Here is a 60,948-nt window from a genome sequence, read left to right as displayed (position 1 = left end):
GTAAATGCGAAACCTTTTCTCATCCTAATCCAATTAAAGTTTACCCTAAATATTGGTCGAAATCATAAACTGATCTGGTCTTACACTGATGTATACAATAACAATATATTGGATTTTGGATTTGATATCAGACTATATAGTCTGGTCTTAAGAAACTCAAGGCCAAGCAGCACCTCGAGTTGAAGGGTATACCGTAAACCATCTATAACGCAACGGAAAGAGTGGGGTAGAGGGTGTGGGTGTTAAGGTTGGTCTCGCCTCTAGCTAACTGCCAAGACCATGTCAAAGCCTTGAACGCATCAATAAAATAAAAAGAAAGATGATTCAGCCAAATGAACCGGCCTTAAGAATCTCCTGGACCCAATGATCATCACTTGGTCTTCCCAAATAAAGTATTACTTAGTCTCTCACAATTATTGAGGTTAAACTGTTAGTATTAAAATGGAAATATCACATTCAACTTATTAAAATTAGAAAAGTGACCACCACAGCATATACTAATCTCGCTGCATGCCTCCATCATAATATACAATGAATTAAGGCAATAACTGGCAAAGCATATAGGAGCCTCAAAAAATAGAAATGAATTTGAACATTTGCATTTTCAAAAGAAAAAAGTCCTCTTCTAGGTTGGCACAAAAGGAGCCCATCTACCACGTCTTTTTTATAAATGTATATTACGGTGTACATTTGGACTTTGAAGGCTGATTCGCACTTGCGAATAAATTATTCCTCAACCAATAGTATATCTAAACAATGTCCAGTATATACATCTAGAAATCTTATTATTTAATGAACTGAAACCTTCCTAAGTCAACTAAATTTGGTCGGTTTTTTGGGTACAATAACTTGGATATTGAGGTTGATCGTGCACATAAACATTTATTATATCATATTTAAGACTCTATAAGGAAATATAAACTAAGATTTTCTCTGGATGCATCTGATGCAGATGCTTACAGTAAAAAACTGCTGCAAAATCTTTTCAAGATGTTCCTTTGCTAAGATTTTCCCGCCCCTATTGTAGTTTAAAACATGATGGCAGTCAACTGGGAATGGCGTTATATCATACCTGACATAAGTGGAAGTGTCAGTATGTGTGCCATTATATCATAGGTAGGCCATTATATCATAGGTAGGCCTTCCCAGGTAACATTCTTTGATTTTCAAGTCAACCATGTCCCTTTATATTTATGGGTTTATGCCATGGAATCAGCACCGCCATTAGCAATATACCAATTCCTCCATCTCTTCAAACTATGAAAGAGAAGATGACGACCACCAACAGTGCCGCCGCTGCTGCCACCATAGCCCCTGTCTTTGCATCGAAGAGCCAGGCTTCGCCTCCTCATACTCCGAAATCTTCGGTTCACTCTCCGGCCAGCAGTCATGAACGCTTGAAATCAACCTTGTCTTCCCTCACAAAGAAAAACAAGGTATCAACAATCATTCTTTCTTCTTTAGTTTAGTGGGTCTTTGTTAGACAATCACCCTTATGGGAGGTCTTTCCTGAAGAAGAACCTCTTTCAATGGAGATTGCTTAGCACCCCATGTGAAAATTTGTGATTCATTTTTCACAGGAAACTCGGAGTTTAAATTCAATAAGCATGCCTTCTACTTTTCCTTTTTTTTTTTTTCTTTTTTTTTTCGTGAGAGGTCTTCTCATGCTGAGTACAAAGAAAGAGAGGTTCTCTATCTTGTGAAATTGGACTTCTTTAGCATAAAAATGCTGAATTCCTAGTTTTTTCTTTTCTTCACTTTATATGTATAGAACATGAGCCGTTTCCACTTACGGTGTTTCCTGTTATGCTTCATCAGCTTCCACAGGAACATAACAAAGCTTCTGTTCGAAATTATAAAGTCGTCAGCTGTAATCTCCTTATTCTCATTTCTAACCATTTTACGAACCATCATACAGAAAATAGTTTTTCAACAGTCTTATAATGTTATCATACAAGATTTTTCAGAAATCTTTTAAAGATATCAATGTACCATCTTCGGACTGATCTCTCTCTCTCTCTCTCTCTGTGTGTGTGTGTGTGTGTGTGTGTGTGTGTGAAGCCTTTTGGGAACATCAGCAAAACCTGTTGAGTGCGTCCAAACCTGCAATCTTGCAGTATATATCTCTTTGAGTGCATAGAATTGGGTTAAAATTTAACAATAAATCACTAAAATGTTTCACAATTTTGCTTGTTTGTGTTGTTGAATCAAGGTTGGAGATGAAGGAAACAAGCTTCTGGTGATGATTTTTGTTATGGGTAGTGCTGGCCCATTGAAAATGGTGGTGAAAGAAGAAGACAAGGTGGGCGATGTAGTGGCTGCTGCTCTTAAGCTCTATGCTCGTGAAGGAAGGCTCCCTGCCCTTGGTTGTAAGGCTTCCCAATTTGAACTCCACTGCTCCCACAGCGGATCCGGAGGTAAACCTCAGCTTTTTATCTAGCAACCTATGCCTCCATAGGCTTCCAAAAAACAGACCCAGTAATAGAACCAAGTATTTGCATTCAAAGGACGCTGCTGCGAATCCTCAACATCCAATATGTGTTCATTTAGTCATGGGATCAAGGCTTAAGTTTTATTTGTCAGCAACAGTTCGACATCCAGGGCACGTCTCTTAGCGTAATTTAGTGAGGTTTGCATTTATTCCAGCTCGAAAATCTACATAAGTGAAAGCAAGCAATAGCATGTTCACGCATCCGCTCTGTGTTCTATAATTTCTGGTACTAAGTACTTGAGATATTTACCGATGACTGTGGCTGAGGCTAATGAATGCTTATAGCTGGAAAGATGAAAAGGAGCCAACTGATTTTCAGTTCATCTGCTCGTTTCCAATTTGTCCTGAATTGGTCAATTTCAAACAGAACCCATATGGGTGCACAAGACATAGTGGCTTCTGTATTCAAGCTTGATTCTCTTGTGATCCTATGTTATTTGAGGCAATTACGGAAGCTTGCACTTCCCTGTAATCTAATGAGTACTTTTTGATTTATGGGCAGCCCTAGATGAATCCAAAAAGATCGGAGCATGTGGAAGCAGAAGCTTTTTGATGTGCAAGAAAAGCCAGGAGAACAATGTTGATGATTCTCGTATTGGTGGAAAACTTAGAAAGTTAAGACCGATGGCATATCACCTACACAACTGTTTTAGTTTCTGATGATGCCTTCGCTTCTCATGAAACCGACCTGAGTTAGATCTCCTGTAATAGATCATAATGCAAAATATTGCATCATCCTCTTCTGTACAGTTCGGACAGCTCAATGAATGCACACAGCAACCAGTGTTCTGCAATACAAAACAAAGATGATAAAGAATCCTTCTCAGAGAGGGCTTTCTTTTAAAGATAGTGGGTTGTTGCAGAAGGCAAATGAATACAGCTTCTTACGTAAAATAATCTGGAAGAACTAGAAAAATTGTCTTGTTTCAGGACCTAGAGGCCAAAGACAGTATCTAGCAGAACTTAGCAAGGCACCGACCTCTTGAAAAAGGTATGGAGGCATACGGATGTTTCCTAGCAGATGAAGATTGGACTGCAAGAAGAAAGGCATAAGGGAGCTTCTAAACCCTTTAATCAACCTATAAATAAAATTCAGATGTGAAATAACCCAGTTTGCACAATTGCACATGAATCACAGGGTTCACTGCACCTTAAGGTGCTGATTAGCACACACGAACTCTACAAAAACCCTTGCACTTGAAATTGCAATTGGCCCCACCCTTTTAAATTGGGGAAAGATGTCCGCCACACCCATTTTACTAGTATGCAATCAAGTCTATGGACATCAGATAAAGTGTTGTCTTTTTCTTTTTCTTTCACCTTCGTCAGAGTATTATTGCTAAGCATCAATTTGAACAGTATTCCTCATATAACTTCCCTACCATAAATAAGCTAAACATAAGTAATATCACTAACTAAAGTCATTACAGATTAGTTGATAAGCTCGTTTCTTAACCAGATTTGATCTTCACTTGCAAAGCAAAAAAAGCAATTATTTAAAGAAAAAACCTAGAAAGGCCTAGTTGGATCCAAGACAGTATCCAATTTTTTTCCTTTTTTTAGTGAACAATTCAGTGTCCAATTACCTGAGATTAGTGGAACATGGCACTAGCAAACGTGACATGCTAAGTCAAATGCCGACCAATAAGAGCTAAAGCACGAACAAAGAAAGCACCATAAGACCATCTTAACAATTCCAAACATCATTGAAGTATGGAACTCAAGGGGGTCGCGCAACTAGAGATAGCCTAGCCCAGGAGTCAGCCGGTTATGGGCTTGAACCTCATTATGGCATCTTGAGGAACTGAACCCTGCCATGTTTGCCCTGGTGTAGGTTTTGGAGTTCAGAAGACTTCACCAAAATTTCAAACTGTTGGAAGGCAACAATAGACACCTGTTAATCAGATAGAGACTCCCATTGCATGGGTGTTTCTCTGCTATCTAAGCAAAAAAGGGAAAACCTACAACATGTGATATCATAAGCCTAGTCTGTACACTTCACTGAATTTCATGTTAGAAGTTATTAACTAAGATCAAGTTTTTCCTTCAACTTCAAGAATAAACTTCAAAATGAACAAATTTAAAATCAAACTTTCCAAAATAACTGGCATAATTAAAATACTTAGAAATTTAAAGGAGAATTATGTGCTTCCCTTCTAGATGCCCAAAATGCACATAAGGAGTCTATGCTGCGTAGAGACAGCTTTCTCACCAAGCAGGTGACATGAAAACTTCTAAATTAGATAAAAATATTTTCAGTAAGGCATATAATAAGAAAATTGAATATGATGGAGCTATAAGCAGTTAAATACTAATATCGAGAGTGTATGGGGAAAAGACTGGCATCTGAAACGGGAAATAAAGATGTTTCAGATTATCAACAAGGCCAAAAGACGATGACTTTGTAATCTTGCAAAGACAAAAGCATTCAGGACATCAAAGTTCTCGTGGCCACGGTTAACAATTTCAATTCAGCCACACTAGCTTATGATTCTTATAAGAACCTGACGAATCAAACTCATCCCACAAAGGCATCCTCGAACGAACATACAAAACATGGTAGGAGTACTCATATCAAACGGTACAAACTGTTCCACGTACATGTGCTTTTTTTTATTGAGACTTCATAACCAAATGAACACAGATGCCCATGTATACATTTAATAAGTTTCATGGTATGTGAGAAGCCCCATTGATATGACAACTCATCAGTAAGTATGCATTACAGAAACTTAACATACATGATTTCCCTGCAATGCACAACATGGTGGCATATGAATCGTATTCAAAATGACACATGCAGAAACATCAATTGCTTGGTTTCTTTGGGTACTCTCTCGCCCCGAATATGGTAGATCCAACTCTCACATTAGTACTGCCCATTGAAATCTGCATGAATAAATGCAAAGATGATCGGCTTAGATGTGATTGTAGTGTACAGTAAGTACTCATGCATCTAAATTGTTAATATCCAGTTTGAGAACTTAGAGTTTCAATAAAGATCCACTACCGCTTGCTCAAAGTCTCCTGACATGCCCATTGACAGCTCACACAGCTCCTCTGGAATTTCAAGGGCTTTGCAGACCTCTGTCCTACAGTTGGCTAGAGTCTGCTTTCCTCCATGCACAGAAAAGAGAGGACATAAGAAACAATTTCCCTGCAAAGGAAATAAAACAGCTACTCTATGCAAGCAGTATATAAGAATCTTCACCTTAAAGTTTTCTGGTGTCGATGTGTAGTCAAGCATCCCTATTGTCATCAGACCAGAAAACTCAAGGTTTGGACAACCCAGCTTGACATGCTTGGCTAGTTCAACACAGCCAGAAGGATCAACGCCAGATTTTGCTGCAGAAATAAAAAATCAATATCAAACCATTCTTAGAACAAAGAGAACATGAACCACCCAATGAAAAACAAGGCAAACATCCACTTGCTGATATATGCAATTAAAAGTCGATGACTGTGTCACATATGCAACACATGAACTTTATTTTAAGTCGTACTGATGCTAATTTAATACTAAAACTGCATGATGAAAGACACTTAAGAGTGTGCCAGAATAATTTTGAATATGGATCTGGGAAAAAATTTAATATGTTTAATTTTCTTATTTCCATCTAGAAACCTACTGCGCGTATCATAGATTTAGCTGAATTAGAACACTAAATTCTGCACAAGCCAGTGGAAATATTAATGGTATGTGCAACTGTTACAAGCATACAGTATGCAACAAAAAAGAATGTTTGTTATGTGAAATCAACTGCTAGTTTTCCTTTTAGATTTGACATTATTATGACCAAAATCCTACATAGACCTCAAATATAATAACAAAATAAGAGGCAAAAACCTAAGCTATATATGAAGTGCAAACTGAAAAAATACAAAAAAAAATCAAATAAAACAACGAAATGTTGAAAAACGGTCTCCCAATATTTGCAGATCGATATGGTAATTCTGAAGTTATCTAAATTATCAGCCGCCATTTGCAAATGTTTGAACATAATATCCTTAGATAACTCCTTTTTTCTTTTTAGTAAAAAAAGCAAGAAAGTATAGAATGCATAACTAAAATGGAGAAATAAGTGAGGGCTCACATGCTTCACCACTTGTATTCACTTGGACCAAAACCTTCAAAGGCCTTCTTCCCAAGTTTGCAACTGCACGGTCTAGATGATTTGCAATCTGGAAGCCATAAAAAAGGGGAAAAATTAACGTGTAACTAGACAAAGTTGACCTACATAAAAGAGATGAAGACTATTTTCAAACTGCCTATCCAAGATTCCAGTCTCCAAGACAAACAGAATAAATAATGATGGTGCCATCAATTAAGTTAACTACATCATTTTTAGACATAAACATTAAAGAAGAAGGGAAAAGATCCTCTGTATACACCAGCATCCACAGGCAGCATAAGCAGAAGCAAAGTGAAGTTCCTAGCAATACCACCTAAACCTACATGCATGTGATGATAAACACTTCCCATGAGCTAATTCACAATGAATGACTTAAGTCTTAGTGTTTCAGTTGGATAAGCTTAGGAATATGACACATTATGGCATGTATTATAGTCTTATAGATTTTTCAAGCACTTTAATGGACTTATTGTGGTCATGATTACTTCTGTCAAGCCCCTGTGGTCGAGCAACCTGTGTCCTGTGCTACTGGTACTGGGTATTCCTGACTAGAGGTAAATTGCATTTTGAACTGTCACTCATTCTTGTTCATCTTATGGTCCAATTATATGCAACCATGCTTCACATTAAACATGCCATCTATTTACTATGCATTTGTTCATTAACTAGATATTATAGGCGTGGTCGAGCAACCTGTGTCCTGTGCTACTGGTACTGGGTATTCCTGACTAGAGGTAAATTGAATTTTGAACTGTCACTCATTCTTGTTCATCTTATGGTCCAATTATATGCAACCATGCTTCACATTAAACATGCCATCTATTTACTAAATTACTATGCATTTGTTCATTAACTAGATATTATAGGCTATACTTATATTTTGATTAACAATTTATGGCGTCATGTTAAAAAATATTGTTTAATACAGAAAAAGGATGAAGAAAAAAATAAACCATAAAATCAACATCAACTTCCAAGTTTAGAACCAGTAAAAGGGCATTAAGAGTAATAAGTACCTTTTGATCATCTACACTTTCAACCATGTCAAGATTAGGGACAGATGCTGCAAAAAATGGATAAATACAGTGAGACAAACTAAAAACGTCTTCTATTCTATACACCAAAAAATGTAATACACAAACATGATCCACTTAGCTCAATTGTTATGTGATTAATCAAGTAAGAAGTTGACATAACAAGGAGTCAGAAGCATTTACATAGTGAAATGCTCAAATTATGAAGAGGTACAAAAGGCACATACACAACCATACATGCTTTGACAAAGGAATTACCATTTAGGAATAGGATATAGTTGTTTTAGTTATCCAGTATAAAGTAATAGATGAAAATATTTCTGTCATTGACTGTTTCCTGATGCAATACCAAGCCTTCAATTTGAATCTTAATCTAGAAGTCCTAAGAACCACATATAGGTGAAGGGTCTATAAATGGAAGGAAAAGTGTTATATATCAGACAGATCCTTGGATGTTGACCACTCCTTTATATAAATGGAAAACCATTTGAACAAGGTGGGGTGCAGTGACATTTTTCACAGGGTACTCAAGGAATCAAGTGATATTTTTGACAGGGTACTGAAGGATAGAAGATGTACCCTGTAAACTTGTCCACTTATGAAAAGACAACTAAGTTTACTAGATGCTGCATTTTTTACAATATGAAGTAAACAGAGTCTTGGACTCTTGATTACGACATTGTGTCATTTCAAAAATATACTTAAAGAGAAAACTGAAAACAGAGGTCATGTTACATTTTTAAACATTGAGGATAGACTTAAATTTGAAATTTGAAAACATTACGGCTAGTAACAAGCAATTCTAGCTTCACATCACCTATTTATTACCCTCCATTCACCTATTAATTACTAGCACTTGGCACCCCAAAACCAAGAAACCCTTTGACAACTATAATCTGGCGTTGCTATAACCAGTTCATCTGCTAAGTTTTACTGTCAAAATCTTAATAAGAACCAAACGGAAGTAGGAGAAGAGCTCTTCATGAATAACACTATTTACATGATACAATCATGATGACTATCAGATAGACCAACTATTATTGTTTATTATGTTCAGAAGTGCAAACGGTTAGAGAAAGGGCTCCCCATCAGATTCTAATTCAAATTTTGACAAATAGCTTCCATAATCTCCATATTGAATGGTCCCTTCACTTGTCACACAAAGGATAGCATGACTATACCACAACGCTGACCTCCTTCTACCATGCGACTAATCATGTCAAGTTGTCAACCCTATGCCGCTTGTAAGTTGTAAACAGAAATAGATATCCATAAGATCTACCCTCTGCACCTACACATGCTGGTACTCATTTACTGTCTGAGTTACTTCACCTAAAAACAGTTTTAAAAGATTTAAGCAGGTTTTTCTCAAGATGACATCAGAAGAAGGGTTTTCTGTAGATTCTAGCAAAAGATGTACCAAGAAGAGGTTTCACTTTGTTGCTCTGTAAGTTGCCAATGAAATGCCATTCTATGTCCTCAGGAAGCTGCCAAAAAGATTAGCATAAACAAATCAAAATTCAGGCAAGTTGAAGCTTCAAGACAGAAGAGGAAAAACTAATCCAATTAACGCAACATTTAAGTATTAAGACCAAGGACAAATGGGTTATCGCATAGAGCTATAATGGTCAAGCATGATAGTGTTGGTGATGATAAAAATAATCATAATAGCAATACTATTCTTTTCAACATTCTTCAGAGACTGTATCTTTCAATGCCTGCAAAAGCTAGGCATTTCCAGTCACAGGAACCATTATAACAACGTGGCTCTTCGTCTATCCCAAGTTAAAAACAAAAAAAAAAGGTTCCTTGAATTCGACAACCACAAAAGATTTTGTTCACTTCCAGAATTTCCCTCCACATTTTGTTAATTAAAAGAAAATCAAACAACAAAGTGATCTCAGCAACGCAGAAAACTAAAAAGGTTCACTTCTTAACGAACAACTTCGATTTAAACAAAAAAAAAAAAGAACGGCCCAAAAGGTGACATAGGGATTCTTCAGGCCAACATAAAAATTTGCCATCCAAATTCTTGACTGGCAAATAACTTTCCACTAGTTTCTTCTACAACTGCTCATAAAAAGAATCACCGTAAACCACGCACACAAGTGTGTTGAACGGACCTGAGGCGCCTTCTCTATCAACTCCTGCACGTAATTCTCGCCGAAGTAACGATGCCCGGCATCGTAGACCTGGCGAATCAGGGACACCGGCTTCGTCTTGCTCACAGCGACCACTCTTACCTGCCACCACCATCATCACCAATCTTTATATAGCACCCCATGCGGAGAAGGAGGGAAAAAACAAGGAAAGAAAACAGAGAGGGACCGAAAAGGATTAAGAGGTACTTGCTGGGAAGCCCTGCCGGACCTCTCGGCGGCCAGCTGCACTCGGTGGAGGACGGAACGGAGAGCGGTAATAGCAGCCGTCTCCATCACATGGGGGGCGGCCATCTGCTGCGGTTGCTCCTCTGTGGATGCTTCCGCTTCGCCCTCTTGTTGGTGGGTGGCGACGGAGATTTGATTGTCCTCTGCTTCCATGGGGTCTTTCAAACCACAACCAAACCGTGTGACCAACGAATTTCACGAACCGGACAGTTCTCGTCTTTTAATAATTTTGCGGTTCTTATTTGTTCTATAGGCCTATGGCTTTTGCCTTTCTGGATCTCTCAGACACTCGCGCAGCCTTCATCTTAAAAATTTACAGTACCCGACTCCTAAATTGCAATAGGGCTTATACCGAGAACCTTCTGAAGATCAGACAATAGTTACTGGAACCCGTTCTCGTTCTTTTCACACTTGACTTCCTTGCTTCTTCTTCTTCTCGTTTCTTTTTCGTCATAATTATAAGACCAGCTAATGAATTTGCTTTTAAGAGAAAAAAAAATTTCTCATATTACTTTGGTTTGAATCTCAATTACACAAGCTCCTTATGAAAGTCCTTGCACACTATAACAGAGGGAAGGTAGGGTCTGCATGAGCTTGACTCCTCCTCAAATTTAAAAAAAAAACACATAAATTGTAGAAAATTTTACTTATTATATATATAATTTTTAAAAATAACATTTTAACATAGTAAAAAACTTTAATTCCACCCTCCTCGGGAAAAAATTCTATGGGAGGATGGCACCCATGAAAAGTTTTATTTTAAAAATTCAAAATTAGATAGTAACGACTTAAAAATTAGGTGGAGTACCCACATCAGATCTGAACTGGTGACTACTTAAAAATTATATGAAGTACTCGTGATCATCAGCTGGTGACTGGAGTGCTCCTTTTTCATGAAAAAATTCATGCTTCGCCCTTAAATAGGATGCCTATAAGTTGGAAGATAGACCACGGCTTTTCATTATTCTAACCTTGTCTCATAAAGCTTAAAAAAGTAACTAACTTTAAATGCGGCAGAAGCGGTATTTTAAGGCACCAAAAGCAAGCTTTGTATTCTACAAGATCACAAGATTGGGCAAAAACTTAGGCTGTATGCTCCTTAAAGCTGAACAAGGATCACTTGCTAACGCCATTGCATTGGTCGCATGGCTCAAATCCCTATTAAGTGAATTAGAGAAGCAATTACCAATATTCATATTCATGGGCGGTGACAATATTGGGTGTCTCATCTTGCCTCTCACCGTTAATATAACATGAGCAATAAGCAAGTATATTGGAAACATGTTCATTTGAAAGAGGATAGCTTTTCAAATGCATTGTTGAACACAAGTGGGTTTGGCTACGACCCAATTAACAAATGCATTGAGGTCGACCCCCAAGTATGGAACGACTATGTTCAGGTAAATTATAAAATTAATTCTGTTAGGTTTTGTCTCACATGTATTTGCTTGTGCAATATTTGAACACATGAATTTTTTCAGAAATATCCAAATAGAAAAAAGTACAGAGGGCCAAAAGTATGGAGATACTATGATGAGTTCGCCGAGGTATATGGCGAATCTCATGCAACTGGGCAAAATGCAGTAACATTAAACAACGTGCTACAAGCTGAGACTGAATCACTCCCATCTACACCTGCTTTCCAGAATTCACCTTCTTACATGCAGTTTGACAGTGAACAGTCATTTACACAGACGCCAAATGATGGTACACCCCTACAATCGCCACTACCTACAACTCCTACAACTGAGAATCCGACAACCAATACAAGTTCACATAGGTCAAAACGGAACAGGTCAACCAATGATGACACGTATTACAATTTGTTGAACGGTATAGTTAAAAATGTGGACGCCCTAACACATACTTCTAGAGGGTTTCAATATGCCAAATGTTGTGAAATTTTACAAGAGATGGTGGACACAGGGCTACTAGATAGTCATACAAGACTGCTGAGTCTGGACCTGTTAGGAGAGGGAACGAATTCCATGATCTTTCTCAACGTTCCACCTGAAGACCGGCTAACATGGTTGTCGCGTAGACTTGGTACTTTATAGGTAAGATTTCATATTTGTTAGTAGAATTATTTGTATGATTCATTTGGCACAATAACATTTGTTGTATGTTTTTTTTATAATTCCATGATCTTTATGTAGTGTGAAATTGTTGTTATTGAAGCAATCTGTTTATGTTCTTCATCATGATCTTGTCCTGCAATCCTTTCTTTTTTGTTGTGCTGAAACACATGTTGGAAATTATGTTATTCAATAAACATCCTTACATGTACATGCAGTTTAGTCTAAATGATTGATGTTGACATGTTCGAAGATGACGATGAACGAGTGCTTTTCATCATTCGAATGGTTTTTGTGTTTGTCTTCTTTTGGTTAAAAGACCAACCATCATCTAGGAGGATTGTTCATCCATTTCGAGATGCTGGTACATCTTTTGTCCAACTTATGCTTCACGGTCATCCTAGAAATTGTTTGGACTTACTCCGTATGGAAGGGCATACATATATGAGACTGTGTAACATTCTAAGGGATAGAAATTTGTTGGAGGATGCTCGTGACATTACCGTAGAAGAACCAGTAGCTATATTGCTTTTGACAATTGGACATAATGAACGGAATCGTGCTGTTCAAAATACGTTTCAATATTCCGGACAAACAATAAGTAAATATGTCAGCCTAGTGCTACGAGCGATATGTATACTGGGTAAGGATTACGTTCGGCGGCCCAATGATGAGATGATGCCAGCACATATTCGACATTCTAAACGATTCTTTTCATATTTTGAGGTAATTTCATCATCTTGAACTCAACATGACACATACAACAAGACAAACTACAACATGACTAACTAGTTGCCTTGTCATATAGAATTGTTTAGGAGCAATCGATGGCACACATATACCTGCATGGGTCCCAGCTTCAGATCAAGCAAGGTTTCGCAATAGAAAAGGTTTCGTTTCTCAAAACGTCATGGCTGTAGTCGGATTAGATACTAGATTCCACTACGTTTTGGCTGGATGGGAAGGAAGTGCAACAGACTCAAGAGTATTGTACAATGCACTAGATCATGAAACAGACCCATTTGTTGTCCCAGAAGGTACGTAGTTCCACCAACCAATTCACTCTTTTAAGAAGCATGTATCAATGTAGAATTAAATTTTGTTCAATTGTAGGGAAATTTTATCTGGCTGATGGGGGGTATCCAAACATTGTCGGCTTGCTTACACCTTATCGAGGACATCGTTATCATTTGTCTGAGTTTAACACTCGGGGAGCACGCTCACCTAGAACAGAAGAAGAATTATTCAACCATAGGCATTCATCACTCCGAAATATAGTAGAAAGAACTTTTGGCATGTTGAAAGGTCGTTTTCCAATATTGAAAATGCAAGTTCAGTATCCATTCCAAAAACAAGCTCAAATCGTTCTTGCTACATGTGTATTGCACAACTTCATAATTGAACACAATCCAAATGCCGAGCAATTTGATGATGAAGATGCACCTTCGACTGATAACTTTGTCTTAAGCGAACCTGAAATTGCAAGCCAAACACATCAACGAGGAAGCAACAATGCTTTGAGAGCAGCTATATCATCTCAAATGTTTACAGATTATCAATTAAATAGTAAGTTTGTTTATAAATGTTGACAACTTCTTCAGTTTGATTGTCTGACATTTGTTTTCTTTTCAACAGGACAACGAAGATGATGCCTCGCCGAAAGTACTATGTGGTTTTCGAAGGGCGTGAGCGAGACATATATGACAGCTGGGAGCGGTGCCAACCATTAGTCTATCGGTACAAGGGTGCCATCTTCAGATCGTTTGATTCTTTAGAAGTAGCAGAAAATCACATGCTTGAGTATCTCCAAAACAAGTATGGTGTGCAAGTTCGTAGGTCTCCACTCATTGAAGATGTCATTGCAAAGGAAGATATAGAAGACACGAAGTTAGAAGAACGAAAATGCAGCCACAAATGTTGGATTACTTGTTTTGTGATTACATGTTTTCTTTGTTGGATATGTAGTCATTAAACTTTTTTTTTTCTTCTTAGTAGAAAATACACTCTTTTGTGGATTCGTAGTCATGTAACTTTTGTGGAGATGTACTTTAATGGATAAAACTTCGTTATGCTTTTAAAGTTCATTTCGTCAACATTTTTTGTTTAATGCTTTTGAAAACAAATATATAACTTTTGCTGTTGTAGATGCTCTCAAGAAGGTGCTTTCTGTTGTAATGTGTTGTTGGATATTTCTTTTTGCGTTTTGTTACATATATCATGTGAATGGTCGTCTCTTTAATGAACTGGTTGTATGGTGATTTGTTTTGGGATGATTCATGAAGAAATATATGGGTTCTGCAGTCCATTTTTTGTTTGTTGGTTTTGGCTTGGTGGTGGTTCCATGAGGTGATGATCTTTCTCGTTTGGTGGTGCATCATTTTCCAGGTTAAATTTTTCATGTGCATCAAACAGGGTTAAATTTACCACGTTAAATTTTTCATGTTCATCAAACAGGGTTAAATTTACCACGTTAAATTTCATCCGACAATCAAACAGGGCCTCGTTTTGGAAGAGGGTGAAATTTCATCCACTAAATTTTTCTAGAAAAATTTACCATGGTAAAATTACCGCGTTAAATTTCACCCGCCCATCAAACGGGCCCTAAAGGTGGGCATCGGGCCGCCCCGGTAAAGGCTGGCCCGATCCGGCCCGTCGCGCCGGGCAACCCGGCCCGGCTCCGACCCGACCCGACCCGTTTAAAAATAAAAAATAAATTTTTAATCAAAAAATAATTTTGTAAATATAAAATATATTTATTAATAATAAATATATATTATTAAAACAAAAAAATAAAAAAAAATATTTTTTTAAACTTAAACAAACCAAACCGGCCGGGCCAGGCCGACCTCAGCCGGCCTATCGGGCCCGTGCCCAGCCCAGGACCGGAAAATCCTGGCCCAAGCCCGGGCCCGAAAAATCTTGGCCGGGGCCCAACCGGGCCGGCCCATCAGCATCCCGACCCGACGCCCACCCTTAACTAAACCTCTCCCACAAAAAAGGCACGAGTATCTTACTGAGATGATAAGGGAAAATTGTGCCACTGACAAAAAAACATGTAAGCCAATTGTATTGTGCCACTCACAAAAAAACATGTAAGCCAACAATTTTTTCTTACTACGCCTAATGTGAATAATTTTATAAATGTGGTAAGTATATAAAGGAAATCCCTCTCTCTCAAAATAGTTACTAATAGGGGTGGTGATAGGTTATTACTCTTCCTCTTGTGGGTAAAGGATACATATATGCACATACACATATACATATCCACATAATAGTGTAGACTCATGGAATAGGCTAACTAGCTTACTAAAAAATGTTCTTTTATGGAAGACATCTGAGTGAGTGTCCAGTCCAATCTCTCAATGGAGAGCATTTATAGTTCTTAGTGTTATATATATATATATATATATATATATATATTGGTGACTCCGATTGTCTAAGAATCACTTAGTTCACTTGTGAAAGCCAAGTTATCTGTGGTGATGAAGATTGAAAAAAAAAAGAAAGAGAAAAAAGTAATAGATATTTTTGCAATTTAATATTAGGTTATACTTTTTTTTCTTTGTTTTTCTCTCGACACTTAAAATCCTCTCACCTCTCACAACATCATCCATGCATTGTTTCATGTGGTGCATTGAACAATTATGATTGGATGAAAGGCCAGATGACGAGAAAATTATATATATATAATCCTCTCACCTTCACAACATATCACTCCGTAAATTGTTTCATGTGGTGCATTGGACAACTATGATTGGATGAAAGTTAAGATGACCAGAAGATTATATATATATATATATAGAGAGAGAGAGAGAGAGAGAGAGAGAGAGAGAGAGAGAGAGAGCTGCACCTTGAGCTGGACTTGAATAAAAAAACTCAAACATGAGCTGAACTCCATAGAAAAGGCTTAAGCTTGAGCTGAGCTCCCTAAAAAAGGCTTAAGATTGAGCTCGACTCATTTAAAAAAAAAAAAGATTATAATGAGCCATTTGCCTATAATTCTATGGGTTTTTTTATTTTGCATCATTAAAAACCATCGCTGCATTCTGTCATTAAAAACTGTAGCCAAGCAACTGCCGTCACCAGCTTTTTCCAACCATTTTTACCGACACAAAATACAAAGAAACATTTAGTACTCTCTCTCTCTCTCTCTCTCTCTATCTATATATATATATATATATATATATATATATATATGAGACTAGATTTCTCTTTTTTTGTCTCGTTAAAAGTTATCACAAAATGTACATTGATGATCAACTGTGGGCCTGTGGCAGATTAGTTTTTTTTTTTTCATTATTTTGTATCGTTAAAAACCACAACAAATGTATTCCAATGCTCAAAACCGTAGCCAAGTCAATGACTATCATAAATACATTTTTTTTCTAATGAATTTGAGCAATAAAAAAAAAACCATCCGACTATAAAGAGGTGGCCGAGATAGAGAGAGAGAAAAGGAAAACTTATATCAAAGTTAATGAAATCATCTGGGCCATCGGCTTTAGCATATCGTACGGCTGAAATTTAATTGAGAATAGGGAAGCCAACCTGTTTTCAATAGGCTGAAATACTCCTGGAAGGCACGTGCTATATATATATATATATAATCAGCTGGCAAGAATAGAAATTTGCCGGCAGGCTGAATGTTGCCAGATGATAAGAAATTCTAAAAAGTTGGTTGAAAAAACAAAAAAAACAGTTACTAAAACCACCATAAAGTGTCACTATAATATAACCCCCAACCAAAATGGAGGCTGTTTTTCAATGTCAGTTTATAAATTGTTCAATATGCAAGAGAGAGGAAAGTTGGTAAAAACCAAATCACTTGTGTAGGAGACAAAAACCAGATGCATTAAAATAAATTATTAAATATTTTTTTTGGTAATCTAACCTTATAGATATGGTTTTAAAAGTGATTCGGTGAAAAACATATATTAAATTAGTTGTCTTCTTATTTAAATAATGTTTTTTTAATAATAAAAAATGAACAGCTCATATAACATCAAAATTTTGATAGTAGAAAGGATTTTTTTTTCCAAAAACAGCTTGAACTGAAGCATGATTTATATTAAATCAATGTTTATAAGTACATTTAAAAGTTCACATTTTGTTTTAAACACTATTTAACACAAATTTAAAATGTCTAGATTTTATCCCTTATACAAGTGGTTTGGTATCTACCAATTATTGTTATATATATATATATATATATATATATATATATATATATATATATATATATATATATATATATATATATATAGGGGGGAGAGAGAGAGAGATAGATCTTTATATGCCAGACTCAATGGAATTATTTGAACCATTGATTTTAACAACAATATACGGTAGAGATTAAGTTGTAAACAATGGAAATCCAGTTGCATTTTCAAGAAACTAAAATACATTTCAAAGGAATTAGAAACAAATGGGGTTTATGTTGTATTTAGACTGAAAAAGTTGTATTTTGTTTCATCACTTTCATCATGATACGAGATTTATGTTCTTATTGTTGAATCAGACTGACTACGGAAGGGTCTAGATCTAGTACATACATGAACACATGATCGATATTCAATTTCCAATATATATTAAGGTGTTTTTTATTACCTAAATATTTCTTGCAAACATGAACATCCAAGCATCAAAATCCCAGACTTATAGTCGGACCCTCCATGCCCAACTGAGAACCTAAAAAGAGGTGATGTTAAAACTAAATAAAGGGTCTAGGACATTTCTAATCGTGTTTGATTGGGTGATGCAAGATGAAAGAAACTCAAACTTCCTAGACTTATTGACTAGGCAACCAATATGCACTCTTAGGTTGATACTGAATTCAGATTCATTAATTTTGACTACTTGATATTGTTTTTTTGATAACACAATCTTTTTGAAATCTTTTAAATCTTTGGGACAGATCTTAATAAATAAACACCATTAACCAATCCATTTACTTGGATCCAGCATTTTTGGCGATTTTGGATAAGGGCATCTTCATGTCTAGGGCTGTGAATAGGTCAGGCATCTGCTGGTTATCTCAATCTGAAAATTTGGGATCTTGATCTGAAGATTTTAAATCCTTGATTCGAATAAGGAGGACATAATTTGAGGTATAAATAGATCAGACTACAGACCAAATGTATAAAAAATTAAAAATCAACTTTGGATTGGAATTTTAATAGACAGCCAAAAACAGCCAACTTTAAATCCAAAAATTAACTGCATGCAGCTTTGGCCCACCTGGACTGAACCCAGAAGTTGGAACCAGGCATAAGATTCCAGACCATGCTCTAATTGTATTGACCCTGACCTGACCCACGATGGGTAGTTTGGGAAATAAAATTTTCATCCATCTGATTGTATATGCACTTCTAGTGTATAAAGGTTATTAAATGTGTAGAAATTATAACCAAGATTTAAGAGACATTTATTTTTACTGCCACTAAATCTCATTTCTCTTCCTACATAAACTAGAAATGGACTCTAAAACCCCACTAATCCAAACTTATTGTATACTTGAAAATATTATATTTGCTCCATGCCCATGCTTGTTAGGGCACCCATATTAAAAATGTACTGCAAATTTCATGAATTTTTCTCCATGTTGTCAAGTAAACATTATAAAAGCTATATAAAAGATTTATTTTGAACAACTTTCTTATTGTTTTACGAAAAAAGACAAAATTATTCTCGTAGTCTTCCTTTCATAAGGAATAGTTGAGTGACGATTCAATAGATTTGATTCTAATAGCTTAACAGTAAGGTTTTCTAGCTGATTGCTTTATAATTATTATCTATTTCATGGTAACGATTTTTATATTAAAACATGTCATACAATTTATATGAATATCCAGTCCAATTTCAAGAACTCAACATAAAAAAATGTCATATTCATATTCATTTGTGATTTTAACTTTTACCAACATATATAGTTTGCGAGTTATCGGTGCCCATAAGAAAAAGATTTGTCGAGGTCTTTGGTCGACGAGGTTATCCGACCATTACCTTGATTAGCCGTTCTTTTACTGTTGCAAATTCAGGAAATCTTCGATTCATCCACGACGTCGAGTTCCTATGCATTTAAGGCAAGATCATCAATGCGAAATCTCCTCTTTCGGTTTTCAAATGGCAAGAAGAACTCTTGAAGCACGCATTCCCACAGTCCCGATTCTCAGGCAAGCGTTGGTAGGCGGTGGGGCGGAGAACGCAGGAAATCCGGTGCCTTTGGCGCCTCTTTGAGCTCTAAATTTGGGCTCCGAAGCCGATAAGCGACACTTCTTTCCCCCTTCTGTTCCCTTTTATAGGCCCTTCTCCTGTGCTGGTGGTATCCGTAGTGTGTTTTAAATGGCGAGTCTTCCGCAGCCGTTAGGCCTCAACACCCCCTTCGCCGCCAACCCCGCCCCTTCTGCAGGTGTTGCCCCCTCTGCTCAGGCAACCAAGGATCGCAAGATGGCCTCAGCCGAGCAGCTCGTTCTTGAGCTTAGCAACCCTGACACAAGGGAAAACGCGCTGCTTGATCTTTCTAAGGTGGTTTTCTTCACTACCCACTTTGGTTTTTTCCTTGATTTTGGAAATTTGGGGTTGTTTTGGTCGGTTTTCTTGCTGTTATTTGTTTATGCTCTTTGTGTTCTTTTCTTCTTTCTACTTTTTTTGTTTTTTTCCGGGTGCATGTGGTTTGGAGCGGATGATGTCCGTTAGGAGCATATTTTTTTCATTGTTACTTTCTGTTTGGAGGTTCTGCTGTTGAATTTGTTCTGATGGGTGTTGCATGGAGATGGTGGTTGTCAATGTGTAGTTTTCAAGGAAATTGATTTCTGTGTTTCTTGTTCTTGGAAGTTTTATTTTTCGCACTCTGTGGTTTAGTGATCATCTCCGAGACTTCGTCCTCTCTTTTCTCCTCACAAGTGAAACCGGGTTGTCTTGTCCACTTTAATTTTGTTTTTTTACTGAAGATTACTGAAACATTAACGGTGAGCTTTTTAAAAGCGAGTCATGATTTTGTGCTGATCATTAACATCTACAATGATACTTGCTGATGCTTTTGCTTTATTGCAATTTATGTTATCCAGGATCCTTGCTCTCATGTACAAACAGTTTATCGTTGCTTTCATTCCTCCCTTTCTTTTTTCGTGTTTACTCTGACGAGCTTAGATTTCAGACTCTCCATAAATTGCTTCTCGTGGTTAATTTTGTGTTAGATCTTCTGTCTTTTGCTTTCATAGACATTAGACGTCAATCTGCCTTAACTTTCTTTTCTTTTCCTTCTCTAACATTGGGTCCTTGCTCCTTAGCTTTGGTATATTGCTAACTGGATTCATTGCATTGTCAAGCATGTTATTATACTAAGCATGCTATTATACTAATCCCTTTTTACTAGTAAGTACTGATGTATATAATCCTCTTTGATTTGTGAGGAAAATGTATGCTCTAAGCAGTCAATCCACATATCAAATTGATTTTTTAACGGCTGTTCCATTCCTTTTCCGGCATTGCTTAATGTTTATATGGAAAACTTAATTGCGTAGTACGTAACTTGACTGTTCATTTTCCCTCTTGTTACGTTCTGTGTATTCTCAAACCCATGGAGCGTATTCTCAAACCCATGGAGCTCTGTAACTTGCTTAAGAATTAGCCAGACTTGCTTTGGCTTATCAATGTCAAACACCAGCTGCAGTGGGGTTGCATGTTCTGCAATCTTGTGTAGTGTTCAGGTTATACACCAAAGAGTTCGGAATTCTGTGTATGACAGATTCGTCTTCTCTCATTTTTGCGGTTTGATTAGCACCCCTACAGCCTACAGCCTAAGGCAATGCTTTCTTGTGACTTTGGGCATGGATGAATTTTAGATGGCTTTGGTTTTGTTAACAAAAAGGTGATAACCATGACACAAGGGGTGGATCATGTTCCAGCCAGTCAATGTGTTTCTCATGTTTGCACTTGATGTTAAGTTGTTAACTGTAGAGAATTATTCAGAACTTCGATGTTAAATTTCGTCTTGCTAAATGGTTGATTTTCAGCTCCAAATAGTGTTGTCTTCTGCATCTGTTGATGTTTTCTTGTTTTTTTGTAATTCAATCACATAGGTTAGTGGGGCATCTTCTTGCTGCTTTTTAAGGATGAAAGCCTATTGAGGTAGGCTGCCTTTGCTATGAGCTTAGGTTAAGCTCTATGACATATCAATAAATTACAGACGAATAAATAAAGAAACTTTTAGACAAATGTGTCTATCATGGTTCTAGATATGCTTTTAAAATAATATGTACTATTTTTTGGGGATTTTGCAGCGAGGGATACTCTTGGGGAAATTTATTCATATTTGCTTTCCTGAGAAATTGTTTGGAGTTTTTGGCAAACAAAAAGGATAAAAGTTAAATGTGAACATAAAAATTAAGAAAACACTTGAGAAATTGTTTCATATATTTCCAAACATAAAAAAGTTACAATCTGTAATAATGAAAATGCTAATTGAAACGAGTGTTAGTAGTCATAATAAAAGGTTACAACTATATATAACAATGTGTGGGCGAGATATGCATTAAACATGACTAACTGAAGGCTGCAACATTAATTACTTGGGATCTTGGATATTCAAATGTCTAATAGGCAATGGCTGATGGATTTAGGAATGCATGATTCACCTAAGTCAGTCCTTTTATGGAATTTGGAAGAAAAATTCAACTCATTCTATTCATAGAAAAGGCTCCATCGTGTTGTATTGAATGTGGAGCAACTAGAAGGTTATTGTGCGTTGGCAACAATTAATGCACTTGTTTTCCTTACCACATTTTGGGCATGTCAAGTATGTTTTCTAATAAATGTTTGTGTTTCTCATATGATCAATGAATTTTCCAGTTCAAACTTTTAGGTCAAATTTGCTAGTCTAGGGAGGCAAAATGAGAAACAACACCTTTTAATGCATTTTAGAATTTGAGGAATGAGGATTATGGAACAATGGAACGGGAATCAATAAAATCAGCTAAGAGTCAAATTGAAAATGAATAGGCAATCGACGATGGCCAAGATGATAATAAGAAAGGAATCAAAACTAAATGGGAAGAGATCATATGTTTATATTTTCCTAATCCGGCAAAAATGGTATTGCTTATGTGGCTAATAAGTTAAGCTAAAAGCCTAAAACCTTCATGTAATGTCCAACTTAGTGTAAAAGTGTCATGTTTCAAGATAAAAAATTAAGAATACGAGTTCCTGGAATAAAAAAAATGTAAGGGTTTTGGGTGACCCTTAAATGCCCTTTTGGAAGAAAAACATCGTTTTACCTCCACAATAGTGTTTAAGGCGTGTTTGGGTGGCGATCGAGACTGGGCTTGTGAAAAAGCTGATTTTGACGAAACGGCGTTTTCAAAAGAGCATCAATAACCTGGCCCCTGGGTTTTTTTATAGAAAATGTCATTTTTTTCTTGTGACCCAAACATACAAATAAGAATACAAGAACATGTGAAAGAAACTGGTTGTCACAAAACCTGGTTTTCACAAATGTCAGTTTTGGAAGGTGTCATCCAAACACAACCTTAAAGTTGTTTAACATAGTCTATGTGAAACTAAAATTAGGTTTGCCTTTAAAAATTACAAGATATTAGGTTGTGAAAATTGGAAATCAGATGCAAGCTGGTTGAGTTTATAAAATCACTAGCAAGTAGCAAGGAGAACCGGGACTAGTCAACTTGAGTTGGTTGACTAAAAATGAAAACAATAAGAAAATATGGGGACGCAACAACTGAAAAAACATAAAATGTCATTATAAATCAAGTAACACCACATGGGTCACCCACTGCATGTATCATTCTACAATGATAGGCGGAAAATTTAATATCTAATGGTACTTAGCTGTTTATATAAAATCACTAGTCGAATAAAAACAAGAAGCTTAACTATCTTCTGCATTTCTTTAGCAGCTGTCCATATATATATATATATATTGAGAAGAGAGAGAGAGAGAGAGAGAGAGAGAGAGATCACCAAAAAAGCCTTCTAAGACGTATCTTCTTAACAGCAAAAAGGAAGAAAAACTAATTGAATGTAGGACTTATCTGGCAACCAATTAGTCGTTCACTGGCTGGTAGGAACTACTCAACTTTGTCTGTGGATTCTACAACTACCATCTCATGTTACATGGACACGCCTGAAAGGTCACTGCTCCCCATGTCGACATGTGTGCATGTGTGGGGCACAACAGACTCATAATTTGTAATTTTCAATATGTGTTGGTATTTTTGTTTAATAATCTATATTTTATGAACATAAATAATGAATATATTTGTTTTTTATGCTTAAAATCCCTTTGTGCATGTGTGTGTGTGTGTGTGTGTATACATATATATTAATGCTTCTCGTAGCACCATTTTTAAATATTCAAATTTTGTTATGCAAAATCAAAGTGCGAGTAAACAATAGTTGGTCAACTTTGTACCAGAAATGAAAGCTGGTATGGTTCAGATCTTGACTTTCCTAGTCAACTTAGATCAAACAAGATTTTTGTATATTTAAAAGCTAATAATACATTATGTGACAATTGTAAAATTCAATGAAAGAACTACATGCATTAGGAAATGAAGTTCAAGGTCTATCACAATTTATCGTCCAAAACAAAAAGCAGATACTGAACAGTTTAACTAGATTTATCTGTGGGTGCATGGACTTTATGAAAGAGCAAGAGAAAAATATATTTGTGAACGCCAGACTAAGTAGGAATACTTATTCTTGTACCTTTCTGCAACGGTGAATATTGCACTTGAGATGCCAAAAACTGTCGTCTGAACATTCTTATTATGCACTACACTTTTGTGATAAAGTAGATAAAGGAGAAAATAGGTGAGAACCACAACATAAGAGGAAGCCCAGGCCCACAACGTCCATTTTGTTTCCATTTACTCCACTACTAAAAAGTAAAGAGGTTAAATAAAAAGCCAATCTTTACGACCTTCTAAATTCTGGTGGTTGAAAGAAAACTTAGTCTCAAAGTCTAGGATGCACCGGCTCTTCGAAGACTGCTTATCTGGACATAGATGTGAACTGGATTGATTGATCTTGTGAGTTGGCCAACTATGAGAAAACATTTGAGTATTTCAAGTCTTATATAAATGTACAATATTTAAAAGGAAAGCTTTTGGCTGGCATATTTATTGTTTGCAATGCATTTATGTAATTCCTTTCTGTTGTTCCTATTTTTGAAAGTTAATGATATTATTGTCTTTGTAAAAGAGATACAAAAAGGAACAAATCATTATATTTTATAAATGTCAATGACTTTGAAAGACTAATGTTCTTTTTCATATGTTTATTATACTATATGTGTTTCTCTTGTGAACAGGGAAACAGTTTTTTCCCTTGTTTATATTATGCTTTTCCTTTTTGTTGGATTTTTTGGAATTTTTTCTGACAAATTGCTAAAACAGTAAAACCTAAAGTTATAACTTCCATAACTTTCTTGTGACTTTTCAACACAAAAGAACCCACGTCATCCAAAGTCCTGGCATACAAAACTATGATTGCTTTTGATATATTGGCTATGACAAGGATATGACAGTCCTTGCAAGCTAGCACTCCTATGGACAAGTGCAATGTAATGCAACTGCCTTAACATTTCATGTGCTCTAGCAAGCTGCAGCCATGTATCTCTTTATATATGTGTGACTGTGTATGTGCAAGCCGGTATTTATATTGAATGTGTCCATTTGCATGCTTGCGTGTATTCACCTAATTGAAGGCTTGAAGCCATACCCACAAATGTTGCGATATTTTCCAAAATATCGTGATATTAATGAAAACAACAAAGAAAAGGAAAAAATCACGATAGTTTGAAAAGAAAGGTTAAAAATCAATTTATGGTGATTTTATCTCGATTTTTTCATTTATTTTTTATTTCATTTCTATTTTCATTTTTTTCAAATTTTGTTCATTGTTTTATTTATTCTTATTTTAGTTATTTAACGCAACCTCCTAGATGCAGTACAATGCTTATTACTTATCATTTTAACTAGATAGTTTTTTGTGTCTTCTTATGAATTTCCATTTATTGTATTTTTAGCTAACATTTTGAGATTTTACCTTTTTTAAAAAACTCAGACATTGTCACGAGATTTTTCTAAAAAAAAAAAAACAATTTTGCCAAAAAATATCGAGAAAGGCCTCGTCGATAAAGACCCGAGAGGCGAGAACAATATTTGTAAGCTTAAAAGCATGATATGTTAGCATATATTCTTCAGTTTAGGTCACTTATTGTTTACTGTATTACTGTTCCCAGCAATTTCTCTGGAAGAGTTTCTTTTTTCCGTTTTCTCATGAAAATCTCTAATGAACTTTAATATATAAAGTATGTATTAGAAAAGAGTATGCACTATGAAGTCATGAGTGTTTACTGTTTCTTACACATTGACGATTAGAAAAGTTTTTCAACTTCAAAAGAAACCAAAAATGATATATATATATATATATATATATATATATATATATATATATATATATATATAATGAACTTTAATATATAAAGTATGTATTAGAAAAGAGTATGCACTATGAAGTTATGAGTGTCTACTGTTTTCTTACACATTGATGATTATAAAAGTTTTTCAACTTCAAAAGAAACCAAAAATGATACACACACACACACACACACACACACACACACACACACATATATATATATATATATATATATATATATATATATATATAATGAACTTTAATATATAAAGTATGTATTAGAAAAGAGTATGCACTATGAAGTCATGAGTGTTTACTGTTTTCTTACACATTGATGATTATAAAAGTTTTTCAACTTCAAAAGAAACCAAAAATGATATATATATATATATATATATAAACAAATTACTTTTCTTAAAAATGGAAAAATCTTGTGATATGATCATGATGGTATTGGAATATTTATTTTTTAGCAACATTGTGAAGATGTCACAATTTTTTCTCGACATTGTGGTTTGTAGCTATTTCGGTGATACAATCATAATATCTCAAAATATTGTGATGTTATTGAGTCTAGGCCAAACCAATGAATCACCAGAAACTTTATGGTGCAATTACTAATTGTCTACTCTACTGCAAATATATGCTTTTTTGATCTGAGACTGAGAGATTTAAGAATGGAACATGTGAGATTGTACACTACCATTGCCAGGGCTATATCAGTTTTTTTGTGTTAATTTTCCTTTAGAATTGGGTTCTTTACAATTTGGTCAGACTGGATCTTGACAGTTGGGAAATTACACAAGGAATTTTCTTGGAGATTGTTTCCGGTGTGATACTTAAGGGCATGCACATTTTTGTCTTTTCTAGCCGAGCCTGAGGAAGCTACTTCAGATGGACTTTTTCTTGGCAACCGTTTGAATTGAGCTGGCTATCTAGCAAATGCTCTGGGCCAGCAAAGGAGACAGGAAAAATAGCAGAATTTATCACTTATTATCTTTATTAAAAGGGTTAACATTTCTATATAAACATTACAACTGTCTTTCAAGTAGGCACTTGGTGGTTCTTGATATAGCATGGGTAATCAATATTAAATAGTTTTCGGTATGCTGCTTGATTTTAAGGCAGTTCCTACATATTCATGTTTAAAAATAAATATGCCTTACAATATGTTCACCCGCATAACCTGATTACTTTTGGCCAAAATCCTTCTGTTGCTTCATTTTCACCAGTGTTTTCTGTTAAACATGTTGATATGCAGGTAACACAATCATGTAGCTAGAAGACACTTTTATATTTTTTACCTTCTATAATCATATGTATGAATATACGTTTAGATAAAATAGTTCTTGTGACAAAAGAAAAGAGTTGACCAGATTGAATATACCAATGTGCGAGTTAAACTGAACTTCAGAAATATGAAACTAGCACTCTTAAGTGCAGCACATTAGGTCAAATCTCCCGTAGAACAGCATTTACTAATACCAGAGGAATTCACTGTTTAAGAGGCATTGTCATTCATGACTATAATCTTTAATTGCACTCCAGAGTGATAGGTGCTGTTTGCTGCTGAAATTCTTACAAAATCTCTGCTTACTGCAGAAAAGAGAGCTATTTCAGGATTTGGCTCCAATGCTGTGGCATTCATTTGGAACAATTGCGGCATTGCTGCAGGTTTGTTTTTAGCTCTGGAACTTATTGCATGCATGGCGATGTATATTGTTCAAGTTGTTTTTCCAATTTCATGTCAATGGCATTACTTTGTGTATTGTGGTACTCCTTGCAGTATGAATTATTTAAAGCATAGTTGGTTTTATTTATCTATCAAAATTTACTGAAATTTAAATGTAGTTATAGACAACCAGAATGTGAGTATATGGGAACTGTTATTAGAGAACATGAAAATGCACATGTATGCTTTCTGAAATATTCATGACTTATATTTTAGAAATTTAAAATACTTACCATTTTCATATTTTTGGTATTTTTGCAAGTTTGATTATGGCAAGTTAGGAGATGTCATCAATAGAAATTTCTTGCAATAATATCATGTGAAAAATGAATGGAAAAATAATAGAAAAGAAAATAAAGATGAGGAAGGAGAGAGAGAAACAACAAATATTGGTTTCACAGAGAATAAATTATTTGACATGAATAGTATATGAAGTATTTTATGTTTCACGTAGTATGTAAAGGTATGGGCGACCCCTTATTGCATCTCATGGTGTTGAACTGGAGCAATTGATGTTAAACAATAGATGTCCACTTATCTCATTGAAATGTGGAACTTCGAGCTAATAACATTAAATATTTAAATGTTTAGACTATGGAACTTGAGAAGGCAAGGGAAAATTGCTTCTCCACTTAGAAAGACAACATTATGCAAATGATAACTGGAGGATCTGTATAATTGTTTTCATCAACTTCATAGCCAGTGAATTTATCAAATGATGAGGTTCTTCTGCAACGCGGGGACAGTAAAGTCAATAACTAACATTTGCAATCAACTGCAATGAAAGTCATGGAAGGCATAAAGTAGTAGTTAATGCTCAAATCCTAATGCAACTTCTTTCTAAAAATGTACCCACTGGAATATGAAATGCATATATCAAGTCCCTGCATATAGTAATTAATGTATGAAATAATGACTAGGGCATTATAAATGTAAACTGTTAACAAGAATATTCTGCAAAGTTGAATGGAATATGTTTCGTAATATAAGTGTCAATTTGGTCCAGATGAATCAAGCTCCGACGTAGATCGCTGTCTTTTTTTTCGATTTTGAAAGCTCATTAACATAATCTCTAGGGATGTCTATCGACTCTATGAATAGGGCCGTTCACGACATCCCTTGCTTCTCGCTGCGAACGGCTCCTCGGTTCTGGAGTAGAAGCGCTGGTCCCCTTCGGTCAAGTGCTTGTGCCTGCTGTTACCTACCGTAGGACCTCCGCCCCCGAAGCGCAGAAAGAGGAGCAGGAACAAGAGGTTGTCCTCTCCCGGCCCAGTAGTTCTGCAACTACTACCGTGGTTGTTGCCAACGGGGATCCCCCATTCCGAAAGGTGACGGGGCCGGCCCGTTAGGTCCAAAGTGGTATGCCATTGCTGTGGTGCCGATAGATGAACTACTTCAGCGCTGTTATCGGACATTGCAGGCTGAGCATCTATTTCTCGTATATCAACACCGAAAAGAGGGATGTGTACCTCCAGCAACAACAAGAATGGAACCATAGGCTCAATTGCTGGGAGCATAGAGGGGAACCTCAACTCCCCGTTTCTGGCATGCTATAGTTCTGTTAGTCTCTCGACAACGGGAATGGGAGATGACCGGTCAGCCAGATGCTTCGCGAACCACCGGTGAATTTCGTTGAACTTACATCACCCTTGTGAAGGGGCACACTCCCATACCATTGATGTCCAATAGCTTTGATAGTAATGGCTGGATCTAGTACTACCTCGTCCATGGAGTATAACGGAGCAAATCGTGGTATAGCAATAACTAACATTTGCAATCAACTGCAATGAAAGTCATGGAAGGCATAAAGTAGTAGTTAATGCTCAAATCCTAATGCAACTTCTTTCTAAAAATGTACCCACTGGAATATGAAATACATATATCAAGTCCCTGCATATAGTAATTAATGTATGAAATAATGACTAGGGCGTTATAAATGTAAACTGTTAACAAGAATATTCTGCAAAGTTGAATGGAATATGTTTCGTAATATAAGTGTCAAATTTAGGTCAAATACAACCATGACACGACCTAAAAGGCCAAGTATTTGTTTGGATTTTTGGCAACATAACATGGCTAAAGCCTGAAAGTGTTTTACATTGGGAGAAAGATAAGAGATGGTATGGCTGCAACATGGATCAGGATTACACAACATGGCTCAGGATTACATACCATCATATGCAGCATCTATTATCTGATCCTAAATGCCAGAATAGTTGTTTTCTTGCCTAATATTAGTCAACAGAAAGCTTCTAACTACCACAAACTAGGATGAACCTTTTTTGTTCAATCAGCTGACATTGTCTGATTAATATAAAGCATCACTTCTGATGGATGGGTACTTTATAAAATGTGATTTGGAGGTAGCAACAAGAGATTATGCACAAAACTCGTTTGAATAGTTACCACCAGTGGATTTGATCGGTCGTTTTCACATGTCCTTGGAACATGCATGCACCTGCAATTTTTGAATTTTTAAAAACTGCTTGCTCAAACTAATGTAAGTTGTACATATGGAGAGATCAAAATTACTAGCCATATGAGAATTATCTGAACTTTTTTTCAGGAAATAGTTTCCATTTATCCTGTGCTTTCACCACCAAATCTTACTCCTAGTGCGTCAAACAGAGTTTGCAATGCACTTGCTCTGTTACAGGTAAGATTTTCTTTTCCCAGTCATCTTGCTTCTGGAATTTGGATCATATTAGGTTATTAATAGCTTTATCAGCTTTTTATTCACCCTCTTTCTCACGTAAATTTTGTTTGTAATGGTGTTCTGAGAAAAAAAAATGTTTCTGTTATTCAGTCATCTATTCAGTATTTGGTTTAGTTGATCTTTTATGATTTTGCCTAGAAATCCTATGCATCTTCTCCATGAGTACGGTGTCCTTTTCTTTGGGTTTTCCCCCTCCTGTAAAAGCAAACAGAAGCAATAAAGAGGAGGAAGCATGAAGGTCCTTGCCAATATAGAGAAGGATGCCCACTCCCCCTCCTTCTGCCATGGGGTTTCTTGGTCAGGGAGAAGTGGGAGGCTCCCTCTTCCCATATGCATATGTATGCCTTTTTGTGAGTGTTTACCTACCTATCTATCTTCATATATCAACTTTCTGGAATGCCATATGGTCCCTATACCAACTCTTATGTGACGGGTTATTTTGTGAAGTTACAAATGGCTTGTACTAATTTTTTGGTGATACAAATTATTACTGTTCCTTTGTCCTTTAATCTTCAATTTTAATTTGCAAATTATACCTGATTAGCTCGACTATATTCTCGCTTGTCATCACTTGCATCTTTTAATCCTATGTGGTATTTGGTGATTAACGTGGAATTCTATGCTTTATCTCATGTGCACAACTTAGTTTGAATGAGTGTTATTTTATGGTGTGATTTTTCTGTGTGCGTCTTTATGTGCTTTTTAATGTTTGACAATATATTATCTTATTTCATTGTAATACAGTGTGTAGCTTCACATCCGGATACCAGGACACTTTTCCTCAATGGTAATTCTCATTAATCTGCTCTTTCAAGTTATAATGCATGTGCCGTTTCTGCTCTTCTTTCATTACCTGTGGCTGTAATGACAGTTCTTTTGCACGTGACTTCTAGAGTTACATAAACACACAACCTTTTCAACTATGTTACAGGGTAACTTCTATAAGCATGAACTATCGATGTCCACACTTCTGGACACCAACACTGATATCAACACTGCTTCAACTCTTTTAACAACTTTTTTTTACTTTAAAAATTTGACAGAAAGGGTGGCTTTCCTTTTTCTACCAAATTAGAGGAAAGACAAGGCAGGGCCTTAGGTGCATGGCTGGGCAACGGGCCGGGCTGGGCCAGCCCGAGCCCGACAACACCAGGAAAAGGTGGCCCTGCCTGGCCTCACTGGCAACCCTTGCGCCACCACAGTCGCTTCTTGTGATCTCCTGCATCACTTTTAAATCCAAGTGTATTTATTTATTTATGTATTTATTTGTATATAATATTATAATGGCTTCAATTTGAAGCAAGTAGAGAAAGCCTATACATATTTACATTTATATTTTTATATAGTGAACTGTACCTTCCGAAGTGGTTCCCACTTCCTTTTGAACCAACCTCATGTGGACCCTACAACATATCCTCCACTTTATAGAGGTAGACACGTTACACACACACACACACACACACACATGTATATAGCTGAGTCCAAATGTCCACTTTTTAGTTTTTACCATCTGCCCTCACATAAAGAGAGAGTATGTGTGTGTGTATATATATTTAGTGAGACTCTTATCAGTGTCCGTGCAAGATATATATATATATATATATATATATTGTCACAAAAAACGTGTACGGGTATTATACGGCGAGGAAAAAGATGTGTATAATACGGCAAAGTTGTATATCTCGGGAATAAAATGGGAAAATTTAAAACGTTTAATAAATCTTAAAAATTATAAAAAAATAAAAATTAATAAAAAACGAAAAAACGGCAAAAAAGGGAAAAATGGTAAATAAACAGGAAAAAAACGTATAATACGGGTATTATATGCATTTTTTCGTTTTTTTGCGTTTTTTAAAAAAGCACGTTTTTTTTCACGTTTTATACGGCTGACTTGTTTTTCACATTTTATACTTGTTTTTTCTGAATAAAATGCGTTTTTTGTGAAATGATATATATATATATATATATATATATATATATATATATTTATTTATTAAATGAACACCTGCTTCATTTTTTCCCCCATTCTCCATATATGTGCATTTTCAAGCATTTTCTAATTAATTTTTGCTGCAAGTTATGCTATATGATTTGTATTCTTGTTTCTCATTATGTCACGTGTATGTGTCCTTTTCATTTCTGGTTCTTTGTCTCTTTGAAGTTTGTAGCTTCAGAATGTACTGATGAAACTTATGCTATCATTTCATTGCAGCCCACATACCATTGTATCTGTATCCATTTTTGAATACGACAAGCAAGACACGACCATTTGAGTACTTGAGACTTACCAGCCTGGGAGTAATTGGTGCACTAGTGAAGGTACTTGGTGCTTCTTGCTGTTCTGTTGTCTTCTGATTTGGGCTTGAATCATGCAACAACAATATTGTATGCAGGAATGGAGCCGGAGGGGAGGGCAGGGGTCATCCCACACCCCCCCACCCCACAATGCACCCACAAGGCTTTGAAAGATAAATTTTTCACATATTAATTTTTTAAAAATTTTAGTTTGGCCCCTGTGGAACTTAAAAAAGAAACTGTCGGCCCTTGTGAAAAGATTATAAAAATTTTATTTAGTGGGTGTCTGGACTGTTTGCCACCCGCAAAAACAAAATGTTATCTCTACGCCTGATTGTATCATTGAGAGTTTTTGAGGTGCACTCGTTGTTGCACTCGCACAACTATTTCGTTTAGGTGGTGAGTTTGTATACTGTTATGGGATTCGCCTCGTGTTCCAAAATCTTTGATCCCATACAGAAAAATGTCTTTGATCCCATACAGAAAAATGTCTCGGGTGTAAACCATTGGATAAATAAATGGAGCTGGGATGGGACTCTTGTGGCAAGCATCCCAGCTTAGGAAACAGTTAATACCAGCCTAGTTGTATGCTCTACAAGTACGTGAATATAATTTTCTTTCCTGTCTCTGTGGCAACTTTTCTCTAAAGAAGTCCCAGATTCTCATAGCTATTGTGGTCTTCAAATACGCTTGCTTTCTTCATTACAGCTAACTACCATTGCTTCACAAACATATCTTGATAAACATCTGAGTGGATAATTTGAACAAGTTTGATGTAGGACTGAACCTGTTATCCATGTAAACTTTTGTGTGAAGTAGGTGGATGGATTTCTATCTCCATTTTAAAGATTATTCACAGGATAATGTAAGTTTTGGTTCATATCTAAAGGAAAACCCAGAGATTTCTGCACCTGCCTGTTCTTTTCTGATTACTTTCACATCCCCAAAGTTGATGCATTCAATTACTTTCACTAAGGAATTTGAATAGGAAGTTTGGTAACATATTAACAATTTCCCATCTCTATGTTTTTCTTCTGAAGAACCAATCAGTCTTGAGCCTTCTATGCACGTCAAATGTGGTTTTGAAGAGCCTTCTCATTGGATAAATAATTGAAGTTTGTCTACTCAAAAAAATACAAAGAAAAAACACTTTCTTGGAGCAGCTTATGGCTCTGCTGTTAACGGTTATTCAACTTTTCTACAGGTGGATGACACTGATGTTATTAATTTTCTGCTTTCAACGGAAATAATTCCTCTCTGCCTGCGCACAATGGAAATGGGTAGTGAACTCTCGAAGACGGTGAGTATCCAAATATCCAAAAATTCAATAAAAGCAAAAAATATGTTTCAGAAGTGCATATGACCATTTTGCATATCTAATATGTAAGTGAGTCCATTTGCAATCTTCTCAACTTATTCTTTTCTTTTATATATAAGTTGGGGGGCTTGACTGAAGTCCTTGCAATTGAACATAAGAGTTCAAAGGCTGGAAGTGTCGCTTTTGATAACTGATCCAGTTCTGCCTTATCTTGTCATTTGGGCCATCCAGCTTCGGTGCCGTGTTGTTTTTTTACAGACCCAACAGGCTGATGGTTGCAGAATAATCAAAACTGCAATGCTAAAAAAATCCTACATATCTGATGCTTAGATAGGATTTTACGAGGATTAAAAATCAAGTTTTTTAGCTTTGGTAGGTAATAAAATCTGCTCTAGGCATTGAGTAATGATTGTTTTCTCTTGTTCCTACATTTATGAATATTATAAGCTCGCATATGCTGTTAGACTAATAAAACAGCCTTAAATACTGGATATAGAGTCATAGACACAACATATATGGTAGTTGGATTTGGAGAATTCCAATCCAAGCTACTTAGAGCACTCTCTCTTTTTCTCTTTATGTTCAATGCTTATTATTGAACATTGAATGAAAAAAGACAAAGTTGTCAGGACGTTTGGAAAAAAATGATCGTATAATCTCCTTGCTAGTGCCACGTTCAATATTCATTGTTGAAAATTAAATGACGAAAAAAAAGATAAAGAGTAGTTATTATATGTGTGTGCGTGTGCGTGTGTATATGTATATCTATATAAATATTTATGTGTATATGTATATAGGGTAACTTGGTGGTTCACCCTGCTCTCCACTTATTTTTCTTCCAGAAAGGGTCACGGCTGGACCCATTATTTATAGAAGAAAAGTGAATGATGGGGATAGTGGGACATCTTGTGGGCAATATATACTTCTTTTTTGATGTTTGACTTTGTCTTATTAGTTTGTGACCTATTTTATTTTTCTCTATTTTTTATGATTTTTAATTTTAAAAAATTACTGTTTTTTTTTTCTTTTTCTTTCAAGCTCCTTGTATTATATCCGAAAAAACCCTTCCTTTAAAACATGAGAACGTTCTTTGTGACTATGATATATATATATATACTGGAATTGCTATATCCTTGTACCACATAAGACTACTTAAATTATTGTTAAAAAAATATTGGAAAAACAAAATATGAATATACTAACATGTTTGTAAATATTAATTTATTATAAAACATGATTTAGTTCATGTTATTTTTGTGAAATATTAGAATTTTCTACTGTCAAAATACTGATGCTATGAGGGCCGTTAGTTTTGATGAAAAAAAAAAGGTTGAAGACACATTTGAAATTAAAAAAGGATTGACTTATATGTTTTCTATCAAATTAATGTAAAAATTTACAAAAAATACTTTGATTATCTATTTCAAATGGGTCGGTTTTTGTCCCTGAATTGAGTGGTCTAGGATATACCTGTCCCTCTTTCTCTCTCTTCATCTATATACAGCGACACACACACTTGCAACTCACACATGAAATAATTAGTCTTGCACACACACACAAACACACACTCTCTCTCTTATATTGTAACGCTTACATATATGGAGGAGTTGGTATATCCCTTATGTATATATATACATGTTATATATATAGACATGTATATTGAAAGTGGAACTTTGGGCCTTTCAGAGCATGTTCGATCCAACGGCTTAAATTTGTTTGAGTGGCATTTCACGGTATAACAGTTCATGTTTGCTTCTTGAAAATGATATATCATGAACCAATTGAAAATAAGTGCGGGTTGCTGGACTGAATTTAGTCAGAGTCTAGATATTTCTGTTGATGTTGCACCAGCTGCTAAGTTGGTTTTACACTCTCCCCCCGTGCCCTACCCCATACACATGTTTGATTTCTTCATAAACAAATCTTGATTCTCTTTTTATTCATGTATTATGATTCTGCAATTTCCTCTTTAGGTGGCTACGTTCATTGTCCAAAAGATTTTGGTGGACGACGTTGGCTTGGCATATATCTGTGCTACTGCAGAGCGGTTTTTTGCTGTTGGCCGTGTTCTGGGTACCATGGTTGCTTCACTAACTGAACAGCCTTCATTGCGACTATTGAAGCATATAATTCGCTGTTATCTTAGACTTTCTGACAATCCTAGGTTTGCATACGTTCTTCTCTGTTCTTTTAGGTATATTATTCTGTTTTCTTGTATGTTGGTGATTAAATGTATTTACTTCTATTTATGCAGGGCTTGTGAAGCATTAAAGAATTGCCTTCCTGATATATTGAGGGATATGACTTTTCTAAATTGCCTTAGGGTGAGATCTCTGTTAAGCAACTTTATTTCTTCAGAATGTCTTTCTTAGTCTATGAATTGTGATTTGACAAGTCTGGGTCGGCACCCTCACTGCATGTTGCTTTATGTAACATAGACTTTTCAAGTGCAGGTGTGAATGTGGCTTAGGTGTGCCAACAAAATCTTTTTCATTGAAGCATTATAAAGTCATAGCTAATTGTTAATTGCTAGTGTTATTGTTTGTACTTTGTAGACAATATATATATATATATGGAGGCGCTGAAATCCTCCGGCTATCTGGATGCTGCGTGTGTGAGGGTCCGGAGTGTCTGAAGGGATGGAGAAATCCACGTCCCCTCTCTCATATATATATATATATATATATATATATATATATATATATATATTACCCATGTGATGTGCATCTGCACCTGTATGACATATTGTTGCTCTATGCATCTTTGTCATCTCTCAACTGAAAGAATTTCTGCCTTTTGGTTTTTGACCTGCAGTATTTTTAGGTTATTGGGATGTTTACCCAGTTTCAAAGCTCAGAAGCATGTTTAGCTGTCAGATTTCATAACTTTTTTAAGTTTCTGGATAAATTTGTGAAATTTGAGTTCTTTTTTTGATCCTTGTGCTCAATGTTCATCGTTATTAAGATGCTCTTTTATCTGTTTTACCTTTACAAGGAGCAATGTCTGGAGGGAATCCTTCTTTGCTGGCTGACATGCCTCAATTGAATACATATACTCACAGCTGTGCACAGAGGATTGCATTTTATGTCATTGAATGTATAGTATCACATTGTTGTCTTTGCCCTATCTATTGGGATTAGACAAAGGCGTTTTCTGTATAGGGAATATTGGTTGGTCCAAATGATTTAAAAGATGGGAGAGATAATAGTCTAGAAAAAAGTCATAGCAAAAATATCTCCGGTGCCTGAACACATCCTGAATCCCTGATATTACTATCATTTTTGAGCCAGCAGATAATATTGGAAAAGTATCCCATTATTGTCAGTAAAAAAAAAAATTTAAGCATGTGATTTTTCATTTGTTTCAATTATGTTCTCAAAAGGATTTTCTACTTGTTTTTTAGTACTTTAGCAATAAAGATATTACAAGAAAAATCTATCATCTCCTCATTGTTTTCTTTTGATTCTTTTATATTCATTAATTTTTAAAACATCCATAATTTCTCAAGAAAATCCATGTCATGCAAAAAACACTTCCAAAAAATTAAGGTGAGTGATGGTGCCAATGAAGAAACTGATCAAATTCATGTTTAAACTGACATCCATGTTCAAAGTTTTCAGGTAGATGGTCTCTCTCTCTCTCTCTCTCCCTCCCCCCCACACACACACACACACACACACACACACACACTCAAAAGGTGTTCATACACAAGCACCAGACACACTTCGCATACAAGTGCCTCTTGGACACACTTATGGGTCAATTGGTAAGGAATTTCATTGGACGCCAACTAGAACAGGGTGCTTGTCTAAGGATCATAGAACCACTTGTCCAGTTGGTTCTCAGTGGTAGTTGCCAGTGCCTATGCAGCAATAACCATATGACTTTTTATGGAGCCCCACAAGACACATTTCCATGTGGACTGGCTAGCCTGAATTAAACTCCTCTTAGCAACTTGTTTTGTTGGAAATTGGAATAGAGCAGAAAATTGGAGGCAGGCCACCACTTTTGTTGGAAGTATACAGATCTTGGGACTATAAACCCCAATGAATGTACTGAGTTGGGAATTCTTTTGCTTAGGATCCTCTCAACTTTAATGCACAATATCTGTTTTTCCTGGATAAAATATCTAATTTTTTGTCGATGGAATACAACAGGATGATCCACTCACACGGCGATGGCTCACTCAGCTGCTGCACAATGTGAATAATGCTGGAAATGTCAACAACATGCCACGAGGCCCCACTATGGTGCCTGGACCTATGGACCATTTCATTACAGGATGAGGAACAACCGTCTATTCTGCTGCATAATAACATCGAGAGAGCACGTTTTCTGATATCACACATTGTTTTATCCCACAATCAGTTCTAGGAGTACTTATGTGTTGTCCCTCTTGTCCATGTATTATTATCTATGGATGTTCACAAATATGTATTTTTCTTTTTTTCCTTGGACGTGAATGGTCTTGTCACACCAGTCCACTCGCCAAAAATCAGGTGCAGATAGAAGCCTTATTGTTCTCCTTTCTTTTTCACTTGAAAGGCAGATGTTCCTCCATAATTAATGAAAACTAATACAGTGTCGATTCTTGGTAGATATCTTTCATACAGAACCACCATTTTCTTATGCTATTTTCATCCAAAGTTTAAATGGTTTTCTCCTTGTTCTAATGCTATGAGGTCGTTTGACATGCATTAATGGTACATGAAATGAAAGTGAATGAATTTGGCATTCACCTGCAATATGGCTACATGTGCTCTGATCTATGTAGTACATGAAATAAAAACGGTAACCTGCAAAAGTTTCTGCTTTCGGACTTCGACTTTCTTGCTGTGGGGGTTAAGCCTTGTTTCCTCTTCTTTAAGATTAAACTGATTCCAATAAGAGACACTTTCGGAGTCTTCGGAAGTTCGTACTTTCATCTAAAAGGAAAGAAGCAGCTCATATCTTGTGCGTCAATTTGCAGGTAAATTTGTTCAGGCATACTATCTAATCCTGCAAAGCAAGATTCACTTGACATGAACCCGGCATTCTTCTTCAATAGTAGCTTGTTCAATGCCGATAGTTCATGCCATGCTGAATACTTTCTCTGCCGGGAGGATTGATTGAGTTGTTTCACCACTCAAATTGTCAAAACAAATTTCCAGCAGCCCATTGAAAACTCTTCGCCCAAATTGCATATGCGTGTCGAAGCGTAACGGATTTTCAATTTCTGGCCAAAAGATTTTTTTGGTATTGAGCAAACGCTGGCAAAGGTTGTTGCAAAATGTTCCCTGATGATCTCTCTGTCTCTCTCTTTCTCATAAACATGTCAATTCATACTAAAATTGGTGCATCACAAGTATTAAAGATTGCCAAAAGGAAAAAGGTCAAATATACGTTTGCACAATTCGAAATAGTTTTTTTGGTTCTTATGTATGAGCAAAGTTCAATTGAGTATTTCTTAGTAAAAGTTCTGTCACTGAGGGCAAGTTCTGACCCAGGGAGCATCATGAATGATGAGGAAAGCGTTCGGACACCTGAAATAACCAAAATGCTTTTGATACAACATAAGAGTTAAAACAGACAAGAACATCCCTTGTCAAACCAAAACGGAAAAGGTGAAAAAAAATCACAAGGAAAAATAATACACCTAAAACGGTGACGTAATGGCTTATGAGGGTTCAAACATTAAAACTAAGTTTGCCAGGTTTTAACAAAATCTGGTTTTGTAAAAAAGAATGAAAAACCTAATCTCATTTAATGTGTCAACCATACAAGATGACAAAGTTTTTAAAACTCGTTTAAAAATAACTTAGTTTATGAATAGGTTCTCATCCAAATGTCCCTCTACCTTTTCACGTAGTTCTTTTCACAGGTCATTCTAATCAAATTCATGGCAAGGATTCGTTTTTATTAATTCTTAAATATGTTGGTGTTTTTTAAAAATTTTAATTATCATATATATTGTGTAAAATAATAAACTTTAATTTATTTTGTTGGGATTTTCAATTTTTATCCCTTATCTTTTTAGAATCTACTCCGAAAAATAATGAAGATTTGGATCCACTCTTCGTCATCGGAAGTCTCATAACCGACCCGCTTGCAAAACCCTAACCGCCCTTTCGCCATTCTTTTCTCACTTCTCACCTCAATTTCAATTATCAAATCAAGTCCGTCCGTTCGTTGTATCTCTTCATCTCGACCGTATATAAACGCGCCAAATGAAAACCCTAATCTCTTCCTCCTTCGCCTTCCCTCCCGTCGTCGCTTCTCTCTTTATTTCCTCCGAGAGAGAGAGAGAGCGAGAGAGGTAGAAGAGCAGAGATGGCCGATTCGTTGGTTCTGAGAGGGACGATCAAGGGTCACTCGGACGTGGTCACGGCAATTGCCACCCCGATCGACAACTCCGACGTGATAGTCTCCTCCTCCCGCGATAAGTCCGTCCTTTTATGGAACCTCACCAAGGAGGAGGGCCCCGACTACGGCGTTCCCCGCCGCCGCCTCACCGGTCACTCCCATTTCGTTCAGGACGTCGTTCTATCCTCTGATGGACAGTTCGCGCTCTCCGGATCTTGGGACTCTGAGCTCCGACTCTGGGACCTCAACACCGGTCTCACGACCCGGCGCTTTGTCGGGCACACCAAGGACGTGCTATCAGTCGCTTTCTCCGTCGACAACCGCCAGATCGTGTCCGCCTCCCGGGACCGTTCCATCAAGCTCTGGAACACGCTCGGAGAGTGCAAGTACACGATCCAGGACGCCGATAGCCATACCAACTGGGTAAGCTGCGTGAGATTCTCGCCCAATACCTATTCCCCCACCATTGTCTCCGGTTCGTGGGACAAGACCGTGAAGGTCTGGAACCTCACTAACTGCAAGCTCAAGTGCACTCTCGCTGGCCACACCGGGTATGTCAACACCGTTGCAGTCTCCCCGGACGGTTCGCTCTGCGCCAGCGGCGGCAAAGACGGCGTCACCCTACTTTGGGACCTTGCCGAGGGGAAGAGGCTTTACTCCCTCGATGCGGGCGGTATCATCCATGCCCTTTGCTTCAGCCCCAACAGGTACTGGCTCTGCGCAGCCACCGAGGACAGTGTGAAGATCTGGGACCTGGAGAGCAAGAGCATTGTTCAGGAGCTCAAGCCTGACATCACTGCTGGAAAGAACAAGGTCAAACAAATTCTCTCCATAGAGTTTACCTTGCTATTTTCTTCTATTTTATTTTCGTTCATTTCATATGTTGTTCTCAGATCGTTTTTAAGACGAAAAAATTGTTACTTTGGGGTGCCTATGCTTATGATTGATTGTGGTGCTTTTGCTGTTGTTTCATCTTTTTAGATTCCTGTTCTGTTACGTTTTCTTGTCTCCAACTCTGATTGGGATTGATATTCTGCTGTTCCAGTTATTATACAACTACCATTGTTTCGTGAACTTGTTGATGTTGACTATTCCAAATTAGAAGATAAAGATTTTTGTCAAATTAGACTTGGTTAGGATACTCTAGTGCTTGGTATCTCCTCCAGCCTGATGAACGTGTTTTGTCGTGGAGGCTTCATGTCATGCTGCCATTCCCTATTCGGCATGCTTATACTATTTAAGCTTGACTTTGGAGCCAACTGGATTGTTTGGTTACATCTCCATGTCTTTCAATTTGGTATTTTTGTAAATACTACTTGTGCCCTTCGGTTGCTGTCTTATTTCCTCCTAAATGGCATCTATGATCAATATCATTTATGCAAGTCAATCTTGAAAAAGAAAATAAAAGAAAAATTTAAGAGCTAATTCGTTTTTTTTTTCTAGCTAGAAAAATAGAAGGTTAATATGTAAGAACGTTTGCATTTTGCAATGCACTAATTACAGAAAGATGAGGACTAATTGCAAAATTGGGGTTCGTGGATAAAGGTTTTACCCTTAAGTTGATTTTATACTATTTAATTGTTTAATTTCTTCAATTTGTAATTAGTTAGTTGTGTATTTGACTCTGATATATATTATATGTAATTAGTATGTATTTAATTGCTACTTTTATGCCTGTCGTCTCATATGAAAATTTTTGCTAAACCTTATGAGTCTTTTGTATATTTTGGGCCAATGATGTGACAATATATTTGCTACTCTTGAAGGCTAATCCAAGTGATGAACATCATCCACCAAGATCTCTGAGGCCTATCTGCATTTTTAATTTAAAAGTTGATATCATATTCTACTGATTATTGTATATTGATGATTTGCAGCTAATTGAATAATTCCGTACCTGAAGGTTTGTTGGCATTGTACACTAACATCCGGTTTGCTCATGTTGTATATTACTGTGTTTATGATTTTGATTTTCACGGCCGTTTTCTACTTGGACTCATGATGTGATTATAGTATTTGCTACTCTTGATGGGAAGCACCAATTGATGAATACTGTCCACCAAGATCTCTGAGGTCTATCTTGATTTTTACTGTTGAAGAGCAATCTATATGAATCTTTTATCCGGGCAATGGAAAGCTTGTCTATTTTGGGCCAATGATGTGACAATATATTTGCTACTCTTGAAGGCTAATGCAAGTGATGAACATCATCCACCAAGATCTCTGAGGCCTATCTGTATTTTTAATTAAAAAGTTGACATCATATTCTACTGATTATTGTATATTGATGAGTTGCAGCTAATTGAATAATTCCGTACCTGAAGGTTTGTTGGCATTGTACACTAACATCCAGTTTGCTCATGTTGTTTATTACTGTATTTATGATTTTGATTTCCACGGTCGTTTTCTATTTGGACCCATGATGTGATTATAGTATTTGCTACTCTTGATGGGAAGCACCAGTTGATGAATACTATCCACCAAGATCTCTGAGGTCTATCTTGATTTTTACTTGTGAAGAGCAATCTATATGATCTTTTATCCGGGCAATGAAAAAAAAATGGCATGTTTTTCTGTGCTTCGTTATACGTGTGGTCATCTTTTTTTCTTGCGTCACTCAAATAAATTATGGGATTTATGTCATGGTAAATAATAGTGTGAAGAACTTGCTGATTATTTCTTTTGGTTAATGGGTTTTGCTTGTACAACCACTTGGAAGTAGATACAACTGGAAGCATGTACTCATCAATATTTCAACATTATTTGGGTACATATTTTATGAAGTTGAATGATAGTTTCTTTTTTTGTTTCATAACCCTTAGTGTTTCAAGCCATTGTGGCGATCAGTATTAGTATGGAAGACCTGCCGTGAAAAGGGGCATATAATCTATTAATTGAGTCTGTAGTTTTCCTCAGATATCCTGTTTGTATTCCGGTTTGTGTAGTTCCTTTCTTGTGGGCCAGCTCAGCTGCCTAGATTGGGCTTTTATATTTAATATGAATGAGATGTTAGAAACACTTCCCATTTCTCTTTCTTTGGGAGCCTTGAAGGTTGTAATATGTGTAGTACATGCACGCCCTTGCATGTAATGGTTTATAACCTCCTGTTTGGTAGATCTAGAAGGAGGGATCACGGTGTTGTGTAGAGATGAACTAAGATACTAACATTAGAGAAAATCTAATGTGACGTGGTATTAAAATGTGCACTTCTCGTTTTCTGATGTTTGATTTTCTTTATACTATGCATCTGCGTTCAGTTCTAAATTATCTGTGTTGCCTTTCAGATGCTATACTGCACCAGTTTGAGCTGGAGTTCGGATGGAAGCACTCTGTTCACTGGATACACTGATGGTGCAATTAGAGTTTGGGGAGTAGGCCGTTATTAGCTAAAATAGTATTGATAAGTACTTAAGATCATGATTCTTGTCCTTGGAATGGTTAGAGAACATGCAATGTTTTTGACTTTTACCGTTGAGGCTGATGAACTAGCTTCAACATTTTTGTCTATTTTTTTGCCTTTTCTTTTTGAAATTTCGGTCCAGAGAATCGTGACATTAATTGGTTATTAGTCTCTGTTTAAATTCTTGAATATGTTCATTTGCCTTGAGGTATGGTTGCAAGTTGGTGTCATAGATGCACCAGAAGCATGAGGCGATCCCAATCAACATTCTTTCCTACCCTTCTATGTTTTGTTTCCATGACGGTTGAATTTGAATATAATGATCACTTGCGAATCGAACAACAGGCAGAATCAATTGAATGTGTAACTGAAAGCCTTTACATTAATTGGTACAAAAGACCTTTTTTTCGTCCTGAACGAAAACATGGTATCATTGGGTATTGCAAAAGATCCCCGTGTAACCCGGAATATGACGACGCACGCAGACAGAACCAAAATCTCAAACGGCTTATGAGACTGGTGGTATTGACTGTTTGGACCGGCTTTGAATGTAACTCTGTAACCCCGGAATTTGACGGATAGCCAAAATCCAAGGCTTATTGAGTCAGTTGAATGACAAACTGTTTAGATCGAACAATGATACAACCTTGGTTAGTCTACATCTGTTGTTTTTTAAATGGACGAGACATTTTCCTGCATTTAAATGTATGACACATTGCAGTTCTGTTTTTCCTCGAATGGGATGATTTTAAGAGAAACCATCACAAGCAGTTTATGTTATGAATTTGGATGTTAACGTGGAAAATACATATCTAGTTTGTGCGCCGGGCATTAAACGGAGACCATTATGAATTGAGAATTTACCTATTTTCACCTGAGAAACGGCACAGAAAGATGGGTCTCCTATGAATATCACATCATTCGCTTACAGAAAAGAAAACCATAGGAAATGGGACAAGGAATTATTGCTTGTCTTTTTAATTCATACAAGATTTGAAACAGAGCAAGGTGAAATAAGCTTTTTCTTACAAGCCTAAGGCCTAAACCCATCCTGCGAACTAAAAAGAACGGATGAAAAAGAAGGCAGTGGCAAGCAACGGTTTCTCGTAAGATGAGTCTGCAGGCACCAAGTATATGGCGGGAACAACATTTAGTAGGTGAACCAGCTTTGCCCGTTTTCCTACACAGATCCTTTTTGAACGCCAAGGGCAGAGTAAAAACCAAGGAACTGTCAATGAACAAAGAACCATAAAATTTTGATTATTACTGAAGCTTTTGTGCTTTAAGAGACTCTAGAACGTTTTCTTGAACAGCTTTTGTGCTTTAAGAGACTCTAGAACGTTTTCTTGAACAGTTTTTTTAGGGTACGTTCTCTTGAAAGATTGTACACAAGAAAAGTTTCAGTGCAGATTAAAAGTTTGGTACTCATAGGGTCCCAATGCACATCCAAACTGAAGACATTCTAAATAGATATTTCATTAAACCATAAAGAGATCCTTAGACAACAAGCAGTCTTAGAATACCATCTAACCTACTACTTCATACATGGCAGATGAATGATAGTAATAGATTATGGCATTTCTCTAGTACTACTAACACTAACAGATTAATGCTTTTAAACCGTCTATTCGGTAGTCTAGAAGACTTCACGCCTCTGAACTAAATCGTTTACAAATTTAAGTCACTGCAACACAAGACACCCTTCATGAACATGTGCGTGTGTTCCATGCACTTGAAATAGGTCTTCTTTCTCAGCAGGAGTTGCAGTCGCAATCACATCATCAAGATTTTCGGCTGTGTGTCCCTTCTTTGGCTCCTGTGCAAGTATAAATCCATCTACTGCCTCCAACAGATAGGCCTTCACCTCTTCAAATCTCTCTTCTGACAGAGAGACCACAGCGAGCAATTTCCACGCATAATCCTCAGATGCATCCTCATAGTCTTTCTTCCTTTTGAGCACCATGTGACCGCTAATCTCCCAGACAGCTGGATTCACTTGGGTGTCTAGCAATTCCTGGCTCACCTCTCCTAGTGCTTGTTTCTCTGCATAGCACTGTGCCAAATGCATGTGTAACATTAGCAAACTATCACTGAGACATGCAGGTACTAAATATTTGCTGTTTCACTTTTCTTACCTGCGGAAAGAGGAAGATGCGCTTGCCAGAGTCTGAGATGAGGAGATTGTAAGGTATGTTGTTGTTTTGCAGCCATATGCAACAAGTGGAGACCTCATCCGAAAGATCGGAAAGGTTCTTTCCACCTTCAAAAACAAGACCCCTCACTGGATAGTCACAAAGTTCATAGATCTTCACCCCATTTTTGATTTTTTCAGCAACCAATCTAGCAGGTGCTTTCTCCACAGGGAAGGGAACATTCAGATAATAAGCCTGCAGACACATGCATATATGTTTACCATTGGCTTCAAGAATAGTTCAAGTTTCTATGCCTATATTACAAGCACATATATTTCACACAGGCATCACCTATGGTTTTGAATTTGGAGACAGGTTCGTGGTAAATTCCTAAGTACGTCAGCCTGCTGTACGTACACATATGTTTAACGTAGGCTCTGCACACCTATATTTTATATGGGCTTCACATACGATTTCAACTTAAGAAAGAAAGGGTTAAGATTCAGATGCAGCTGAATCGGAAAAACATTAATGTGTGCAACAGGAATGATTCTGCCCTGTAACTGTACTTCAGAGACGGTAGAAAGTTCAGTCTTTGCACCAGTTGTTCAGTTTCTGCATATAGCAGGCTTTTCCACTGACAACGTGTCATATCATGTATATATGACTATGCACTAGACTGATGTGCGTGAGAGAGAGAGAGAGAGAGAGAGAGAGAGAGAGAGAGAGAGAGAGGACCTGGAAGTGAAGATGATTAATGGTAGCAAAGGCACCCAAGCTATTGTAACCAACCCTGAAGAAGGGATTCGCTGCCTCTGCAGCCATATGAAGTGCAAGCAAGAGGCTTTCACCATCCATCCTTTGAGGGAGGCAATCAAGGACACGGGGGATCAGCAGAACATGGCCGTATTCTATAGGGCTTACCTGTCATAAAAGGGAAGATCATGCAGTTATTAGATTGCAAAGCAAATCGATACATAAATTCTGCTTGTACCTAATAATGCAAAACAAAAAACCTTAGATGCAATAACAACTGCATTACAAGCGATCAGTAAGCCTTATTCAGTTCATTTACACGCGTCAAAACAGTTGATTTATTAGTAACAGTGAATACTGGCATCTTCATTGGTAGTTACAGTATGTCAAATATGGTATGTACATTGCCGTAGAAACTCAAGATGTTCGGTGCCAAGACATTGAAATGGATATAGCATCCCGATCAGTGCTAGTTAAATAAGGAGCTATATACTACAGGCCAGGTTTCATCAATGACGACACAACAAATAAACAAGAAGGTGCATAGTGAACACAGTTTTGAGGCATACATACAGCAGTTCAGAATCAATATCATCAGAACTTCTAGCTGAGGATGAATTTCAAATGTTATAACTTTTAACAGGAGTATGTTCAGAACCAATCAGTCCGATGTATATTTCTAAGCTCTAGTTTGACTTGATCAGGCTATAAACTATGACTAGACGCACCATTGAATTCAAAGGGTTGGTTGTTTCCTCACATTTCATTGCCAGACAGACTGATCATCTTGAATCTGGTAGTCATCGCTCATGAGCATGTCAATACGAACACTACTAATTGTGCATTATATAGTTCAAATAGAAGTTCAGATGCAGTGAAATAAGAAAAAAAGCTATTGCGTGCAGTTTCTTACATTGATTGCTACAACGCTGGGCTTAGCGGAAGGTAGGACACTGGATTTGGGGAAGAAACGTGTTCTGCTATCATTGCCCTCATCTTCGTCCTCATCGCAGTTCTCTTCGAATCGAAACAGTACCTCTTCTTGTCCTACTTTTGTAAAATTGAACTTGTTCCCGTCAAAGGGCTGCAGGACCTTATCAACTCGGAACTCAGTTGGGCGCTTCTTAAGGTGACGGCCTTCATTCAATTGAGCTATGAAACCATGCTGCCCAGGAATGACCTGTCATTGAAGAAACAAATACATGAAAACTGCAAGCAGTTGCAGGTCATGCTTAGTCTTCATGAACGTCAACCTTACCTTTGTTTCACATGCGGTAACATCATACCGGAAAAGACCACGATTCATCCTGTCCTCCCACTGTGTCAAGAACCAGAGTAATAAGACTAAAAGGAGGGGGAAAAAAGTAATAAATTAAAAATTGCAAAAACATAAACAAATAAAAAAATAAGGAATAAGAGTGACCGTATCTCACCTGTCCCAGAAGCAAGGGGTTGAATGAGAATTCAGGGTCAGATATGGTCCTTTCGTTCTTGTTTCCTGCTGTGTTGTCCTCCCTTGGTTTGAAAGCATATAAAGGAAGCTTTGACACTGTTAACACGATGGAAAACAAATAAGAAATTCATATACAACAAGTACGCAGTGAAAAATTAATGAACTCCAAAAATTTGATGTTTTTTCCAGGAAAGTTGCAAACAGTATCAAACACAGGCTCTGTCAATCATGCTTTCCTAAAAATGCTTAGCATCAATTGAAGTGAAACAAAACATAAAAAGTGGGTGCCAAAGCAGTGACAACATAATTCGCTTTCTACAGCTTTTTAGAGGACGAACAAAAGAAGCCCCAATCCTCTTGCATCACCATGTTCCCTCATGAACGGTGCTCCTCGTTGCAACACCATCATCAATGTTTTACTTGAAAACAGGATTTCAAATCAGAAAGCCAATCAGGCCCGCTTGGTTCCTGCTAAAATCATGCTAGAAGCCCTAATCATGCAAGAAGCCCTGCTTTAGAGTCGAAACCAGTTTCAGGAGAGCTGTTTTGACGCTAAAATCAGGTTCCCGGGCACAGTAAACAGTTGCAAGAATCTTGGAGGAAAAAGAACTAAAAAAAAAAAGGCATACCAGGCAGGCAGCACTTCCCCAGGCACTTCCGGCCGCATCCGGCGACATCCTGGGAATCTTCCTGGTAATTGGAAACAACGGTCGGGACCCTCTTAATGGTCAGCATGGTTGATCTTCTCTCTTTTCTCCTCCTTGTTGGCGAAGAAAAAGTACAAAAATAAAGGGCAAGCAGATCACAGAGTCTCCCTCCCTTACGCGTGGAAAAATATACAAACGCAAAGGGCACACCAAAATGTCTCTCTCGCTACTCTTTACTCAATCTCGCGTCCTCCAACACGACGAACGCGAAAAAGAGAAAGAGAAACAGAAAAAACGCAACCACCACCAGCGAGGAACAGGAGGTCGGAGGGGCTTCCGCCTTCGGAGGGCAAAGCACCCCTACCACCGTGCGGCAACCGCGTACACTTCGACGTTAAGCAACTCTCCGGTTGCCAACAACCATCATGGAGATGCTGCCGGACGGACTTGAGTATAGCCGTGTTGCCTCAACTTGTCGTACGCCGGAAAACTATTCGACCGCCGTCTCGTATCCCAAATCCACGGGAAGAGGAAGGCTACCATGCAGGGAGAAGGGACACCCAAGAGATGGGAGGCACAGATTCCACAGAGCTAACGGAGACAGAGAGAGAAAAGGCGAAAGCTGCACACACCTACCGATTCGTGGCCATAAATAGAAGGCCAGAGAGACTTTATAGAAAGAAATTGCAGGACGTGGGGACAACCAAGTGAAGGGTCCACTGCGTTCTACGACTGGAAGGAGAGACGTAGTGAGGCTCACGAGCGCACACATTTAATTTTTTCCTGGACAAGGAGAAGATCAATTTCCAGGGTGTGGCTTGTGGAGCCAATAGGCACCAAGCGTTTGCTTCCTGTATCACCAGTCCAGACTTTAGAGAGAAAAAAAGAATCACAAATATTGCACAAATAGAGTTTGAACATATAATTTTATGAATATAAGGAGATATAGAAAAGCACACCGATATTGACGTGTACCGGAAGCTTTTGCTTTTGAATCGAAAAGAAAATGAACAATTCTTGCTGTTAATTTTGACTTGTTTCAGGAGGATGACTTTAGTTTTGATTTTGGTTCTTTTTTTTTATATTAAAATAGTGACATATTTTAAAATTGAAAAAACATAGTTCATCGTTATTTATTTTGAATTGGAAAAGACCCCAATACAAATATTGACCACATTGGCACAGTAAACATTAATGATAGAATGGTCCACAGCCCACGAGTCGTGTTTGATAGACGAACAAAGAAGACAAAAATGGTTCAGAATTTCACGTGACAGAAGAAAGAAAAAAATAACGAACTTTTGCCCTTCTTGAAATTAAGGAATAGACTGTAAAAAGGTTATATAATGGAAAGGGTGAGTGAGTTGCAACAGTTAAAGGAAGGAAAAGAAAAAGGAACATAAATAAACTTACCACTCATTAATTTTGGTAATTTTATGAATTTAAATTATTATCATAAATATCTTTTTTACATTTTAAACGGTGAGGTTTTTCTTGGGTCTTTTTAAAATTTGTTAAGAAAGCAAAAGATAATTGAAATTTAAAAAATCTTATAAAATAAAAAAATAAGAAAAAGGTAGATAAGCAAAGGCTATCGGAAAAGGATTTTATATAAAATAAGTATAAAAAGTTTTCATCTATTTCTAATGCATATTAGAGACAATGTAACTATTTTCTTACATAGTTTACATTTACCACACAATCGAATATATAACTTTTATATGTTTTTATCTTTAGATAAAAGTTATCATCCCGAAAAAGTCTCACAAGATTCTCTGCAGAAGGAAAACCTAAACGACAAGGTACACGGAAAAGTTGGTAGGCGTGTCGACAAAATAGTAGAAAAGTCTCTGTGGCACTAGTTATTTGAGTTATTTCATTTCACATAATAATAATAATAATATTATTATTATTATTATTTATTATTAAATTTTCATGAAGTTTCGTGGAAGCTGGTGTAAGGAGTCGGCATTTGGCTGTCAAGGAGGGTAGAGAAATCGCCTTCACATGAGATTCGCTTAAGTAGACAAGTCGAAACATGTGGTGGTCCAACTGGTTGAGCCCGCTGCTAGCATATAGGAATGTTCAATGAGCCGACTCCAACTAGAGTTGTAAATTAAATGAGTCGAGCTTGATCTTAACTGATAACTCAAGTTTGCAAAAAGAATCGAGTTCGAGTTGGATGAACTCAACTCGATTAAACTAGTTTAACACTGATACTTATTTTTATAATTTCAAAAACTTAAAATGACTTAAATAAAAATGTGAAAATTATAAGCTTAAAATGTATATTAAGGGATATGAACTTAAACGAATCGAATTCGAGCTCACTTCATAAAACTCGAGTCGAGCTCAAGCTGGGTTATATGTGAGTCGAATCGAGTTTGAACTGGCCGAGCTTGAGATTGGCTTGCTCGTTGTACATCCCTAATTGTATACTAACTTGGCATGCTCCTATATCAGGATTAGATTTCTAGTTATCAAATATAACGACTCAATTCACTCCTGGGTTCCTAGTTTGATATATCCTAATCTGCATGCCCCTTAGCAGATTTGTTTCTGGCCTTGAAAAGATTAAAAATCAACACAATTAATCACTTAAGTAACTCTATTACAACCCTTAAAGATATATCATAATTTTCTATAACTTCACAATATGGTTTTTTACAATACTTCCCTTAAGGCACACATGTTCACGTGTCTGAGGAGTAGTGAAACAGCTCGATCATGCATTTGATTAACTCCAAATCCATTGCGAAATGAGACTGAGATTTCCATTCCCACGATTTCCCATCCTTAATTTTAATTAAAAATTTTAGACACTGTGCATGTACGGGTTTACAGAAGTAGATACATACACAATAATTTTAGAAAAATATGACTTTGGCTGCATAGAGTCATCCATTCATCTAAGTAGAGCTGTCCATTTGAGCTAAATTGATAATTGAAACAAAAATAAAGAGAAAAATTTGTGAACTAATATTAGATGACGAAAATGTCTATTACCTTTTTCTTTTTGTTTTCTGTTAACCATCTATCATAATAGTTCTGATGTCTTGAATTAAATGGTAAGGTGACTTATTCAATTTTCTTATATATGTATACATACATGTAAAAAATTTTTTCGCAAAAATTTAAAATTAAAGCAAAATTTAAGCATACAGGTAATATCAATAAAAAATAGTACATGTTAATGACCAATATCCCACAAAACAGATAAAAACTTAGTTAGAGACAAATTAAATGAAGTAAAAGTAAGCCATTTGGATCAGTTCTGATTAAAAAAAAAAACCCTAGCCTTGTTTTAGCTTGGGATACAACACTCCCTTGAGGACGTTTAATAAGAACACTGTGTTCTTCAAACACATGTTTTTAAAGATACCATATCATTGTTTTCGGAAATATGGTGCAATTACTGATTATGTGATCTAGAAACAATATCCATGACCACACTTGTTATCTTAAAAAGATAAGAACACAGTGTTCTCGAAACATGTGTTTTGGAAACATATTATTAGTTCGTAACTTTTTAAAATTTCACTGGTAGATGCAACTGTTATCAGTGTGACAAGAGTTCATTTTCAAATAATCAGCCACTTGATCAAATGATGAACATTTTCCAAATGAAACACATACTATCAATGGTTTGTCATAAAACATTGAAACGGCATGAAAAAGACACTTGAATATCAAAATCATGTTGCAGGCACGCCAAATTAACAGTTAAGGAGAAGGCAAAGAACAAAACAGGAACAGAGAAAAAGCTGGCAAAATCAGCAAAGACGAATTGTGTTTGTCACAACAGAAGATAAAAAAAATGCATGAAAGACACATGTCTTGTTAAAATTATGCTGCATGTCCCAGCAAAAGAGAAGAAGCAGAAAGATGGAAGGACAAAGTACATAATAATGCTATAGAATGCACACGAAACATTACCAGACGTGGAAAGCGATCTAACATGATAGCCTTAAAGAAGAATTAAAGTGAAAAAAAAAGACATAAATAAGTGATTAGCAACTTGATTAAAAATTTGAGGAACTGATTATTTTGGTGGTAAGGTTTTTTTACATTGTTAAAAAAAATTTATAGTTGAAAACAAAAAATTATTTCCATTAATAAATTTAAAAGACTAATCATAATAAATATAATCAATTACGTCTGTAGTTTTTTAATGTTTATTTAGGGGAAACTGTCTTCCCAATAAAACCCCCAAGGCCGGCCATACCCTTATACTTGCAACCTGACTTGTTTTAGGGTTGGCCTGCAACATTTATGGAACACTGCGTTCTAGTGTATCATGAATTAATCCCAATCTTTTAGACAGGTTAATGGAACGTTGTGTTTATATTTTTGTTGTCAAATGCCCTCTAACCCGGCCAAACATATTCAACACACAACATCTTTAACGGCAGAATAATACTGTGCAGGTAAGTCCAATCAAGTACTATAGTGTGCACCAACTGTGCAACATTTTCATAGGGGAACTACCCAAGAATTGATCATTAGATCCTAATTTTTTACTTTTAGCTTTCTCCTCTCTCTTGCTCTCTCTCATTTTGGTGACCACAATAGTTTGGCATCTCTAGATTAGCCACTGTGTGGTCCTAAATGCAAAGATATAGATAATATACAAATTGGAGGTATTTTGGGTCTTTTGAATAAGGAACAGGTGCTCCAAGAATTGAAACACACAATATATCTCATAATTGGCAGCTACCAATTTTCTTCTACATCAACCAATAGATCTATATGATAAGGCCGGGTTTGCGAAATTGCAAATTACCCAACGGATGACCTAAGCAGTGACTGTATCCTAACAATCAATTGGAAAATTTGGATATGGAGGAATAACAATCTTGGGCAATAGACTTCCCTTTCTGTCTTGAATATCATCATATAATGTCTAAGTTGTTTCAGTTTTTTTTTTTTGATAGATAAGGTGCAGGGTCGAAGCTAGAAATTTTTTATAAGAGGTGTTAAATTAAAGTTTCTAAATTTTGACTAGGGCCGAAATATCAATTTTTATATAGAACAAGTAAAGTTTTCTAAAATTTACATATATTTGTTTTTTTTTTTTTTAAATTTTGAGGTGAGGCCAGGGCCCGAGCTGGCCCTACCTTGGCTCCACCCCTGATAACATGAGACTACATGGAGGGGCGTATATATGTTAAAATTATATTGCATATCCATGTCATGTTAAAATTATACTGCATGTTTACAGAAGAAGCAGAAAGATGGAAGGACAAAGTACATGCTAAAGAATGGACATGAAACATTACCAGACGTGGAAAGCGATCTGACAGGATAGCCTTAAAAAAGAATTAAAGTAAAAAAAAAAGGACATAAACAAGTGATTGGATACTTGATTAAAAAATTGAGGAACTGATTATTTATAATAAAAATGTATAGTTCAAAACAAAAAATATTTCAATTAATGAATTTAAAAGACTAAGCATAATAAAGATAATCAATTATGTCTGTAGTTTTTTTTATGTTTATTTAGGAGAAACTGCCGTGAAACTCCCAAGGCCAGCCATACCCTTACACTTGCAACGTCCTGACTTGTTTCAGGGTCTGTCCGAGACACTAAACGTCCAGACTTGTTTCAGGGTCTGTCCGAGACACTAAGCAGAATTCATGGAACGTAGTGTTCTAGTTTTAGTGTATAATGAATCAATCTCAATCTTTTGGACAAATTAATAGAACGTTGTGTTTATGTTTTTGTTGTCAAATACCCTCTAATCCATCTGAACATAATCGACGACACCTTTAATGGTAGAATATTATTGTGCAGACGAGTTCAATCAAGTACTATAGTGTAGACCAACTATGGAACATTTTTATAGGGGAAAGTACCCAAGAATTGATTATTAGATCCTAACCCTTTACTTTTAGCTATCTCCACTTTCCCTACTAATGTTGGCTACCTCTCTCTTGCTCTCTTTCATTTTAGTGACCACAATAGTTTGGTATCTCTAATTGGCCATTGAGTGGTCCTAAATGCAAAGATATAGATAAGATACAAATTGGAGTTATTTTGGGTCTTTTGAATAAGGAACAGGTGCTCCTAGAATTGAAGAACACAATATATCTCATAATTGGTAGCTGCCAATTTTCTTCTACATCAACCAATGGATCTATATGATAAGGTTGGGTTTACCGAATTGCAAAATGCCAGACGACGTAAGCAGTGACTGCATCCTAACAAGTGGGAAGATTTGGATATGGAGGAATAACAATCTTGGACAATAGACTGCGCCTTCTGTCTTGAATATCATCATATAATGTCCTAGTTATTTCATTTTTTCCTTTTTGATAGATAAGGTACGGGGTAAAACCATAAATTTTTCATGAGAAGGGCCGAATAAAAGTTTCTAAATTTTGACTAGGGCCGAAATATCATTTTTTTTTTAATTTTTATATAGAACAAGAGAATTTCTAAAATTTACATACTTTTTTTTTTAAATTTTTGAGGTGGAGCTACGGCCCAAGCGAGCCCTACCTTGGCTCCGCCCCTGATAAGGTGAGACTGTCGGAGAGGCATAGCTCAAACAAAACGGGCTTCGAGGCCGAACATATTTGAAAATATGATTTTGCTCTTTGTATCATAAGTGCGGATCTCACATGCAACTTAAAGTACATGGTGATCTCGCCGCTTATGCTCTAGACATTTGAGGTAAGGGGAAGGAAGGGGACTTCTGTTTTTATTTAAGCGGTGAGATAATCTTCTTGCTCACTTGGATAGACAAGTGGGGGCCTAGACTGACCCTCAATCCATTCATGCATGGAATAAATGGACCCAGAGTATTGAAGTGATTGGCCAACTTCAACGTATAAAACTTGACTCAAATCCAGTACATATTCTGCATAGCATGGATTCACTTGTACAAGTAAAACAAAAGGTGCGGTATTTCTTCATACTGTCGATGTTGTTAAGTGTTTATTCAATATGGTAATAAAAATTAATGAAAATTGTAAATTATTTTTTAAGGCCGGTATGAGGCCGATGTGTATTTGTCAAATCCATTGTTTTTCTGGGTTTGTGATAACACCTACAGCATTAATTGAGAGGTGGCAAAAGGGAAAACACAAATAAAGTTCTTGACAATAATAAGAAAATGACAAAGTTCTGGCTGCTATAGGCAAAAAGCTTGATCTGCTCGCTATATAAAATGTTTCTTTTATCAACTACTTAACTTGCGGATGGCCCCACAAGAAGTTGGTATATATATATATATATTCAAATAAAATAATATTTTAAACATTAATGCGTCTTGTCTATAACAAATTTAAGTTGTCATATTTTTAGAATAATATTATTAACTATGCAATTCTTTTTATCCATGGTAGGAAAATAAAAGTCATAAATATATTTATATCCTTTTTAAGAGGCATGTTAATTTTTTGTTTAAACTGACAGCTACTTAAAGTAACTAAAGCGATGGATCTTGTCAACTACCTATCGAAAAAAATGGATCCGCTTCTATTAATACTGGAAAAAGTAGGTGCATTTTTTGTTTTATTACCAACCCTTTAGACCGGTGTATGAAAAATTTCTCTACAAAAGAGAAGATACTCAAGGATTTTATGCAAGGAAGACATTTCATTAATTCAGAGATCCATCTTAAAATAACAAAGTTAAATATCAATTTACAGTAAAAGGTATGGTAGCCTTACTAACACTATCCTTCTATCCACAATGATCAAAAGAAACGATATAACCTTCTGTTTTCTTCCTCAGCATTAAGGAAAATTAATGCTGCACAGCAATATCTGTTGACCTCAACATCCCCGGCAAATTCAGTTTTCCGACAATAGAATTAGGGATGTCAATATATCCGATTTGAATCGGATATCCGACCGATCCGATCCAAAAAAAACGGATATGGATAAAAATTTAATATCCGATTAAGAAATCGGATCGGATTCAGATATAATAAATGACATCCGATCGGATTCGGATATACATGAATATCGGATCGGATACGGATACGGATTCAGATTGGACTCAGTTTTAGACAAATATCCTCTATCTAATACTTGAAAAATGGTAAAATTCGGTTCAAAATTCAGATTCGGATTGTAAAATCGGATTTCGGATTCGGATTCGGATTCGGATATGACTTTGCTTTGTTCGAATTCGAATCCGAATCCGAATATATGAATATCCGAAAAAACGGATATGGTTGAAGATGTATCCGATCCGAATCCGATCCGTTGACATCCCTAAATAGAATGACATTACATATTCGACACATGTCATCTCTAATGGCAGAATAATACTGTCCAGGTGAGTCCAATCAAGTACTATAGTGGGCACCAACTGTGCAACATTTTCATAGGGAGAAGTTACCCAAGAATTGAACATTAGATCCTAAGTCTTTACTTTTAGTTATCTCCACTTTCCCTACCAATGTTGGCTACCTCTCCCTTGCTCTCTCTCATTTTGGTGACCACAATAGTTTGGTATCTCTAATTGGCCATTGAGTGGTCCTCAATGCAAAGACATAGATAATATACAAATTGGAGGTATTTTGAGTCTTTTGAATGAAGAACAGGTGCTCCAAGAATTAAAAAACACAATATATCTCATAATTGGCAGCTGCCAATTTCCTTCTACATCAACCAATGGATCTATATGATAAGGCCGGGTTTGCCGAATTGCAAAATACCCAGTAGACGACGTAAGCAGTGACTGCATCCTAACAATCAATGGGAAAATTTGGATACGGAGGAATAACAATCTTGGGCAATAGGATACACCTTATGTCTTGAATATCATCACATAATGTCCAAGTAGTTTTTTTTTTTTTTGAAAGATAAGGTGTAGGGGTGGCGCCAGAAAATTTTCATGAGAGATTTTCACTAGGGCCGAAATATCATTTTTTTTAAATTTTTTTTATATAAAACAAGTAAAGTTTTATAAACTTTATATATATATATATATATATATATATATATATATATATATATATATATATCTTAAATTTAAAGTGGGGCCAGGGCCCAAGCAGACCCTACCTTGGCTCCGCTCCTGATATGATCAGACTGTAGGGGCGTAGCTCAAAAAAGTGTGCTTGGAGGAAAGACATATTTGAAAATCTGGTTATGCTCTTTTTATTATAAGGGTGAGTCCCACATGCAACCTAAAGTACATGGCGATCTTGCCACTTATACTTCAGTTTTTATTTGAGCAGTGGGATAATCTTCTGGCTCACTTGGATAGACAAGCTGAGGCCTAGACTGACCCTTATCAATTCATGCATGGAATAAATGGACTCATAGTGCTGAAGTGATCGACCAACTTCAATTTATAAAAACTTGAATCAAATCCAGTACATATTCTGATGTCTGAAAGATCAGATTCTATCATAGCATGGATTTACTTGTACAACTAAAACAAAAGGTTGATGTTGAGTGTTTATTCAATATAGTAATAAAAATTGTATTTTAAAATTAGTGAAAATTCTAAATTATTTTTTGGGGCCAGTATGAGGCCGACGTGTATTTGTCAAATCCATTGTTTTCTGGGTTTGTCATACGCCTACAGCATTAAATGAGAGGTGGCAAAAGGGAAAAAAATTCTAAAAGCACAAATAAAGTTCTTGACAATAATAAGAAAGACAATAATAAGAAAAAGACAAAGTTCTGGCTGTCATTGGGGAAAAAGCTTGATCTGCTTTCTTCTCATTATATAAAATGTTACTTTTACCAACCAACTAACTTGCGGACAGGCCAGGCCGCAGCCCACAACCAGTCTAGCCAACTTGGGTTCGATTCAAATTCGCTTGAAAAAACTCGATTTGAACTCACTAGGCGAGTTCGAGCTCACAAAAATACTTAAACTATAAATGAGTTCAGATTATGCCCGAGCCGATTATAATAAGATATACATAAAAAATAATATTTTTCAAATAAATAATATTTTAAATGTTAATGCGTCTTGACTATATCTAAATCAAGTAGTCGTATTTTTAGAACAGTATTTAAATTAACAATGCAATTTTTTTATCCATGATAGGTAAATAAAAGTTATATATATATATATATATATATACACACACACATTTATATCATTTTTATGGGACAGAATGTTAATTTTTTTTATTAAACAGGCATTTACTTAAAGTAACTAAACCCATGGATCTTGTCAACTAACTACCGAAAAAATTGGATCCGCTTCTATTAATACTGGGAAAAGTAGGTGCATTTTTTGCATAGTACCAACCCTTTAGACCGATGTATGAAAAATTTATCTACAAAAAAAAAAGATACTCTAGGATTTTACATGGCATGCAAGGCAGACATATTTCAGTAAATCTGAGATCCATCTTAAAATAACAAAGTTAAATATCAATTTACAGTAAAAGATAATAAAAGAAGGTGTCCAATCTAGAATAATGGTAACCTTACTTACTAGTTCCTTCTGTCTACAATTATCGAAAGAAACAATATAACCTTCTGTTTTCTTCCTCAGCATTAAGGAAAATTAATGCTACGCAGCAATATCTGCTGCCCTCAACATCTTTTTCCCTGCAAATTCAGTTTTCCCACTTCTTCTATCATTTCCAAGTGGCAATCACTTTTTCTCCCAAACCCAAGATCTCAAGTTCTTAAAAGATTAATCAGGATATAATTCTACCCAAAATATTCTTCTTCTTTTAGCATTATGGGATGTTCTCATGAATCCAGGATAAAGAAGGAAAAATGTTGGAGAATATGGGTATATATCTTGAACACGGGACAAGAACTTTAAAAAATGAGAAGTTGGTATTTCTAGTGGCAGCCAAACGTGGATGTTCTAGGGCACCAAGTCCTTGCAATATGGTTCATGTGAAGGACACTGATAGTGGGACACATGACTGAAAGCAACCCATACTGGTAGGAAAGGAATATGTGACCTCCAAGATTCTGATTCCTCTAAGGGAAAGGCTGAGCTTTGTCCAAAGGATAAAGAGGTTAGAAGGATCCCCATCTACCCCCTTTCCATGTGTGGTGAATAGGGATGAAGCCACCAAATGCCATTAAAGCATGATGTGAACCTTTCACATTTGGAGTTTGTCAATTTATGAAGAAGCTGGTGATGATCCAACTTTTTTCAGAACCACTACCTTCATATATATATATATACATGATCCAACTTTCTTCATAACCACTACCTTCATGTATATATGTGTGTGTGTGTGTGTATATATATATATATATATATATATATATATATATATATATATATATATATATAGGCAAAAGCAGTGTGAACTAAAAGATGGGATAGAATCTAAGATGGTTTAGACTTCCAAGAACAACATGGGACCCACATTGTTGAAATTCATGGACAAGCTTTGTCCCCAAGTTGGAAGAAGAAGAAAAGTGGGGATCAAACTGTAAGAATAGAGGATGAACTACCCAAGGATGTAAAGAGGACAGATTTGGGGCCAGATATGCGTCTGGTTTTATAAGAGAAAATAATTATTTGGTTCATAAGCATCTTCAGATTTTGTGTGTAGTTCTGCACCTAAATTCGAGTTCGAGTATGAACCTAATCTGAAATTGTATTGAAATCCAAATCCAGGTCCAAATGCATATAAACATGAGGTTGCATGCTAAGTAGGCTTGGATTTGTTTAATATGATTAACTCTGGGCCTGAGTTCGATTTTGGATTTAGTTGAGTTAGATACGATTGATTAAGTTGGAATTGGTAAAGCTTAGATCCAACCTCCTCTTCATGCCCCTACGCAATAACCCGAAAAAAAGTGAAACAATCTCGTCCAGATTGATAACAGAAGTTCCAGAAGAAAATAATTATTTGACTGACAATCGCACTTTGTCTGTAGTTTCAATATGAATTCCTATGTGAACTTAATCCGAGATTTTATTGAAATCCATATCCAGATTCATGTAAATATGAGATTTCATGCTAATTACACTTGGGCTTATAAGAGCTCCGTGTCTGAGTCAAATATTAAATTTAATTAAGTTGGGCCAGATAACGCCGGACTTGGTAAATCCTAGATCCGACCCATTCATGTCCTTATACAAAATCTGAGAAAGCAAAATGATCATGTCACGACTCTGAAAAATAACAAAACCCTTACATTTTTACAGTGTTGGCCCAGAAGAATTCCCTTCCTTCTGAACGTAGAAAAAGGGATTATTTTAAGAAAAACATTAAATTTGATCATTTAACACTCACGACTTTTTGGAAAATTGAATAACCCAGCTCACTCATGAAGGCCAACTGATCCATCGCAATAGGCGGTTAAAATAAAAATAAAGAAAAAAGATAATGAGTCATTTTAATTATCTCAAATTATGTCACTCTCATGGCTTTCCTCTCCATCAAGATGGATCAAACATTCCTAACAAATGAGTTGGATGGCCCCGGATAACAAGAGTTACCATTCACTCACTCTGATTTCATGATATAAGATCACACCTAACCTTTTGTAGTCTTGATCTATTATCTTTTCTATGTTCTATGGTGTTATTTTTTAAGTATTTCTTCTTGTTTATATATATATATACGTACACGACCGTAGTCCCGATCCCGCACCCAAGTTTTTTGAAAATGATCCATAACCGTACCGGCACCCGTACCT

General features: G+C 36.4%; 6 protein-coding genes and 4 non-coding genes across 10 annotated transcripts; 8 read left to right on the top strand and 2 right to left on the bottom strand.

Annotated features, from left to right (window-relative positions):
* The first annotated feature begins 1,223 nt into the window (after positions 1-1,223).
* Positions 1,224-3,726, top strand: LOC116257996 (uncharacterized protein At4g22758-like). Its single transcript, XM_031635052.2, has 3 exons — positions 1,224-1,436; positions 2,213-2,417; positions 2,994-3,726. The coding sequence occupies exons 1-3, from the start codon at positions 1,260-1,262 to the stop codon at positions 3,149-3,151; spliced, it is 540 nt and encodes a 179-aa protein (XP_031490912.1). The 5' UTR covers positions 1,224-1,259; the 3' UTR covers positions 3,152-3,726.
* Positions 3,727-5,035: 1,309 nt separating this feature from the next.
* Positions 5,036-10,356, bottom strand: LOC116257092 (uncharacterized). The gene is made up of 8 exons (XM_031633707.2): positions 10,007-10,356; positions 9,782-9,901; positions 9,079-9,145; positions 7,641-7,687; positions 6,586-6,673; positions 5,703-5,836; positions 5,502-5,600; positions 5,036-5,380 (listed from the first exon to the last, which is right to left on the bottom strand). The coding sequence occupies exons 1-8, from the start codon at positions 10,196-10,198 to the stop codon at positions 5,300-5,302; spliced, it is 828 nt and encodes a 275-aa protein (XP_031489567.1). The 5' UTR covers positions 10,199-10,356; the 3' UTR covers positions 5,036-5,299.
* Positions 10,357-11,298: 942 nt separating this feature from the next.
* LOC116257166 (uncharacterized protein At2g29880-like) lies at positions 11,299-12,102 on the top strand. Its single transcript, XM_031633777.1, has 2 exons — positions 11,299-11,445; positions 11,527-12,102. The coding sequence occupies exons 1-2, from the start codon at positions 11,299-11,301 to the stop codon at positions 12,100-12,102; spliced, it is 723 nt and encodes a 240-aa protein (XP_031489637.1).
* A 6,971-nt stretch (positions 12,103-19,073) lies between these two features.
* LOC116257599 (uncharacterized) lies at positions 19,074-38,215 on the top strand. The gene is made up of 9 exons (XM_031634519.2): positions 19,074-19,644; positions 27,160-27,231; positions 29,856-29,945; positions 30,750-30,792; positions 32,218-32,324; positions 33,505-33,600; positions 35,592-35,782; positions 35,873-35,942; positions 37,776-38,215. Exons 1-9 carry the CDS (start codon positions 19,462-19,464, stop codon positions 37,902-37,904), a joined length of 981 nt encoding a protein of 326 aa, XP_031490379.1. The 5' UTR covers positions 19,074-19,461; the 3' UTR covers positions 37,905-38,215.
* Positions 38,216-39,840: 1,625 nt separating this feature from the next.
* Positions 39,841-43,551, top strand: LOC116257861 (guanine nucleotide-binding protein subunit beta-like protein). The gene is made up of 2 exons (XM_031634864.2): positions 39,841-40,773; positions 43,245-43,551. Exons 1-2 carry the CDS (start codon positions 39,928-39,930, stop codon positions 43,344-43,346), a joined length of 948 nt encoding a protein of 315 aa, XP_031490724.1. The 5' UTR covers positions 39,841-39,927; the 3' UTR covers positions 43,347-43,551.
* Positions 41,690-41,770, top strand: LOC116258222 (small nucleolar RNA SNORD24). Its single transcript, XR_004173641.1, has one exon. It is a non-coding gene; the product is annotated as a small nucleolar RNA SNORD24 (small nucleolar RNA).
* On the top strand, positions 41,954-42,036 carry LOC116258225 (small nucleolar RNA SNORD24). The gene has a single exon (XR_004173643.1). It is a non-coding gene; the product is annotated as a small nucleolar RNA SNORD24 (small nucleolar RNA).
* LOC116258221 (small nucleolar RNA SNORD24) lies at positions 42,111-42,191 on the top strand. Its single transcript, XR_004173640.1, has one exon. It is a non-coding gene; the product is annotated as a small nucleolar RNA SNORD24 (small nucleolar RNA).
* LOC116258223 (small nucleolar RNA SNORD24) lies at positions 42,375-42,457 on the top strand. Its single transcript, XR_004173642.1, has one exon. It is a non-coding gene; the product is annotated as a small nucleolar RNA SNORD24 (small nucleolar RNA).
* Positions 43,552-44,812: 1,261 nt separating the features above from the next.
* On the bottom strand, positions 44,813-49,010 carry LOC116257728 (GDP-L-galactose phosphorylase 1-like). The gene is made up of 7 exons (XM_031634692.2): positions 48,331-49,010; positions 47,682-47,797; positions 47,507-47,566; positions 47,162-47,428; positions 46,231-46,416; positions 45,496-45,747; positions 44,813-45,413 (listed from the first exon to the last, which is right to left on the bottom strand). The coding sequence occupies exons 1-7, from the start codon at positions 48,434-48,436 to the stop codon at positions 45,042-45,044; spliced, it is 1,359 nt and encodes a 452-aa protein (XP_031490552.1). The 5' UTR covers positions 48,437-49,010; the 3' UTR covers positions 44,813-45,041.
* Between the last annotated feature and the right edge of the window lie 11,938 nt (positions 49,011-60,948).

This window comes from Nymphaea colorata, chromosome 7, assembly GCF_008831285.2.
Source record: "Nymphaea colorata isolate Beijing-Zhang1983 chromosome 7, ASM883128v2, whole genome shotgun sequence".
NCBI classification, from domain to species: Eukaryota; Viridiplantae; Streptophyta; class Magnoliopsida; order Nymphaeales; family Nymphaeaceae; genus Nymphaea; species Nymphaea colorata.
The sequence above is the reverse complement of the archived record's forward strand: the minus strand, read 5'-3'. Positions and strand labels throughout refer to the sequence as shown.

Coding starts and splice junctions, on each gene's coding strand:
- LOC116257996 (XM_031635052.2), top strand. CDS start 1,260: ATGAAAGAGAAGATGACGACCACCAACAGTGCCGCCGCTGCTGCCACC. Junction 1,437..2,212: donor CCCTCACAAAGAAAAACAAG/GTATCAACAATC, acceptor TGTTGAATCAAG/GTTGGAGATGAAGGAAACAA. Junction 2,418..2,993: donor CTCCCACAGCGGATCCGGAG/GTAAACCTCAGC, acceptor ATTTATGGGCAG/CCCTAGATGAATCCAAAAAG.
- LOC116257092 (XM_031633707.2), bottom strand. CDS start 10,198: ATGGAAGCAGAGGACAATCAAATCTCCGTCGCCACCCACCAACAAGAG. Junction 9,146..9,781: donor TGATAGAGAAGGCGCCTCAG/GTCCGTTCAACA, acceptor TCTTTTTGGCAG/CTTCCTGAGGACATAGAATG. Junction 5,381..5,501: donor CAGGAGACTTTGAGCAAGCG/GTAGTGGATCTT, acceptor TTATTCATGCAG/ATTTCAATGGGCAGTACTAA.
- LOC116257166 (XM_031633777.1), top strand. CDS start 11,299: ATGAGCAATAAGCAAGTATATTGGAAACATGTTCATTTGAAAGAGGAT. Junction 11,446..11,526: donor TATGGAACGACTATGTTCAG/GTAAATTATAAA, acceptor GAATTTTTTCAG/AAATATCCAAATAGAAAAAA.
- LOC116257599 (XM_031634519.2), top strand. CDS start 19,462: ATGGCGAGTCTTCCGCAGCCGTTAGGCCTCAACACCCCCTTCGCCGCC. Junction 30,793..32,217: donor CAGGACACTTTTCCTCAATG/GTAATTCTCATT, acceptor ATTTCATTGCAG/CCCACATACCATTGTATCTG. Junction 33,601..35,591: donor GTAGTGAACTCTCGAAGACG/GTGAGTATCCAA, acceptor TTTCCTCTTTAG/GTGGCTACGTTCATTGTCCA.
- LOC116257861 (XM_031634864.2), top strand. CDS start 39,928: ATGGCCGATTCGTTGGTTCTGAGAGGGACGATCAAGGGTCACTCGGAC. Junction 40,774..43,244: donor TCACTGCTGGAAAGAACAAG/GTCAAACAAATT, acceptor GTTGCCTTTCAG/ATGCTATACTGCACCAGTTT.
- LOC116257728 (XM_031634692.2), bottom strand. CDS start 48,436: ATGCTGACCATTAAGAGGGTCCCGACCGTTGTTTCCAATTACCAGGAA. Junction 47,429..47,506: donor TTACCGCATGTGAAACAAAG/GTAAGGTTGACG, acceptor CTTCAATGACAG/GTCATTCCTGGGCAGCATGG. Junction 46,417..47,161: donor CCAGCGTTGTAGCAATCAAT/GTAAGAAACTGC, acceptor CTTTTATGACAG/GTAAGCCCTATAGAATACGG.